At 38.4% G+C, this 72,089-nt stretch overlaps 2 protein-coding genes across 2 annotated transcripts; one reads left to right on the top strand and one right to left on the bottom strand.

Moving 5' to 3' along the window:
* Positions 1-29,162: 29,162 nt before the first annotated feature.
* Positions 29,163-30,057, bottom strand: LOC110919848 (uncharacterized mitochondrial protein AtMg00860-like). The gene is made up of 2 exons (XM_022164097.1): positions 29,936-30,057; positions 29,163-29,730 (listed from the first exon to the last, which is right to left on the bottom strand). Exons 1-2 carry the CDS (start codon positions 30,055-30,057, stop codon positions 29,163-29,165), a joined length of 690 nt encoding a protein of 229 aa, XP_022019789.1.
* A 3,075-nt stretch (positions 30,058-33,132) lies between these two features.
* Positions 33,133-40,143, top strand: LOC110919847. Its single transcript, XM_035985607.1, has 6 exons — positions 33,133-33,169; positions 33,278-33,359; positions 34,954-35,050; positions 35,229-35,315; positions 35,582-35,672; positions 39,056-40,143. The coding sequence occupies exons 1-6, from the start codon at positions 33,133-33,135 to the stop codon at positions 40,036-40,038; spliced, it is 1,377 nt and encodes a 458-aa protein (XP_035841500.1). The 3' UTR covers positions 40,039-40,143.
* Positions 40,144-72,089: the final 31,946 nt, after the last annotated feature.

Below are 72,089 nucleotides of genomic sequence, written 5' to 3' on the forward strand. Positions count from 1 at the left end.
TTTAAGATCTTCTAAGGTCTGTAAAGGGTTAAAGACCACCATCTGTATACCCTCGCCAGCTTATTTTAGAAGTATACATACATTAAAAAACAAACAGCCTTCTTCTTGCAGACTGCAAAAATTTAGTCCACCTTTTCTTCTACAGATGTGGTCGGTAGACTCTAGATATTTTACCTCTTAAAAAACAAACTCCACCTTAAAATCACCTAACATTTCTTGATATTCTTAATTGTGTAGTGTCCACGTCAGCCAGGGGGTACTGAATGCGGCTACTATGTGATGAAATTCATGAAGGAGATAACTTACGAAGGAGTTGAAATATTTGACAATGATAACGTAAGCTTAGTCGTATTTTAGTCTGTATATTAGAGAAATATGTACTTATATATTCAAACAAATGCTTAAATTCTTATATTAGGATTAAATTGTTGTCTCAGGTTGGGAAATGAGTAGAATTGTTGTCTTAGGTTGGGAAAGGAGTAGAGGAATACTCAACTGCGGATATGGATGGCATTCGCGAAGATTGGTCGACTTATGCAGTTACCTCTATTGTTAAGTGAGAAATCGTATTTTAGGTATTGACCATGTATTGACAAACAATTCTTTTTTTTTTTTTTTTGTTAATGTTAAAATATTTGTAGTGTACTTGACAAATGATTATATAATGGAATTGTTTTGATATATATATGTGTGTGTATTTGTTTTATGAAAAAGATTTATTGTTTTTGTTATTATACATGTATTCAAGGCAAATTAGTAATTATATAAAAAGAATTTAAACAATTAAAAACATGACACGCGTAAATGAATGTCATAAATGCTTGTCATGAACGCGTGTCATTAAAAAGTGTAAAATGAGTGTCATGAATGTGTGTCATTAAAAGGTGTCATAAAATGAGTGTCATGAATGTGTGTCATGAATGCGTGTCATTAAATGTGTGTCATTAAATATGTGTCATGAATGCGTGTCATAAAAACATGACACACAAATGCATGTCATGTTAATTTTATGACTCCTCAATCAACGACTCGCATTTGCGTGTCATAAAGACCCTTTTATGACACGCAATACACGTCAAGAAAGGTGTTTTTTCTAGTAGTATAACCTGAAAATAAACTGTTTATTTGAATGCGTCAAAAAGGTTGGTATGTCAAACTAAGTTAACCTGTTGTAAATGAGTTATCCTAATATGGTAAACATATTAAACCTGGGGATGAGATTTGTACCGTGATACGTGCAGAAATGGTTATAGAAGAAGAACAACAGAAGAAGAGAATTAGCTCAATCAACGGTATCCATTCTGTTAACCGCTAACTGTCTATAATGATGTGCACAAAATGCAACATATAAATTACATCAATTGTGGCTTAAAACTAACCCTTTTTTAGTACTAATGTTGGAAAAAGTGTGCTTTTGTCTTCCTTTTGTATTTTCAGGATTAAATGAGCTCAAAATAACAAAAGAAGCAAAAAGACAGCAAAATCTAACATAAATACAAGAAAGGGAACAAAAGTGACATGCCCGACCCCCCGACAGCATCTTCCCAAGCAAAACAAAGAAGACAGAAGACTGAACACGCCCCGTGCTCAGTGAGCACGGGGCCGTGCCCAAGTGCCAGCAGAAAAGACAAACTCATAGAAGCTTCTGTTGCCCACCACGGGGCCGTGCCCAGTGGACACGGGGGCGTGGTCAACTTCCTGCAGGCGCATTTATTGTAATTGCGAATTACAATTAATGAAGAGAGAGAGTCAGATGGACATGGGGCCGTGCCCGAGCTTCTGTTCAGCCTATAAATAGGAGTGTTTGGAGCTCTTGCAACTCATCCCTTGGCACACCACCTCTCTCACGCTTCACCCACCACCCACCACCACCATAACACCATCATCCACCACCATCATCCATTGTCCATCATAGAGTGTGTGAGTCGTCTCGGGATCCAAGATTGATCGTAAGAGTTCTTGACAATCAAAGGCCATGTTTGCCTAAGTCTCTTACGTCACTTGGTGAAGACAAGTGTTTAGTGTAATACTTTTTATTTTTAATCTTTTGCACTTTTTAATTGGTTTTGTATTATTGACTTTAATTACTAGTTTCTTATGTTGAAGGTGGTTCTTCCTTATCGTTTGTCCGTGGTGTCTTGGCATTATTTTACTGTCTATATAAAATAAAAGATTTTCACCATTCATATCTCCACGGTCTATATGGAGGTATGTTTGCTACCTGGTCGGGGGTTAAGGGAACGGTTTGGTAAGAGTCTTGCCATTGTTCTGTGTATAGATCCTGCAAAGGACCTGGGTCAAAATTAGTAGGACCTCCTTGATCCCCTCGTAAGTTAAACTACTGTTAAAACTTTAACCCAACTACTTAGGACTGTATCCCTGCTGACTCAGACTACTTAGCTGAGGGTAACGTCGCCTTCAAAAGAGGGGCCTACCACATTATGCATTAATAACTTAATTAATTATCTTTCAATAATCCGACCCTTTAGGATTGTATCCTTGCTGACTCAAACTACTGGGTTGAGGGTAACGTCGCCTTCAAAAGAGGGGCCTACTACAATAACTAAGATAATGTCTTAAACAAGTGCAAAAGTGCAAAAATAATCAAAGGTTACACTACACACGAGTCGGATCCAAGTGATTCATCTTGTCTATCTGTTTTTATTTTTATTTTATTTTTCAGCATTTTAGTTAGTTTTATTTTCTTAGTTTAAAACCTTTTTCTAACATTTTGATTTGGTTAGACGTTGACGATAAACCGGTACTAAAAGCTCTTGTGTCCTTGGACGACCTCGGTATCTTACCAACACTGTACTACGACCACGATGGGTGCACTTGCCCATATGTGTGTTTAGTGTTAGTAAATATCGTGTTTTATAAATTTAAAACTTGGCTAAAAAGTGTAAAAAGGGCTTAAAATATATACCTAAATTATATTACACCTAACGCACATCAAGTTTTTGGCGCCGTTGCCGGGGACACAAGGATTTTAAGAAAGTTAGGAATCAACGGCCTAATCAATTTTTTTTATTTTTCTTTTTATTTTTTTAGGATTTTCTTAATTTTTCAGCTACTGCAGAACTCAGCACGGGCCGTGCCCGCTGAACACGCCCCCGTGCCCAATCATTGAAACTGGCAACCTTGTTTTAAGTCAGGCAGTAGCTGAACACGGGGCCGTGCCCACTCAACTCGCCCCCGTGCCCAAGATTCAGTTACTAAAAATAGAACCGTAAGATCTCGACGGTTGGTAATTTCTGACACAAAAATGAGTGATAATGATCTTTTTTACTTTCGGCACTCTTATGGTACGTGGTGTCAATTATGTGGAGGTAATCATAAAGAATTAGAATGTTATTTTCTAAATTATAAGCCCCACTATATAGACCCATCGTTTGCCTGTAGCCTTAAGAGGGGCGAAAGTAAAAATAATCCTTATCTCTCCCTCCAAGGCGCCCAACCAGATATTCTAGGAGAAATGCTTCTTGATGAACTATTTCAACTAGAAGATCTAGTTCTTAATTGGTTAAAAGAACTTAAGATGGATTTCCTTAATTCATCTCAAGACGATTACCAAGAAGAAGTGTTGGGGTCGCATTCAAACAACCTCGCTGCTCCCGATAATACCTTCAACTCTAGCAAAGACTTGGACGATAGTCGTCCCTGTGCCGATTGTGCCGTGAAGGACTCCCCCTCGACTTCGTTCGATGCATACATAGACCTGAGCAATTCGGCATACACCTTCTTTAACAAGAGCCCGGAAAAGGGTTGGACTTTTCCACCTACATTTAGCATAGGAATCACCCTCACCGACAACCTCTTGCGTTATCGTCTTAATCTAGATCAATTAAGGTGTCTTAAGCACTTTGGGGTTGTTCCATCCAGTAAGGAACCACCTGATCTGGATAAGTTCCTTGAAAATAGACAAGCTTCATAATCAGCCTTTCGACACGGGGCCGTGCCCAGCCAACACGCCCCCGTGTCCAACAAAAGATTCCTTTCTGACCTTACGTCAGAATACGGACAAACTGTGTCAGGATCCTGCCTACACACGGGGCCGTGTCTAGCATGCTGTCGTTTTCTATAAATGCAGCCAAGAATCCTGCACATTTGGACAATCCAGGGACAGAGATTTGAAGGGATCTTCTCTCCTACCATCCTAGGTATGTTCTAAAAGAAGGTTCCAACAACCATCTTGTCCTTTCCTCTTTTATCCATTTCCTTCTTCTTCATCTTTATCCAAAAACCTCCATTAAAGCTTGAGATTTCAAGCTTTATAGCAAGGATTTGTGAGTTTTGTTCAAAGAATCTTGTTAAAAATAAGTTGTATAACATTGTTTTAAGTTACTATTGTTCAAAAAGGCTTCACAAGTTAGACAAATAACTTTAAACTTCAAGATTCGTTGTTTCAAAATTCTGCAGAAAGGGGAACACGGGGCCGTACTCATTGAGCACGGGGTCGTGTCCAAGGTACTCTTTCATTAAAATAAGTTGTTTTCGGTTTATTTTCGTAGAATGTCAAGTGAAAACAGTGGAACATCGTCCGTGAAATCAAGAAACAGTAGAAGTGGAAGGAGGCCTTCCATTGAAGCTACCCTTGTACACTACGTCATGGCACTACGGGAAGCTCTCGATGAAATGACTTCGGTAGAGGAGGTCCTAATAGACCGTATAAATTATCTTACGGTGGGGCTGGAAAATAGTTTTCAAGAGATTAACCTCTTGCACCAGAGGTTAAATATTCTTGTAACAGCTCCCATGGAACCCGTCCTCCCTCAAGAGGATTGGAACCTAGCACTTGGAGTCAACATCCCTACCAGATGGGGTGACATTCCAGCGGAGCCTTCTCTTGAAAATCTACAAGAAGTCCCGGTGGAAGTTGCACCTCCTCAAACCGACGCCAACGAGCCCTCCTTCCTCCTCCCGAGGGAGATAGAGGAGTGGCTCGCCGACATATGAGGAGTCCATACCCGGAGGAAGGAGTTCTATGAAGCCGCATCCAACCGAGACTACTATCTTCTCGGAAATTTTGCTAATTAGAATAACTTGTAGGCTAGAACTCCTTGGTTTAAGCTTCTTGTGCTTACTTATCTAACTTACTAGTATTTTAGGACTATGTAATTCTCTCTATGACGGTTTTTAATGAAATGACGGTTTTAAGGTTTGGATGATGTTGTAATAAATACTCGTGATGGTAAAGGATAACAAGGGAAACGAGAAACATAGCCCCATGCACGAAAACAGGGCCATCCGACAATAATTTCTTCATTACAGTAAGCTCAGCACGGGCCGTGTCCGCCCAACACGGCCACATGCTGCACATTCTGCAGAAAATTGCCCAGTTCAGGTAACTGGACACGGGCCGTGTTCACTGAACACGCCCCCGTGTCCAGGCTTCTTCTGTTTCTTTTCTTTAATTTTTGTTGCTCGCACCTGAACACGGGGCCGTGCCCGGTCACCACGGGGCCGTGTCCAGGATGCCAGTAACATAAAATTTTGCTTTTAACACCATTTTACACATTCAATCAACCTAAAAACTTATTTTTGGGACACATTGAGGACAGTGTGTAATTTAAGTGTGGGGGATGCTAAAACCTTGAATCTTGCAAGTCCTAATAACAAGCCTTACACAAAACTCTATTGGAACCGCTAATCACCCCAAATTTTTTCAAAAATTTTTCATTTTTTTTTTTACTTGTCTAAGTTTAAGTTGGAAATTCAAGTTCTAACAAGGTTATATTTTTACAAATTTACAACCGATAGCGTCGTGATAAAAAGAACCAACATAAGAAAATTATGAAAAGGCATGACAAACTTAGTTAAGATTTGATTACATATACTTGATCACATAAAAAACCCTTTCCCACAAAAGTGAGTTTTGAGCCTTTATCGAGCATACAAATACATATCTTTACACTAAATGCTCATTTTTCGTTTCTTGTGTGAATAGCCGCTTGGTTCGTACAACTCTAGAACTTGCCACAACAATACATTCCCGGTCCTTACCAACTTAAACCCGAGTAAGTAAATGATGGAGGCATTAGGACTAGCCCTTTTTCTTTCTACACCATTATTTTTCATTTTTTTTACCACCTACCCAAAATCCCCCTAGTTAACCCCTTTGAGCCTAAACCTTTTCATTTCTTAACCCAAAACAATCACCCTTTTTACCCACCTAAACCTTTTTATTTTTAACCCTTTCTTTTAGTAACAACGTTCGGTTTTCTAATGACTCTTCCTAGTTAAAATATATATATATATATATATATATATATATATATATATATTGATGAAACCAAACAAACAAACAAGTTCATCAAAAATAACTTTGTTTGAAACAAGTGGTTCATCAAAATAAAAATGTGAAAAATAAAAAGTCTTTCAAAAACCGACGTTTGTTACGCTTTTCGCCCTTTTACTAACCACTAACCCAACCACCCACCTTTAGCCAAAGCCTAACCCTTCACCCAAAAAGTCCTCTTGATATTTATAAAGGTATATAGTTAAAAAGGAGGAGGATTGATTGCTTGGCAAGCTTATGGTAGGAGTAAGTTCCATGCCGCTCTCGAGTGATTCACTAAAAATACACCTTCGGCCGAGTGTTGAGTGATTCCCCGTGAGGTATGTGAACTTGTATATAAATGGAATTTTAAAGAGGTATGTTATGCCCTAATAAATAATTTATCTTATGAAATGTTTTTAATAAATCATGACGAATAGGATTGTAAATAAATAAAAATAAAACCTAAATAATCTTGGAAATCCCGACACTCTATGACACGCCCAAAAACCTTCTCTTCTACCGATTCCATTTGGGAATGAATAAAGCCACATTATAAAGAGTTTTGCTTGAGGACAAGCAAAGATTCAAGTGTGGGGGTATTTGATGTGCACATAATGCAACATATAAATTACATCAATTGTGGCTTAAAACTAACCCTTTTTTAGTACTAATGTTGGAAAAAGTGTGCTTTTGTCTTCCTTTTGTATTTTCAGGATTAAATAAGCTCAAAATAACAAAAAAAAAAGCAAAAAGACAGCAAAATCTAACATAAATACAAGAAAGGGAACCAAAGTGACATGCCCAACCCCCCGACAGCATCTTCCCAAGCAAAACAAAGAAGACAGAAGACTGAACACGCCCCGTGCTCAGTGAGCACGGGGCCGTGCCCAAGTGCCAGCAGAAAAGACAAACTCATAGAAGCTTCTGTTGCCCACCACGGGGCCGTGCCCAGCGGACACGGGGGCGTGGTCAACTTCCTGCAGGCGCATTTATTGTAATTGCGAATTACAATTAACGAAGAGAGAGAGTCAGATGGACACGGGGCCGTGCCCAGCGGACACGGGGCCGTGCCCGAGCTTCTGTTCAGCCTATAAATAGGAGTGTTTGGAGCTCTTGCAACTCATCCCTTGGCACACCACCTCTCTCACGCTTCACCCACCACCCACCACCACCATAACACCATCATCCACCACCATCATCCATTGTCCATCATAGAGTGTGTGAGTCGTCTCGGGATCCAAGATTGATCGTAAGAGTTCTTGACAATCAAAGGCCATGTTTGCCTAAGTCTCTTACGTCACTTGGTGAAGACAAGTGTTTAGTGTAATACTTTTTATTTTTAATCTTTTGCACTTTTTAATTGGTTTTGTATTAATGACTTTAATTACTAGTTTCTTATGTTGAAGGTGATTCTTCCTTATCGTTTGTCCGTGGTGTCTTGGCATTATTTTACTGTCTATATATAATAAAAGATTTTCACCATTCATATCTCCACGGTCTATATGGAGGTATGTTTGCTACCTGGTCGGGGGGTTAAGGGAACGGTTTGGTAAGAGTCTTGCCATTGTTCAGTGTATAGATCCTGCAAAGGACCTGGGTCAAATTTAGTAGGACCTCCTTGATCCCCTCATAAGTTAAACTACTGTTAAAACTTTAACCCAGCTACTTAGGACTGTATCCCTGCTGACTCAGACTGCTTAGCTGAGGGTAACGTCGCCTTCAAAAGAGGGGCCTACCACATTATGCATTAATAACTTAATTAATTATCTTTCAATAATCCGACCCTTTAGGATTGTATCCTTGCTGACTCAAACTACTGGGTTGAGGGTAACGTCGCCTTCAAAAGAGGGGCCTACTACAATAACTAAGATAATCTCTTAAACAAGTGCAAAAGTGCGAAAATAATCAAAGGTTACACTACACACGAGTCGGATCCAAGTGATTAATCTTGTCTATCTGTTTTTATTTTTATTTTATTTTTCAGCATTTTAGTTAGTTTTATTTTCTTAGTTTAAAACCTTTTTTCTAACATTTTGATTTGGTTAGACGTTGAGGATAAACCGGTACTAAAAGCTCTTGTGTCCTTGGACGACCTCGGTATCTTACCAACACTGTACTACGTCCACGATGGGTGCACTTGCCCATATGTGTGTTTAGTGTTAGTAAATATGATGTTTTATAAATTTAAAACTTGGCTAAAAAGTGTAAAAATGGCTTAAAATATATACCTAAATTATATTACACCTAACGCACAACAAGTTTTTGGCGCCGTTGCCGGGGACACAAGGATTTTAAGAAAGTTAGGAATCAACGGCCTAATCAATTTTTTTTATTTTTATTTTTATTTTTATAGGATTTTCTTAATTTTTCAGCTGCTGCAGAACTCAGCACGGGTCGTGCCCGCTGAACACGCCCCCGTGCCCAATCACTGAAACTGGCAACCTTGTTTTCCAAAGTTTGAGAAAACCTGGTATTAGTACGAGGCCATGCCCACTCAACACGCCTTCAATTTTTGCAACTTGTTAAACAATTCAATGTCTTCCTCCCAAGATTTCTTTATCTTATCAAACAATACAGGATCTAAAGTAGAGACTGTAGCAGTAAACAAAGTAGGACCATGCACTCTAGATAAAGCTTCAGCCACCTTATTCCCAACTCCCTTCTTATATACAATTTCATAATCAAAGCCCAACAACTTTGATAACCAAACAGTTGCAATGGTGTAGTCAGCTTCTGTTCCAGCAGGTGTTTCTATAACATCCGCCAAAATGGGTTTCCAAGATCCGACCCGCTTTGAATTTTGGATACTATTCCTTGAAACTCGAAAATTTTCGCAAATTAAATAAAAACACGAATTTAATACATTTTAAATTTGGACCAAACGATTGACAATTCGAATCATATAGATTTTTTTTTATTAGAGAGTGTTTATCATTTTTATAAGATAAATAATTAAGTAACACTAATGAAAACCCTTATTTCATTTAATATACTTTACTACATTAGGGTAGTAAAAAAAGAAAAACTAAACTAAAACGGGCCTTTTTGTAAGTTGCCTATTAACCTTGGGTTGCTTTGAAAGTATGGATTTTAAATTCTAAATAAGCATGCACATCCATCTTCCTCGTAGGTAAATATGAACCATTTTAGTACTTTCGTAACTGGCGAGCGAGATTTAGGATAAGACGCGTGTTAATTGGTTTGGTAACTGATAAACATCATTGTATCCTTAAAGAATCGAATGTTTCGATATTAATTTCGAACAAGCTCGCATACACGTCTCCATGCATCATTTCAAAACGCGTACACGAATCGTTTCGGAAACTTCAATCCCGCTTCAATCACGAGTCCGAAACACTATATATAAGCGATGTATTGTTAGTCGGAGAAACCACACCACTCGAAAACTCTTACCGTCACTGTTTGATAACACCACGTAGGGGTGAGCAAGTTTAGGTCCGGACCAAAAATAACCGAGAACCGAACCGAACCGAAAATATACCTAACCCGACCCGAACCCAAGTACTTAGGTATTTAGATCGGTTCCAATTTTTCATATAAAATAGGGTCGGGTCGGGTCGGTTCTCGGTTCTTTTCATGGTGAAACCCGACTTGGACCTATGGACTTGAACCGACCTTATATTTAGGGTAGTGAATCGGTTCTGTATTTTATGTTTGATCGGTTCTCGGGTCGGGTCGGGTTTTTCCTTTTGCTCACCCCTAACACCACGTCTAGAACTTCAAGTCTTTCGCCGAGACAAACGGAGTCGTCAAACACCGGAAGCCGTACCTGCCACTCGCCGGAGATCCCAGACGTGCCGGAGGCCAGTGAAACCACACCGGAGAAGAACCACGATCTGCCGGAACTTGAAGACGTCACTGAAGCGCAAGCCGGAACGTTCAGACCAATCGTTTGGTATACCTTTCTCTCTCCCTTGTTTTCTAGACTAATCCTATTGAAACTCTTATCTTTGCCAAATTATAACTTGCAACAGTTGAGTTTGAGAAAACCTTAACACTGTGTGTCGAGTTGATTTATATTAATGAAGAAGATGAAACAGTCATATAGAATTTAAATAGAACCCAAACTAAAAACATTTGCAAACTTGTGTGGTAGCTTAGTGGTTTTTGAATTATGGGTGATGTTTCGAACAAACTGGTTAAATATGTTTCTGTTTTCAAATCAAAGTCAACCTTAACCTTAGTAGGTCATTTCCTCACTCACCTGTTACTTCAATTTACGAAATAATAAATCATTTTTTTTAATGGTCAACATTCTAGTTCTAGTTAATTAAATAGTAAAATATAGAAAGAAAAAGAAATAGTGTTAATTATGAAACGTACTGACTACAAAAGCCTTGAACGAGTTTTGTTTAATTTCTTTTATATTATAATTTAGGATTTAATTATAAAATTAACTAATTAATAATTTGTTAGTTAATATAATTCAAGAGTTAGACTTATTTAACCTAAATAATTGATAATTAAATTAATTATGTTTAAACAATAAATATTAGGATTTATTTAATCTACAAATTTTAACAAAATTATGATGTGTTATTCTAATAATTAGGATAATCGCTTCGATCGATCTCTTGGATTTTTCCCAATCTTTACTCATGCGTTACTTATATGAATTGCAACGCAATCAATGTGAGTATACATGATCCCATTTTCATTTTAAACACTTTTGGATTTTTCCCAATCTTTACTCGTGAGTTACTTCGATTAAATTGATGTAATAAAAATGCATCAGAAAAATTAATTTTCTGTAAATTGCCTCTGGAAACTGCATTCGTAAACTGCATTGGTTAAGAGAGTTCACAGCACAAACAATTCACAGCACAGGCAAAACTATTGTCATGGTTCAATGCGTTTTAGAGAGAACACTTTCTTTGGTGTTTTTAGGCAATTGCGTTTTAAACCTAAAACATTTTTATCTGTTTTCTCTGGCCATTGCATTTTAGAAAAACACATTCTTAAAGTGTTTTTGGTGCATTGCGTTTTAGGTAAGACACTTTTTTAGGTGTTTTCAGTCCATTGCGTTTTACGGAGAACATTTTCTTTTGTTTTTTAGTCAATTGCGTTTTAGAATGAGTCATTTTTTAAGTGTTTTCTGTCCATTGCGTTTTAGAAAAACACATTCTTGAAGTGTTTTTGGTGCATTGCGTTTTAGGTAAAACACTTTTTAGGTGTTTTCAGTCCATTGCGTTTTACATAGAACACTGTTGGTGAACTTGTGTCTGTACTTTGTCTGTAATCGGTCACGATGTAAATGATGTCCTTGGTAGTCTGTAAGTTGACCAAGTCAACCATCCTCCGGATTGACTTGGCCAACAGTTAGAATATGTTTGTTGTCTATCTGTCTCGAAGGATAAGAGATCGAAGGATGATGTAGAACCTTCGATCTCCTCGAAAGATATGGTTCGATATGTTTCGAATGATGGACCTCGAAAGGTCACCTTTCGAGGTACCTGCTGATCCTTCGAAAGCCATGTATTCGATAGATGTTCCTTCGGACCATCTGTCGGATCCTTCGGACCAGACATCTGATGCTGGGTATATATATCCATGCAGTGTGTTGAGGACAGATTCAGATGCACACATAGAGAGTTGAGAGCATTCTGTCCGAAACACACACACACATAGTGAGAGTTTGCAAGTTAGATTTGTAAACATTGTGCTTGTAACTGGAACCTTCATACGTATTAATACAGTGGTGTTAATCGGTGAACTCTTGTGTGTTTGTTTCTCTACTTGCTTCATCCCGGTTTGCTTACTAGCTTGGATTCCGCACTCGCTAGTGGGTTTGTATAACAAGGTTTAGGTTCGTCATCCTCCGTGAAAGGGACCTACAAGTGGTATCAGAGCTTTGGCTCTTTACCTTGTTTAAAACCGGGTTTGTTCAAGTTCTTGGTGTGTTTGGACACTAGGTTTAGCACCCGTTTTGGTGGTTTTTCTTGCTTTTCTAAACTGAAAAACGGTTTCTAAACCTTCGAGAGTGTTCAAGGTTGGGTTGGGTAACTTGAAAACTTGTTTTTAAGTGACTTTGAATTTTCCGACCACATTTCCGGTGTGTTCAGGTGACCGGATCTTTTGGATAAGGTTTGCCATTTTTGGGTATACTTTGTTTGAAAGTCAAAGTTGGTGAAAAGTTGTTGGCAGAACATCCTTTCTGCCGAAAGTTGGTATACCAACCTATCACCTTTCGTACCAACCTGTCACCTTTTTCAGTTGTGTCAGAAGGATTCGAAGGATATCTTTCGACATCGAAAGACCATCTTTCGATCAGGAAGGATCGATAGATAATCATCTTTCGACCCATCCTTCGAAGTCAGAGATCTATCCTTCGAACCAGGGAATCTTTTCGAAAGATAAGGATCCTTCGTGTTGGTGAATCTTTCGAGATCTGTGTTCGAAATATCAGGAGAATCTTTCGAAATCATCTTTCGAGAGATAAGGATCCTTCGTGTGGTCAATCTTTCGAAGTAAATCCTTCGAAATCATTGTTCGAAACTCAACAGGGATCTTTCGAACCTTGTTGATCGTTCGAACAAGTGTTGATCCTTCGAACAAGTCTTGTATCTTTCGATTTGTGTCTGTGTACACTTAACAGTTTGTGCTTGTGTAGATCTTCAATTAATATTTGATCAAAATGAGCTGTACAAGTCCCTTGGATTGGAGTTTGGACTCACGATCCAATCAAGAGTTAGTCACTGCTGCAGATTGGGCAAAGAGTATGTTACCTTCTCCATCAATCAGTCCAAGTCAATGGGCTTTGGTATCCAATCAAAGTCAAAGCATTCAAAACCTTTTGATCAGTGAAAGCGAAACGGGCAGTAACAATCGTCCATCAAAGCTAAATCATATGAATGAGTTTCCATCATGGAAAAACCGCTTTCACACGTATGTCCAAGGGCAAAGCACCGATCTTTGGACGTGTTTCATCAATGCATTCAATGAAAATCTGGAGACTGCTGCGTCCACTTCTGAGGGTTATGCCAATATGCTTGAAAAAGACAAGAAGGCTTATGAATTGGAGAAAAAGGCCTTTGCCACACTTACTCAAGCACTCAACAAAGACATCTACCATCAGTTCTCATACTGCAAGACCACGAAAGCATTGTGGGATTGTTTAGTTGCTAGAGGAGAAGGCAATGCAGCTGCTCGAAAGTCTCGGCATGATTTGTTGAAGAAAGAGTTTGAATCTTTTCAGTTTTTGGAAAACGAGACTCTGAATGATATGACCACACGTTTCTATCATTTAATTAGTGAAATGTGTGCTTATGGAGTTGTCTCTACTCAACAAGACATGGTGAGTAGGTTTGCTGACGCCTTACCTCCAAAGTGGAGCTCTTTCATTGAGCTGTTGAAGCATACTGGAACTTTAGATCAAGTTAACATCTACGAGTTCATTCAAAAGCTGGAACACAAAAATGATGAAGAAATCAGGAAAGCCAAGAGAGCTCCCGCCCCTCAAAATACAGAAATGTATCTTCCGGGTTTCGATGCTCTAGCTAGAGCAGCTGCAGCCCAGCAACCTAAACTGCAGACTGCATTTGTCTCCAACACAAGTTCCTTTCCATTTCCTCAATCAACAGCTGCTCCACCACAACCTCAATTTGATCCGAGGTCTTACATTCCTGTCCCAACACAGCCACAACCACAACCTCAACAACAACAATAACAAGCTCATTATACAAGCAATCCTCAACCTCAAAATCCTAACACAATCCGAGTCGACAACTCAAATCTTTCACATCTTAGCATTGAAGTTGCTAAGGAACATATGGAAATTATCAACACCATGGTCAGTGCTTACTGTGGTTTGGTAGCAGGTCAGCTTGGAAACATCAATATGACAAATGAAGACTACCAACAGATCGACAAGGAAGAAATGGAGTTGATGGATATTAAGTGGGCTTTTGCAAGTGCGGTTAGAAGGGCCAAAGACTTCATGGCTCGTACTGGTAGAACTTCGTTGGAAGGAAAGAAAGATACGAAGTATGGGTTTGATATCAACGCCGTTACATGCTTCAACTGTGGTAATAAAGGGCACTTCAAACGTGAGTGCACTTTACCAACAAAACACGGCAATCACAACCCCTTCAGAAACCAGACGAGTACGACGAATGTGAATGAAAACCGTGAGAGGAGGATGGTGGCAGTGAATAACAATCAGGGACAGCCTGGAACTACAAATCACAATCGGGCTTTGGCTGTTCAAGCTGATGAAGGATGTGACTGGTCAGTGCAGTTTGGTGAAGGTGATCAGGGAAGTGGAACAGCTTTGTATGCTAAGGTCATCGAGCATGTTCATAAAGAAGAGTCTTCTGGAAGTGATGACAGTTCTGGTTATTCTGGAAGTTCTGATGAAGAAGGCTCTGTTTTTGGGGATAATCACTTAGAGCCTGATGTGAAGGAAGAAGGAGATGATGATATTCAGGATCTACTGAATGAAGCTGATGAGCTTAAATGTCAGAAATCAATTCTGATTAGAAAGGCGGCTACTGCATCAAAGGAAATGGAAAAGCTATTTTCTGAAGATGGAGCTTTTTCTTTTCAAACTGCCTTTATGGCAAACGGTTCAGCCTCTTCTAGTCAGGTAAATTCTGAACCTCCTGTTCCTAGTGTCTGTAAATCATGTGCTGATATGAAGCTTGAATCAGAAAAGCTTCATAGTCATAACCAGAATTTGGTTATTGAACTGTCGAAATGCAAAGAGGCAAACATGGCTTTAACCCGGAATGAAAAAGAATTTAAATCTGTAATAGAAACATTAAAGAAGAATGTGTCCGAGGTTAACAAAGTAGTTTACCACAAGCAAGTAAGTATAAACGAATACATTAACATTGTGGAAGAAACTAAGAAGCAATTAGCCATTGCCCAATGCGAGCATGATGCGATCAAACAGAAATTGGATAGTTATTCTAACTCCCAATTTGTGCTTGATCACATCATCGAGGTTCAACAACCAAAGGGAAATCAGAAAGGCATAGGGTATAGGAAATGTCCACCCCCTTTGATGAACAACTATACCAAGATGCCTGATGAAGAGGAAATGCCTCGGTATGAACCCAGTGTGCCTCTAGATGTTGAGGAATTTGCTACTGGCCTAGGGTTCAAGCCGGAAAATTCATCCTCTAAGCAACCAGAAACGTCATCATCCGTGAAGCAAAGTCCTCCAATCATTGAGGACTATGATTCTTCAGATGATGAACCAGATGTGAATGACAAGGATGAATCATTTGATGAAACAAAAGGAGTAGAAATTCCAATTGAGAATCATATTCTTTGTGATCCTCCTACTCCTGTTGTGCAACCTGTTCAGAAACAAGTGATTAATCCTGTCAAAGTTGATGAGACATGTGTGTCTACTGTTAAAAGCAGTAATGTGTTGTATACACTGATTGGAGATAATAAAATCTACTCAGATCAAGTTTTTCCAATTAAAAATGTAAATCAATCTTTGATTGATAAAGTCTTTGAAGACAACACAAACAAGTTTTTGGGAAAAACACTTCCGGGAATTGTTGTAACACAATGTGATCCAATTCCTAAGGCTGAGATTAGAAAACAGTTTGGTAATCAAAAATCTCCAACCACTCAACAACCTACTGCTTCTAAGGGTAAACAACAACAACGAGCTCCAAAGCCAAAGGCTAAGGTTGAATCAAAAGGAGCTCGTTACAAGAAGAAAGCAAAAGATGTTAAATTTGTAGCATCAAAAGGTACAGATAAAATTGAGACTTTTGAAAACAAATCAAACACTGATTTTGTACAACAAGTCAAGATTTTGAAACGTAACAGTGATAACAATTACACCCAACACACAAACGGGTGTGATGAAAGAGCAAGTACCTCAGGTTCTACAGGTTCAACATCTGCTAGTCGATCAAGTTCTCCTAAGTCTGTTGAAAGGAGAACTTGTTTCAAATGTGGAGAAATTGGGCACATCATCAGAAACTGCTCAAATGCTCCAAAGAGTAAATTTGTTGAGAAAGCTCCACCTGAAACAGTTCACTCTCAACGTCGGTCAGTTTCGCCTAAACATGATAAACGAACTGTAAAAGAACAAGAAACTAAACAACGATGTAAGAACATGAAAACTGTTGAAAAAGCTTTAAAATCTGAAGTTAAAACAGTGCAAAAGGAACCAAGTGTGTCACAACCTGTAAAACCAGAATCTTCAAAAACTGGTAGGTAAAGACGAACTTGGCTACCTAAGTCGGGTGACAATTCAGGGGGAGCAGTTGTTCTTAAAAATCATCAAGAGATTGATATCACGTTTCGTGATGCTCAGGGACGACCAAGACCACTAAGGCTTGGGTCCCCATTCTCAACTGATGTGTTTAAATGACATGTGCAGGATGTTCTAGGAGGAACTATTAATAGTCATTGGATTGTTGATAGTGGAGCATCCAGGCACATGACTGGCGACTTACGGCTCCTATACGACGTGAGAAATATTAGAGGAGGGTATGTTGCTTTTGCGGGTGACAAAGGCGGTTTTATCACTGGAGAGGGAAGTATCTCCAATGGCATCGTGTGCTTTGATAAGATCAATTATGTGAAGCAAATTGATCACAATCTTCTCAGTGTGTCGCAAATCTGCGATAAGAAATTCACCGTGCATTTTGATGATGCCGGCTGCTATGTGCTGAAACCTGGGTTCAAAATTCTACAAGAATGGATTCTCTTATCGGCTCCGAGAGTTAATGATCTTTATATTCTCGACATGAGCCAGGCGATTACAACATCTGCACAAGTCACTTGCTTTGTCTCAAAAGCCACGGAAAAGGAGTCTATATCTTGGCACAGAAGAATGGGACACATTCACTTGAGAAAGATGAACCATTTGGTGAAAAATAATCTTGTGAATGGTGTGCCTGTGAGAAGTTTTCATTTGCAAGATATCTGTGTCTCGTGCCAAAAAGGAAAGCAAACAAAGAAGTCTCACCCTTTGAAGAAAATCAACACTGTCAGCATGCCTCTCGAACGTCTTCATATGGACCTTTTTGGACCTATGAAGCACAAGACAACGTTTGGTGATGCCTATTGTTTAGTAGTTACTGATGACTACTCTAGATTTTCTTGGGTATCCTTCATGGCACACAAGAGTCAAACTCCTGGCATCCTCAAGGATCTTCTTACAATGTTGGAGAATCTCTATTCGTTGAAAGTAAAAAGGATCCGAAGCGACAATGGAACCGAATTCAAGAATCAGGTTATGGATGAGTTTTGTACTTCTAAAGGCATTCTTCATGAGTACAGTTCTCGTTATACTCCACAACAAAATGGTGTCGCGGAAAGGAAGAATCGAACGATCATAGAAACTGCAAGAACAATGTTAGTAGAATCGGAACTCCCTATTCAATTCTGGGGGGAGGCTGTATCGGCTGCATGCTACACGTTAAACAGAGTTCTTACAGTAAAGAGACATGGCAAGACTTGCTTCGAACTCCTTCAGAAAAGGAAACCGGATCTTTCTTACCTTGAACCGTTTGGTGCTCCATGTACTATGATTGAACCGGATGGAAAGTTTGGTGCAAGAGCTATCGAGGGTTTCTTCCTTGGATATGCTACTCCGAATTTTCGTGTTTGGAATCTAGCTACCAAAAAGATTGAGCTTTGGAGCGAAGTTAGGGTTCAAAGGTACACGAGTCCTGTTAGGGCTCCGGGTGATCCGTGGATGTTCGATTATGATGGGCTATTTGACTCCTTCAATCTGCCAACCTTTGACGAAGAATCAGCAGCGGCAAGGATGTTGTTGGAAAGTGACAACGCTGCTGACTCGCCTTTGGTTAGACCTATTGTTGTTGATCCTCAAGTTTCTTCATCTGTCAACAATATGGTTCAAAATGAGGTTTATGAAGATGCTGCTGATTATAATGAATCTTCTGAAGATGATGAATATCATGATGCAGCCGAAGGATCTTCAGCTCCAGCTGCTCCTGTTCAAGGTGCCTCTGGTGATACACCTCATACGCAGAATATAGATACTGCTGAAGGGAATGCATCCACCTCTACCCACATTCCTGGTGTGGAGTTGGTTGTTGATCTTAATCTTACCAACTTGGGTATCAATGCTCGTGTGCCAGATAATCCTGAAATGAGGATTCATGATACCCATCCCCAGCAGAACATAATAGGAGATGTCCATCGCGGTGTGCAGACGCGTAATCAGCTGAGAAACAACCGGAATGCTGGTTTGTATTCAGCCATAAGAGAATCTGGTCAACAAAATCTGGTCAACAAAATGACTGGTCCTTCGCGTGTTACGTGTCACAAGAAGAACCAAAATCGTGGAAAGAAGCGTTGAAAGATAGTGCTTGGGTTGAAGCCATGCAGGAAGAATTACAGCAATTTCACAAGCTTGGTGTTTGGAAGCTTGTTGAAAGACCTGAGAATTACAAGAATATTGGCACTCGATGGGTCTTCAAATGCAAGAAAGACGACCGTGGAGTGGTTATTCGGAACAAAGCTCGTTTAGTCGTTCAAGGTTTTCGTCAGATTGAAGGGATCGACTACAACGAAGTGTATGCACCTGTTGCACGTCTGGAAGCTATTCGGATCTTTCTGGCTTATGCCTCATTCAAAGGATTCAAGGTTTACCAGATGGACGTCAAAAGTGCATTTCTACATGGTGTGGTTGAAGAAGAGGTATATGTCGAACAGCCTCCAGGTTTTGAAGATCCTGTCCATCCCGATCGGGTTTGGTTGCTCAACAAAGCTCTCTATGGTCTTCATCAAGCGCCACGAGCTTGGTATGCAACCTTATCTACATATCTGCTGGAGAACGGTTTTCGAAGAGGTCTTATCGATTGTACTCTCTTCATCAAAGAACAAGATGGAGATCTTCTTCTGGTACAGGTATATGTTGATGATATTATTTTTGGTTCTACTAATGATGTTTTGTGTAGGAATTTCGAGCGCATTATGCAGGATAAATTCGAGATGAGTGCTATGGGGGAAATGAATTTCTTCTTGGGCCTACAAGTGCAACAAACGGAGTCTGGGATATTCATCCATCAGACTAAATATGTTGGCGACATCTTGAGCCGGTTTCAGATGTCCGATGCAACGCCCATTGGTACCCCATTGCCAACTAATCACGGAATTACTCCTGACTTGAAGGGTGAACCTGTTAGCCCTTCATACTATCGCGCGATGATCGGATCCCTTATATACCTCACAGCATCAAGGCCAGATATAATGTACCCAACGTGCCTGCTAGCCAGATATCAAGTTAACCCGAAGGCCTCACATCTTGCAGCTGTCAAAAGGATTTTTCGTTATTTGAAGGCTTACCCCGACACCGGTCTGTGGTATCCTAGGGATAATAACTTTGACTTGGTCGCATTCAGTGATTCTGATTTTGGCGGATGCAAAATCGACGGCAAATCCACAACGGCTGGATGTCAGTTTTTAGGAAATCGCCTAGTCACATGGCAGTGCAAGAAGCAGACATGCGTCGCTACATCAACATGCGAAGCTGAATATATTGCTGCCTCAAGTTGTTGCTCCCAAGTTCTTTGGATTCAACAACAATTGCGGGACTACGGTTTTGAATTCCTAACTACTCCTATTTACGTTGATAATTCTGCTGCTTTAGATATCACTAAAAATCCTGTGCAGCATTCAAAGACCAAACACATCGAAATCAAATATCACTTCATACGTGATTGCTTTGAGAAAAGGCTAATCGATGTTGTTAATGTCCACACCGATGACCAACGTGCCGACTTATTTACCAAAGCATTTGATAAATCAAGATTTGACTTTTTATTATTGGTAAACGGCATTAAGGTCAAGCAAGAGTAAAACCAACATCGGAAAATCATTTTTGTAAATACCATTGTGTGTTTTTAAATTTATCTTAGTTTATTGATTTTAGGGGGAGTAAATCCAAAAATCTGAAAATCCAAAAACATCGAAAAATTTCAAAAACACAAAAACAATAGAAAAACAAAAATGAGTTTCCTGGCGAGCAAAAGAGAAAATGATAGTACATCAGTGGTCTATCCAAACCTCTTTAAACCTTAAATGAAAAACGATAAGCAGCTCTATATAAGATGTATCGGTAGGCTCACAATCATTTTAAAGTGTGCAGGGTGATATAAATCTTAATCGACTGAAGATCAGGTGGGAACCACTCATTGGCATATGGTCTTAGTACCGAAATTTCGTTTGATAGATTGCCGAGGTTCTGAGATATTCGGTCTTTATGCTGCTTATCATCTGGGTATCATGGTTGTATCTTTTACCGAAAAATAACGGGGACGCAAGTCTAGATCTTCCATGATACTATACATACGTGTACATATTACATACTGCATTCGACCTCAATAAGTGATAAACAATCACATGTCCAAATCAAATAAGTGATAAATTATCACATTTTTCCGGGTGTCAAGTTCGTCTCTCTGCTGTACGGAAGTACTGACCTGTTCACGGACTTGCACCTGTGCCCTCATGCATATGAAAATCAAGTTCCTCATCAATAAGTGATTATATCACATAGGGCTTGTTTTCAAATCAAAATAAGTGAGTACCTCACATTTTATACGGTCAAACAGATGATAATCGGTATACTCACCGGTAAGATGAACTCTCGTGCATACCTTGATACGGGAATGTGTCGTGATGTGGATGAACACCGGTCGGTAAGTATAAATCATACCTTAACGTATCCCCTCGCCATGATTACATCTGATAAGTTGAGCTTAAGTGGACAACAATACCGATAATTGTTATAGGATGCTTATCTTAATGTTAACTAACTGAACAACAAGAGTGTTTTGGCATTATCGTACACTGATATGATTCTCTTACCCTCGAAACTCGCAAAAAGAATGTTTGTATATATTTATCTATTTACTGCTTAACTTTTATTGTTTTCTTTTAAACAGTTTCGTCGTTTGGTGCATATCAGCACGACATTAGCGGTGATGTCGTTTGATAACACTCAAAGGATTTTAAATTGTTGTCTTTTAATTTCAAAAATACCAAAAAGATTTTATGTGTGTTTTAATATAAACTTTGTAAAAGCCAAAAAGATTTTATTTCTACTTTATTTTCGATCGTACGATGTTGGAGCTCGAGTCTTCGTTACCTGAAACCTGAACGAAAACCGAATTGACTAAATCTTCATAAACGGTCGAAATTTGCAAGTTTTGAAAGTTAAGTCTAAAATTGACAAATTTATTAAACTTTCAAACTGTCGGACGGTGTTTGATTGTGACATGGTCATTCGTGTGTCATTTGTTTATGGTAACTATTCCAAGCAGTTGTTCTCATTACGCGTTTAGATTTCTTGCATGTGCAGATTCTAAAGGCTAGGAGAACATGGTCGATGACAAAGCTTTGGAATGAAGACACGACGTGAAGGCACTCAAAGGATGAAAATGATCGAGTAGCCGCTGACCATCATCAACACCACAAGGATCTCACTTCATAAAGTTCAAGTATTTCACGAGCATAACTCAAGGGGGAGTTTATGTTAAGGGGGAGTTTGTCAACACACTTCCTACATGATACGGGTAGTTTGTTGATACACTCTCTGCTTTCAAGACGTGAAGACTTTGAAGATCCTCCGACATTGAAGACTTGAAAGGACATCAGAGTTTTGAGAACTCGAAGACCAAAGACCATCGAAGTTCGAGACGAGTCTACAACTATAGAAGATAAAGACAAAGCTACAGCCAAGGGGGAGTTTGTTGGTGCACTTGTGTCTGTACTTTGTCTGTAATCGGTCACGATGTAAACGATGTCCTTGGTAGTCTGTAAGTTGACCAAGTCAACCATCCTCCGGATTGACTTGGCCAACAGTTAGAATATGTTTGTTGTCTGTCTGTCTCGAAGGATAAGAGATCGAAGGTTGATGTAGAACCTTCGATCTCCTCGAAAGATATGGTTCGATATGTTTCGAATGATGGACCTCGAAAGGTCACCTTTCGAGGTACCTGCTGATCCTTCGAAAGCCATGTATTCGATAGATGTTCCTTCGGACCATCTGTCGGATCCTTCGGACCAGACATCTGATGCTGGGTATATATATCCATGCAGTGTGTTGAGGACAGATTCAGATGCACACATAGAGAGTTGAGAGCATTCTGTCCGAAACACACACACACATAGTGAGAGTTTGCAAGTTAGATTTGTAAACATTGTGCTTGTAACTGGAACCTTCATACGTATTAATACAGTGGTGTTAATCGGTGAACTCTTGTGTGTTTGTTTCTCTACTTGCTTCATCCCGGTTTGCTTACTAGCTTGGATTCCGCACTCGCTAGTGGGTTTGTATAACAAGGTTTAGGTTCGTCATCCTCCGTGAAAGGGACCTACAAACACTTTCTTTTGTTTTTTAGGCAATTGTGTTTTAGAATGAGTCATTTTTAAGTGTTTTCTGGCCATTGTGTTTTACAAATAAGACATTTCTTTTTGTTTTTGGTGCATTGCATTTTAAGTAAAACACTTTTTTATGTGTTTTCAGTCCATTGCGTTTTAGAAAACATACATTTTAAGTGTTTTCTGGCCATTGTGTTTTAGAAATAAGACATTTGTTTGTGTTTTTGGTGCATTGCGTTTTAGGTAAAACACATTTCTATGTGTTTTTAGTCCATTGCGTTTTAGAAAGTACATTTTCTTTTGAGTTTTTAGGCTACTGCGTTTTAGAAATAATACATTTCTTTGTGTTTTCTGGCCATTGCGTTTTACAAATAAGACATTTCTTTTGTGTTTTTGGTGCATTGCGTTTTAGAAAAATATCATTTTTTAGGTTTTTTTTTCATTGCGTTTTACGTGGGGGTTTTTCTATTGCGTTTTACGCAACTGGGTTTTTAATTTTTTTTTTTTTTTTGAAAATATAGCAATAGTATACTCGTTTTAAAGATTAAAAAACGCTCGTTTTTTAGTGCAATTTTTATAAAAAAATAATGTCGTATGAAAGAGTTATTAAGGTTTAAAAAATTGGGGGAATTGGAGGAGAGAGAAACTATTGGCTTGGATTGACTAGAATGCCCCTAAACAAACTCAAGCGCCCCTTTTCTTCCCTTCAATTTCCATCATTTAATCTTAGCCCTTAGATTAACTAAATGGATGGTCAAGATCACTTCATAGCCTTCCTAGTCAAATAAACTTCCTATTGTATCTCCACCCTAGGATTTAATTATAAAATTAACTAATTAATAATTTGTTGGTTAATATAATTCAAGAGTTAGACTTATTTAACCTAAATAATTGATAATTAAATTAATTATGTTTAAACAATAAATATTAGGATTTATTTAATCTACAAATTTTAACAAAATCATTATGTGTTATTCTAATAATTAGGATAATCGCTTCCATCGATCTCTTGGATTTTTCCCAATCTTTACTCGTGCGTTACTTACAAGAATCGCAACGCAATCAATGTGAATATACATGATCCCATTTTCATTTTAAACACTTTTGGGTGCAACTTGTATTCATATTCAAATTCACAAACACGTTAAACTTTATTTATTCACACTCTATCCAAATTACACATGAAATTTTTTATTCTTGTTATATACATGTGATGCTAATGTAAACACTTCATGACTATATGCTCATTAACTTCGTACAAGCCTACCTTAACAATTATGGTACTATGCATATGCTATAGGTTGTAACGCCCAGCCCGCTATTCTTTTGGGTATTGTTAAGTTAAACATGTTAACCATCCCGCTAGACTCTTGGGATAGGCACTTTAATTGCGTTGGAAACTTTGGTTTTTGAGCATGTAGAGTAACATCGTTTCGGCATAACTGTTAACTTGCATCATCTTATTCATGTTGGATATGAGCACATTTAAACATTTTATTCTACTATGCTATGTATCAAACTTGTATACTCGCCAACATATTTGTTGATTTTATTTTAATACATGTTGCAGGTTGATAGTCAAGATGATGAAGGAATCAAGTTAGGATGGACTAGATACCCATTTTAATAATAAACCATGTTTGTTGCAATTTGTCTTTATTTGAAACAATGTACTTGATTTTAGTCATTTATGAAATTTGATTTAGTCTATATTTTCACAATTAGTGTTATGATGCTTTTGAGCGATTTGTTCGTCTCATCCCGATGTTTCCGCCATCGGTTGGGGTGTGACAGAATGGTATTAGAGCCATAACTATAGGGAAATAGGAAAAGTAGGAATGCTTTTACCTAGTCTATAGTTTAGGAACTTTATCCTTATGTGTTGTTTAAAACTACCTTCCTTCTATTTTATTTGCTTCTCTTTATTCTCTTTGGTCTTTTAACATACATGCATTTCCTAAGGCTAACACAATACACACTTAGAGGCTTAGAAGACACTATTATAACACAATCGAAATGACTTATCAAAATAGGGGTGATTCTCACATTTGGTGATGACTTTCATTCAGCTATGCTTTGAATTTTGCTCGAAATTTACCCTTAAGTTAGGAGTGATATCCAAATCTTGAAGGGAATTTCCATTTCATATTCTAGTGGACCCTTCTTTTGATAAGTACCAACCACGTAGGGTATGATGTTATCAAGTTAGAGGTAAAACTCGCATCTCGTTAACTACTCCCACTCTTTGAATTTCAATCTCGCCAAAGTTTCGATTTTCCCAATCGATTAAGGACGTGTAGTAACTGGAAGGACAAATATCGTTAGTCGCTTCTTGATGAGAGTATTTGTCTATTAGGCCAAAGCACGTTCCATTAATTCGAAAAGGACTTCGATTTACCTTGGAATAGTCTTATGTTACGTTCCGTGACAATCCAAATTTTTATGTTAAATCTCTTTTATGCTATCTCAATTTTCATGTGTTTTACATTTGTACGATATATCATTTCAATCTAATACATGCATGCTAGTATGTTTATACTGGATTCGTGTTACTAGGTGATTCTTATGTGATTAACTTGTGCTTTAACTCACGCCTTAACATGTATAGCACTATGCGTAGTGCTATAGGAGTAGCGCACCACCCGTGAACGAGAGGTCATGTTAAGTCATTCAATTGCGGTACACGATGGGTTGACCTGTTTATTCACATGCCAGTGATACGTTAATCTTGTTAACTAAGTATGTCATGTGGATTGTTCCACATTTTTATGCTACTACTCATGGAAGCTTATCATCAAGATAGGAGTGATTTCTTTACCTTGACGATTAGCTCCGCTCACTTTTCAACTTCACCAATGAGCTAGGGGTGATTTCCTTACCTCGGAGGTAGTTACCAACTCTTCTTCGTTTTCAATGAAACTTTATATTTGAATGTTATTTTAATTTCAAGTTTGGAGACACGAATCACACTATCTTCGCAATCTAAAACAAATAATAATAATAATATTTCTCGTGAACAAACTAAATTTATGATGCTTTCATTTTACATGTGACACTACGTGAAATTCATGATTATGCTATGTGAAACTAATTATATGTTATGTGAAACTATATGCTATGTGATGCATTCATGAAAACAATTTCCATAAGCCAAACATTATGATCAAGTCTCATCTATTCTTTCTTTTGAATTTTTTTAAAATTCTTCCTCTTAGATTTCGAGGATGAAATCTCCTAAAGTAGGGGAGACTGTAACATCCGCCAAAATGGGTTTCCAAGATCAGACCCGCTTTGAATTTTGGATCCTAATTCTTGAAACTCGAAAATTTTCGCAAATTAAATAAAAACACGAATTTAATACATTTTAAATTTGGACCAAACGATTGACATTTCGAATCATATAGATTTTTTTTATTAGAGAGTGTTTGTCATTTTTATAAGATAAATAATTAAGTAACACTAATGAAAACCCTTATTTCATTTAATATACTTTACTACTTTAGGGTAGTAAAAAAAGAAAAACTAAACTAAAAGGGGCCTTTTTGTAAGTTGCCTATTAACCTTAGGTTGCTTTGAAAGTATGGATTTTAAATTCTAAATAAGCATGCACATCCATCTTCCTCGTAGGTAAATATGAACCATTTTAGTACTTCCGTAACTGACGAGCGAGATTTACGATAAGACACGTGTTAATTGGTTTGGTAACTGATAAACATCATTGTATCCTTAAAGAATCGAATGTTTCGATATTAATCTCGAACAAGCTCGCATACACGTCTCCATGCATCATTTCAAAACGCGTACACGAATCGTTTAATTCGGAAACTTCAATCCCGCTTCAATCACGAGTCCGAAACACTATATATATGCGATGTATTGTTAGTCGGAGAAACCACACCACTCAAAAACTCTTACCCTCACTGTTTGATAACACCACGTAGGGGTGAGCAAGTTTAGGTCCGCACCGAAAATAACCGAGAACCAAACCGAAAATATACCTAACCCGACCCGAACCCAAGTACTTTGTTATTTAGATCGGTTCCAATTTTTTCATATAAAATAGGGTCGGGTCGGGCCGGTTCTCGGTTCTTTTCATGGTGAAACCCGACTTGGACCTATGGACCGGAACCGACCCTATATTTAGGGTAGTGAATCGGTTCTGTATTTTATGTTTGATCGGTTCTCGGGTCGGGTTTTTCCTTTTGCTCACCCCTAACACCACGTCCGGAACTTCAAGTCTTTCGCCGAGACAAACGGAGTCGCCAAACACCGGAAGCCGTACCTGCCACTCGCCGGAGATCCCAGACGTGCCGGAGGCCAGTGAAACCATGCCGGAGAAGAACCATGATCTGCCGGAACTCGAAGACGTCACCGAAGCGCAAGCCGGAACGTTCGGACCAATCGTTTGGTATACCTTTCTCTCTCCCTTGTTTTCTAGATTAATCCTATTGAAACTCTTATCTTTGCCAAATTATAACTTGCAACAATTGAGTTTGAGAAAACCTTAACACTGTGTGTCGAGTTGATTTATATTAATGAAGAAGATGAAACAGTCATATAGAATTTAAATAGAACCCTAACTAAAAACATTTGCAAACTTGTGTGGTAGCTTAGTGGTTTTTGAATTATGGGTGATGTTTCGAACAAACTGGTTAAATACGTTTCTGTTTTCAAATCAAAGTCAACCTTAACCTTAGTAGATCATTTCCTCACTCACCTGTTACTTCAATTTACCAAATAATAAATCATTTTTTTAATGGTCAGCATTCTAGTTCTAGTTAATTAAATAGTAAAATATAGAAAGAAAAAGAAATAGTGTTAATTATGAAACGTACTGACTTCAAAAGCCTTGAACGTGTTTTGTTTAATTTCTTTTATATTATAACTAGGTTACAACCCCGTGTATTACACGGGTTGAAAAAAATAAATATAGTTAACATATGATGCAAATTATAACATATGATGCAAAATGGTAATAATACTAACAACAACAATAATAAAAGTATTTTATGCAGTTTGGTAGATAATTTCTAAGAACACATTTATCACACTTCATGATAGTGTTAGGTTATAAGCCGATTATCTTTTATGTAGTTTCATTTGTGTAACATCCTGATTTTAGAACTACATATTACTAATAATACATTTACCACGGAGGTAATAATAATGATAATAATAATAAAATCATGAATGAATTGAATTTTATTAACATTATGAAATTTGTAAACTAATAAAATGAATTTAGTTAGAAAATATAAAAACAATATCTATAATTATGGCTTATCACTTATCAGTTAGAAAATATATAAATAATAATTAGACCTAAAGAATGGGTAAAATAAAAAATAAAACTTATCTATAATTATTGTTTATCACTTATCAGTTAGGAAATATATAAATTATATTTAAACCTAAAGGATATCAACCAAATTAGAGAAAAAAAGGGGGAATTCGACACGTGTCCTCTCATAGGTTTCTTTTATTATATAGTATAGATTTAGGATTTTACTATAAAATTAACTAATTAATAATTTGTTGGTTAATATAATTCAAGAGTTAGACTTATTTAACCTAAATAATTGATAATTAAATTAATTATGTTTAAACAATAAATATTAGGATTTATTTAATCTACAAATTTTAACAAAATCATTATGTGTTATTCTAATAATTAGGATAATCGCTTCCATCGATCTCTTGGATTTTTCTCAATCTTTACTCGTGCGTTACTTACAAGAATCGCAACGCAACCAATGTGAGTATACATGATCCCATTTTCATTTTAAACACTTTTGGGTGCAACTTGTATTCATATTCAAATTCACAAACACGTTAAACTTTATTTATTCATACTCTATCCAAATTACACATGAAATTTTTGATTCTTGTTATACATGTGATGCTAATGTAAACACTTCATGACTATATGCTCATTAACTTCGTACAAGCCTACCTTAACAATTATGGTACTATGCATATGCTATAGGTTGTAATGCCCCGCCCGCTATTCTTTTAGGTATTTTTAAGTTAAACATGTTAACCATCCCGCTAGACTCTTGGGATAGGCACTTTAATTGCGTTGGAAACTTTGGTTTGAGCATGTAGAGTAACATCGTTTCGGCATAACTGTTAACTTGCATCATCTTATTCATGTTGGATATGAGCACATTTAAACATTTTATTCTACTATGCTATGTATCAAACTTGTATACTCGCCAACATATTTGTTGATTTTATTTTAATACATGTTGCAGGTTGATAATCAAGATGATGAAGGAATCAAGTTAGGATGGACTAGATACCCATTTTAATAATAAACCATGTTTGTTGCAATTTGTCTTTATTTGAAACAATGTACTTGATTTTAGTCATTTATGAAATTTGATTTAATCTATATTGTCACAATTAGTGTTATGATGCTTTTGAGCGATTTGTTCGTCTCATCCCGATGTTTCCGTCATCGGTTGGGGTGTGACAGTTTCAAACTTTTCTGGTCAGTTCTTATAACAAAGTGACCCATACTCAAGTAGTGTTACCAATGCTTAACAGCAAAAATGATGGCCAATAATTCTTTTTCATAGACAGAGAGGGCCTGTTGTCTTGGTGACAAAGCCCTACTAATAAAGGCTAAAGGATGGGAATTTTGCATCAACATTGCACCTATTCCCTTTGAAGATGCATTTGTCTCCAGAATAAAAGGCTTTATATAATCTGGTAATGCCAAAACTGGTGGGGAGCATAAAGCTTCCTTCAAAAGTACAAAAGCTTTCTGAGCCTCTTCATCCCACAAGAAACTATCTTTTTTCAACAGATTTGTCAAAGGCTTGGCTAAGATCCGATAAGATTTAATAAACCTTCTATAGTACCCAGATAATCCTAAAAACCCTCTTAGTTGTTTAATGTTGTTAGGAGTAGGCCATTCCTGTATAGTTGTTATCTTCTTAGGATCTGTTGATACCCCTTCATTAGAAATGATATACCCCAAATACTCTACTAAAATCCCACCAAAAGAACATTTGCTTTTCTTAGCATACAACTGATTAGCTCTCAGCAGTTCCAAAACCTCTCTAAGATGAATAAGATGTTGTTCCAAATCCTTGCTGAAGACCAGTATATCATCAAAAAAATACCAACACAGATTTCCTCAATAAGGGCTTAAATGTTTGATTCATTAAAGCTTGAAATGTGGCAGGGGCATTTGTAAGCCCAAAAGGCATAACCAGAAATTCAAAGTGCCCCACATGTGTTCTGAAAGCAGTCTTATGTATATCAGCAGGATTCATTCTGATCTGGTGATATCCGGACCTTAGATCCAGCTTAGAGAAAATTGAGGCCCCTCCCAACTCATCTAACAATTCCTCTATTAAAGGAATAGGAAAACTGTTCTTGACTGTGGCTTCATTCAATCTCCTATAGTCAATACACATCCTCCAACTACCATCTTTTTTCTTGACCAGCACTACTAGGGCTGCAAAAGGACTAGTACTATCTCTAATTACTCCAGTTTCTAACAACTCTGGTCATTGTTTCTATTACATCCTTCTGTGCCATTTGATATCTGTAGGGTTTCAGGTTGATCACCCTAGACTCATCCTTCAATATGATTATGTGATCATATGGTCTAGCAGGTGGTAGAGAAGTGGGCACTTTAAACACATCTACAAAAGACTCTAATAAGGTTTCAATAACATTCATCTGATATGTACTATGAATTATAGTCTTGTGCTGAAATTGACCCTCCTCACCCCCTGTCATTTGCAAACTGAACAACTGACCTTGTAACACTTGTGCTTCATTATGAAGAAGCTCATTCATAGTCTGCATTGAACAAATTGTCACCTTATTAGTTTGGCTGCCTTTTAATTGATACACCTCATTTTCCACCTGGAATTGCATAGTCAATTCCTTGAAATTCCACACAATATCCCCCAAGGGTAATAACCATTGAATTCCCAATACCATATCATATGTGTCCAATGGAATGACCAGCACATCTGCCTTAAACCATAACCCCTGCATTTGCCACCAAAAATCATGGTAAATCTTGTTGCAAATAATAGGGATCCCATTTGCTACTCCCACTCTCATAGACTTAATGTCGGTTAAAGGACAATTAAGCTTATTGGCTAGCTTCTCATTGAGTAAATTGTGTGTAGACCCTGAATCTACCAATGTTTGTAACTGCTTAGTACTAATATTGCCAACCACTTGCATTGTAGAAAAAGAGGGTACCTCTGTTAATGCATGTATTGAAATCAGTGGGTCTGCTGTTGTAGTATCTATGACTGTCTCAACTTCATCTGGAATTCCCACCTCCTCTGCATCATTCTCTATCAACTCAATACTATACAATTGCTTGTTTGGACACTTGTGTGTAGGGGTAAACTTATCATTGCACCAAAAACATTCTCCCCTAGATCTCTTTGCAGCCATTTCTTTAGTGGTCAATGATTTAGTACTAGTAAATTTTTGAGTGGTAGGAGAAGGCAATAGGGGTAAATGAGAGGTGTTAGCTGGAGGTTTAATGATTGAAATAGGAACAAGATTATGGATAGGATTGGTTTGAGTGGCTATGTTTGGAGGATAAGATTTTCCACTATTGTTATAGTGAAAATTAGGCTTAGCCATCAAAGTTTGGTTAGCTGCATCTTGCTTCTTAGCAAATTTATAGGCTTCCTTCATAGATTTCGGTTCAAATATTCTCACAGGACACCCTAATTCTGGTTTTAATCCATTTAAAAAGATACTAACAGCATATTCCTCACATATAGTGACCCTTAAAAGATTTTCATCAAACTTCTCAATAAATTCCTCTAAAGATCCCATTTGAACCGTAGAGGTTAATAGACCCATAGCATCATGGAAAAGATTCGTAGAAAAACGATCAATGATAGTCCTAGAGTATTCAGACCAACTTACCTCAGAAATTGGCTTGATCAGTGTTTTGACATAAGCAGAATGCCACTTCATAGCTTTCCCTTCCAGATTAATGGCAGCATACCTCACCTTAAAATTTTTCGGAGTCTCATCAACATCAAAAAAATGCTCACATCTACAGACCTAATCTTCCACTTCTGATCCACTGAACTTTGGGAATTCTATCTTACCCAAACGATATAAACGATCTGCTCTTGTATTGCTATTGATTTCCCCTTGTGAAGTTGAATATTCCCCATCTGATCTTGTTTGATTATTGGTCAGTTTATCAAGAATTTGTTTGATATCCGTGAAAGATTTCTCAGCTTTCTCAACGAATGCTTCGAATTTCAACAAAGATGAGGAATGATCCTTAATCACTTTTTCTAACTCAGTTTGATTTCGAGTAGCCATTTGAATACTGATGAATTAATCAACCAACTGATTAATTCCGATTGAAATGAACAGAATTGACCGAAACAATGATCAATTCGACGATTGGAAGAATGCGGACAGAATTGATCGAACAATTGATCAATTCCTACTATTTTGAAACGAATTCAATCAAATTGATTACAGAACAACCGAGGATCGGTGCTCTGATACCAATTGATACGTGCAGAAATGGTTATAGAAGAAGAACAACTGAAGAAGAAAATTAGCTCAATCAACGGTATCCATTCTATTAACCGCTAACTGTTTATAACGATCTACAATGACTACCAACTGTCTTTGTTACAATTTTACACTATTAGTCCCTGACTTATTTACTTATTACAAACAAACCCGTGAGTTTATAACCCAACTATATATTTAACCCATATCATACCGTACCGGTACTAAAAATACCGATACCAAATTTCAAAAAGAGTTAATTACTAGTTCCGTCCCTGTGGTTTGTCAAAAATCACTATTTCAGTCCATTAGTTTAAAAATTGCGATTTCAGTCCCTGTGGTTTCACTTTCGTAACCATTTCAGTCCACCTCCGTTAACCCCATCCATACCATTTATTCTGTTAAGTACACGTGAATTGACCATAATGCCCTTATTAATAAAAAAAGATATCTAAATGAGTTAATTACTGTTTTCGTCCCTGTGGTTTGTCAAAAATCACTATTTCAGTCCCTGGGGTTTCACTTTCGTAACCATTTCAGTCCAGTCTCCTAACACCGTCTATTTTACCGTTAAGTTCTTAATGAAATACCTAAATTACCCTTGTGTTAATTAAATATAAAAACCATGGAAATTTAAAAGATTGTATTCTAGGACCCACTTGTTAAAACACAACCCCACGCTACCTCACCTCACCCCACTCCATCCCTGCTCTCATTTCCGGCAAAAGTTTCCGGTCATCTTCTCCGGCATCACAATTAATATCTTCCTAGCAGCATCAGTTAACATAATAACTTTGAAAAATAATGCTTATCTGGACATTATATACTATATAATTATATATTATATACTATATAATTTGCAACATTTTGTTGCATTAAAGCTTGTACATCAAGCTTTGTAGACATTTTGTTGCATTAAAGTTTGTACATTAAGCTTTGTAGATGTATTATGCATCTTATGGTTGTACTCAATGTGGGTTTACAACTTTGTGCCACAAGAAATTACAAGTGATTATTGCCTAGGGTGCCCCATGATAATACGTGAGTCTGTAGGAAGCATAAGACAAGCTTTGTAGACATTTTGTTGTATTAAAGTTTGTACATTAAGCTTTGTAGATGTATTATGCATCTTATGGTTGTACTCAATGTGGGTTTACAACTTTGAGCCACAAGAAATTACAAGTGATTATCGCGTAGGGTGCCCCATGATAATACGTGAGTCTGTAGCAAGCATAAGACCATGTGTAGTGGGGCTTGAACTTCAATCTCCTCCCACGTGACTCATGGTATAGATATAATTTGGAGTAAACTGCCATTTTGGTCCCTGAGGTTTGATCACTTTTGCCACTTTAGTCCAAAACTCAAACCTTTTGCATCTGGGTCCTGTGGTTTCAGTTTTATTTTATTGCCATTTTGGTCCACAAATGAAATCCGGACATATTTGTCTTATAAAATCCTGTCATTTTCCTCAGGGGCAAATCAGGTCATATTTGTCTTATAAAATATGGTATTTATTTACAAAAAAGAGATGACCATTTTGCCCCTGCGGAAAAGGACAAAATAGCAGGATTTTATAAGACAAATATGACCTGATTTCATTTTTTGACCAAAATGGCAATAAAACTGAAACCACAGGGAACCGATGCAAAAGGTTTGAGTTTTGCACTAAAGTGGCAAAAGTGACCAAACCACAGGGACCAAAATGGCAGTTTACTCTATAATTTGTAACACTTGATGCATTAAACTATTCTACATCATCTTTTACTATTTAACCTCACAACTTTTTTACTTTCAACTTTGGTCCTCTATACTTTTCATTTTTCGCAAAATTTTCACTTTACGTTCCGTTCAAAATTTTGCGAGTTAACACAGTGCAATGTGCGTGTGTGGTTAAACATTTTTATGTTGTCTATTTTTCTCCCCGTTTCACATGTTCATCGTAACGTGTGGGTCCTAGATTGACTTAGTTATTCTTTTATATGTTTTACGTTTCAGTTTAATTTCTTCGCATTAACACGCCACAACTTTAGTGTTGGTGATCGTTGGCAGTAGTGTGGCATTGGTATTCGCCCTCGCCGCAACGCAGGGGTGCTTAATCCTAGTTTAAATTAAAATTTTGGAACCATATATGTAAAAATAGTGCCAGACTTCTCCTTCTACTGAAGCCATGGTGGGTCGAACCCTACAATTGTTTGGCTAAGCTTTTTGAAACAACTTATTGACTTATTGGCATTTTGAAAAGTCATAAGCTCCAAAATGATGTTGGCAATGAGGGTGTATGTGAGGGGGAAAAGCCAATAAATCAATAAGTCACTTCATATTGACATTTCCAAAAAGCCAATAAGTCACTAAGTTGTTTCAAAAAGCTTAGCCAAACATGCCCCAAGTCCATATGTCATACAACAATAAAATCATATATATTCAATAATAAAATCATATAAGTCCATATTTAATTAACACAAGGGTAATTTAGGTATTTCATTAAAAACTTAACGATAAAATAAATGGTTACCAAAGTGAAACCACATGGACTGCAATCGCAATTTTTAAACTAATGGACTGAAATAGTGATTTTTGACAAACCACATGGACGAAAACAGTAATTAACTCATTTAGATATCTTTTTGTTTTTTATTAATAAGGGCATTATGGTCAATTCACGTGTACTTAACAGAATAAATGGATGGGGTTAACGGAGGTGGACTGAAATGGTTAAGAAAGTGAAACCACAGGGACTGAAATCGTAATTTTTAAACTAATGGACTGAAACAATGATTTTTAACAAATCACAGGACGGATGGATACTCCAAAAAATGGGTCGGATCACTATTTTCTGACGCTGTTGCTTCTTCCACCAAGGCGTTGATGCATCTTCTCTATAACTTAAAGGTGAATTCTTCCATTCAAAACCCTAATTTTTTTCAATTATCCTCCTTTCTAGTTATACGGTTTATGTTTTTTCACTTGAATTGAATTGAATCGATGCGTTTAAGAACCCTAACCCTAATTCAACTGATAAACTGAATACTACATCATTATTAAATTCATCAAAATTGTATTGATACAGGTGGCAGTTGGAAATTATAAGAAGCAGCATTCTATGATGCTGAGCTTCTGTTATCTGTTTCTTCTACTAAATCTCATCATGTATCAGGTATGTATTTTTCTTTATCTATTTCATATGATTTGTTTGCTATGAAGTAATTACAAGTGTATCTTATATTTGAATAATACTTGTAATGGTAAGAACGATACAAATAAGGTTTGAAATGCAGAGTCAAATAGTTTGGATGTAATAGCAATGTTGATCGAATGAAATGGATCGTTACAGTACAATAGTACATTATCGTGTTTGGTTTGCCTGTTTAAATGGAGCGAGTTTTTGTAACAATTATACTCATCAAAATTGTATTGATACAGGTGGCAGTTGGAGATCATAAGAAGCAGCATTCTATGATGCTGAGCTTCTGTTATCTGTTTCTTCTACTAAATCTCATCATGTATCAGGTATGTATGTATGTGTCTTTATCGGTTTCTCAAAAGATTTTATGCTATTGAAGATTACACTATAAATTGAGTTACTTTGTAATGCTTTGATGAAGGACGATCTGTTTAGAGTTTTCTTTAAGTCTGTAACTGTTAAGAAGTTTCTATAAGTGTGTGACGATCTAGAATGCTTATTGGTATGCCTTGATTGATCCCATCGTTATATGGCTCATGGGTTGTTGCGGTTGGAGATCTGTATTAAGTTTAAGAAAATTGTTTCTATGTTATAGCGTTATCAGATATCCAACATATCTAACCTTGCTAAATTGCGAGGATACTCCGTGCGTGCTGTTTCGTGAATTTGTGATGTTTCGTTTGGTGAGGAATAAGATACACAACTAGAACTTTTAAGTTTTATCTTGGCATTAGTTGTGTTAATTAGATGGTTATCCTCGGGTTATACAGTCGGCAGTCTTTTCTAGCATATAAGAAATGTCGTGTGAGGTGGGGTGTTATAAAAGAATGCTTTGCTTGGGATATATGGTAAGTCTATTTTATGTATGCGCACAAAATTTGGATAACAAAAAAATCTTCTTTTTTTACACTTGCATACAAGTCTCTTTTATACATACCCATACCATGGAGATTTCGGGGCTGTTTGGCAACCTCTGTGCCAGTAAGCGCTGAACCAGTTGAGTGACTGGGACTGGGTAAGTGACTCTTAACCGGTAAGTGCTGAGCCAGTAAGAGTATGCTGATGTGGTGGTAGGTCGAGGAGGTATGCGTGAGTGGCTGGGTGAGGATTATGAACACATGTGAAAGGACAAAGGGGTAAATTTTTCATTCAACATCATTTTGAAACTTAATGGGTAAGAGGTTTGCTGCCTGATTCAGAGGTGTCCTTCTAATGAACCAAACACACTTAATGTTGACTGATTCAGAGATAGTTTCTTAATGAAATCATTAAGAGGCTACTAAACAACTCCTTAGTAGCACGGGCCAATGATTAAAGTTTCTAGTCGTGTGCATTCACGGCACCGCTATGTTAAGGGGTAGTGATGTAATTTCTCATCCAAATCTAACCCTTATATTAGTCCTCAATTCCCATCTCACTCATTTATATCGGTGATCCGCCTCCTTGATTCCTTGCCAGTCTCACTTGTCTCACCTCGGGAACTCCGCTCTCAGTGCACCTTTGCGATTGCAGGTAAATGTACATTCTTGGCTTCTTCGTTTTGAGCGTTTCCTCTTTTACTTGTCAATCTACCTTCCCTTGTTTGGCTCTCAGTGTACCCCAAATTTGATTTGAAGTTGGGGATACCAAAATTTGATTATAAGTTCCTATGGTTTTAGTCTTCAAATCTCATGTTTTTTTCCCTAATTTAATTTAAAGTTACTTGGGGATACAAAATCTGATTTAAATTCTTATGGATTGTAATCTACAATTGCATGTTTTTCCCTAATTTGATTTAAAGTTTGGGATACAAAATCTGATTTAACTTCTTATGGATTTCAATCTATAATTGCATGTTTTGCCTCCGATCTGATTTTTATGCTGTATTTTGCTCCATCGAAACTTACCTGATCTGATTTATTTCTCTTAAATGATTCAATGTGTTCAAATCCGTTTAAGTGGGGCTACTTAACATTAGCATTTTCACCTAACATTGCAATTAATTATGCAAAAAAGAGTTGTGATCTCTATCTCGATGATAATTAACGCTTTTTAACACTCGGGAGTATCATATCAAAACACTAGTTGTTTCCACAAAGGGATATGTGCCAAGTTTACCATTTTAGGGGTGTTGAAAGAAATTTAGTAACTGCATTGTAATCTTGGTTTTAAAAAGCATGCCTTTGGGGCTTTTTCGCTTAGCGCCTAGAGTAAATACAAGAAGCGCCCAGAAGGCACAGATTTTAGGTCCTTTTTTTTTTTTGGGGGGGGGGGGGGGGCTATTTTGGCCTGAGGCGCGCGCCTCATGTGTTTGAGGCGTTTTTATGCAAAAAAAATGTTGTAACATGGGTTTTTTTTGGCTTGTACATGTAGGTAAAATGGCATAAAAACCTTATTTATAGCTTTATTTTGGGTGAAGTAAGCTAAAAACCTGTGGGATATATAAAAAATTTATATAATCACCTTGCGCCTCGAGTACGAAAAGCCCACCACTTATGCGCTTCGCGCCTCAATTTTAGACCTTGTCGTTTTTGTGCGCCTGTCACTTTTTAAATCCAAGAATTTAATACACTTCACCCTTGGGTACATGCTGCTTTATCTGTATAGCTTATGTTTTTCCATGGTCTGATAGAGGTTAACCAATATAGGCCATTGCTTTCACTTGTGGTTATAATAGGATTAGGATCGTTTCCAAACTCCAAAAAATTGAAGAACTTCGAGAATTCCTAACAACCAGTTATTTTATTTTATTTTATTTATTATATATATTTAGCATAATTTAAGGGTAGTTTTTAATTTATAATATGTAATTTTATGATTACATATATGTTATATGGGATATGGGATATGGGTAGAGTTAGTACAAAGGGTGTTTTTCCTAAGAAATTTAAGAAGCCTTATAGACCATTAGATTGTAATTTTGAATGGATGAGATTGATCAGTGACATTTTTTGTAAATTGTGTTTAATTTTTAATGATTGATTTAATGGCATGCGAGCATAAATGTAATTCCTGGTGTCTTACATTCAGAAATTTTTTTATACGTAACTGTTTTTTTTTTTAAGTATACATAATGACAAGCATTTTTATCTTCAATATGAGTATCATATTGATATATATAAAAAAAAAAAAAATACTTTCCACCCGGGTGTTTTAGTCCAAGGTGTTTTTAGTTCTATTTATCCAATGGTGTTTTGATTGTAGGTAACAAAGGGTGAATGTAGTGTTTTATGTTTTTTATAACAAAGGGTACATGGTGTTGTCTTTTGCATATAACAAATGCTATATGGTGTTTTATTTTGTAACAACACATATGTAAATTACTTATTACACATATGTGTAATTTGGTTATTACACATATGCAAACTTGTGATTGCATATAGTAATCACAAAAAATACACATAATAAATTACAATACTACCCTTTAATAATATTGAATATATCAAACAAATAAATAAAGTGATTAGTTGTTAGAAGTTCTCAAAGTTCTTAATTTTTTTTTTTTTTTTTTTTTGTAGTTCTATGTAGGTATACATTGCCTACAAAAAATTTAAGAACTACTAACAACCAAAAAGTGAATTATTTATCTTGTTCTCGTTGTCCTCGCATTAATTTTTCTTCTAAATTGAACCTTCCCATATACTATTCTCGCCCCCTGCTAACTACTTTGTTATTCTAAGTGCAATTGGCATTTACCAGGAGCTTGAATAGTCAGTTTTTCTTTAATACTGTAGGTATGTCTGCAAAGCACGATCAAAATGCAAGCAAAAGGAAGAGATCCGATACTGTTAAAGAAGATGATGATTCACCATCCTGGTTGATCCCAGATATTCTTTTATTAATCATGATGCGGCTGGGAATTGTCGACTTTCTTGCATTCAGCGGTGTGTGCAAGTTGTGGCGGACAATCGCACTCACAAACAGGAAAGAGTTCCTGTTGTCTAGACAACGGATGGCCATACGCATCTCCACTCGAGTGGCTAATAGAAAAGAGTGCTGGTTAGAGGACTGTGACGGAAGAGTGTTCCGGACCATCCTTCCTCGTTCTAGCGGCAGGACCTGTGTCGGGTTAGTTTCTGGTTACGTGATCTTGTTCGGGAGGAAAACCCGTGATTTCCGGCTTGTAAATCCTATCACAAGGCATGAAGTTAATTTCCCTCGTTTCCCCTTTCACGTGGTTGTTGGTCCAAACGCCTTTCAGGGTACCCTCGTCTTTTCACGAACAGCGGATAGATGGGTGTTTGTGATCTCATCCCGACACTCGAGGACAGTATCGTTCTCGTTTAATGGTAAACGAGGCAGCTGGACTCATCTGTCATCCGATGTCCCAATCAGTGATTTAGCATTTTTTAAAGGAAAGATATATACCTTGAACGAAGACATTGGTTTATGTGAAGTGAGACTCGGTCCTAACCCCACCTTGACACCGCTAAAAATGAAGAATTCGTTGAGGTCACGTGTCTTTCTTCCAGAGTTTGGAATTTTGGGTGAAAAGCTGTTCGTGACAGGTTACCAGCCATACAATCCATTCCCTGTTGAAGTCGACGTTGACAAAGTGAGATGGGTGATTAAAAAACCAGAATTCTGCGAGGATCCTGACATGCTATGCCGGTGGTTTAGTTATGTTAATCGCAGTGGTGAAGGTAGAAAAACGCGTGTGATAAACATGCCATACTTCCCTCATGAATGTTGGGATGCTAATATCCTACATGAGTGATTGTTTTTCTTTGTTTTTAGTCAGAATTTGAATGTCTTCAACATTTTGTTAAATACCTTTTTTAAGATCTTTGAGAACCACCATAGATGTATTCGTATCTTTGTATTTTTGGATGAAACAGTCCGTCTCACACCATTTGTTTTTGGTGGGCGGAACTGTTACGTTTCCTCTTTTAGCCAGGTGGAGAAAAATCGAATCATGACAAAAAAATGAACAGACTACGATTCGATTAAGGTATATCGGTAGGGTGAGCGTAAAAATCGAATAAGCGAATTGATTGAGAAACCCTTGGTTTGGTTTTGTTTTTTTATAACCGTTTTTACTGTCCGGTTATTAACCGAACCGCACCAACATAAAAAAACACCATTATATTTTTATTCTTATCAATAGTATGTTATATGTCAGAAAAGTTTTATTTTAATTATTTTTTAGAGTTAATTGCCAAAATCGCCCCTGAGGTTTGAGCACATTTGCCATTTTCGTCCAAAATGACACTTTTGTACCATTTTGCCCCCCACGTTTGTAACCTTTTGTTGTTTGGATGAAAATGGCAACTATAAACCACAGGGACGAAAATGGCAAATGTGCTCATTCAACTTAACAGAAAAAATAAACTAAGTTAGTTGTTTGGATGAAAATGGCAACTATAAACCACAGGGACGAAAATGGCAAATGTGCTCAAACTCTTTTTAATTTCTTTTATTTAGTTAATTTTGTCACATATATAATAAAAAAGAATATACATGCAATTTTTATATGAAAAAAATAATAGTTTTCTCACATATTTTTTATAAATTTTCATCCAACCACTAACTAAGTTAATTTTTTTCTATTAAGGCGAAGGATGTTTTAAATTTTATAAATTAATACAGAAATTAATTTCCAATTGTTTATATAGATCAATTTTATAAAAATAAATCTACTTAAACCTCTAATTTTTATAAAACTAAAATGCTTGTGACCTTATAGAAAAATGTCAAATAAACAAATATTATCATATGTACCAAGTTTTTAATTCATCTTCTACTCTTTTAAATTCGCTCCTAACGAAAAACAAAAGCCAGTGCCCCCGTCAAACAACGTACCGTTACCAAACCTTAAAATTACCCACCAAATAGTAAGTATAATGCCATCTAATATTTTGTGAGAAACACTTTTCACGACGAGCTATTTTCTTTTTAAACTCTCAAAAACAGAATCGAACTATTCATGTTACTTAGAGAAAGAAAACAAAGTTCTATTGAACAAAAGACAACATATAATAATCTTGATACAAAAAAATTAATTTATAAAATTTAAAACATCTTTCGCCTTAATAGAAAAAAATTAACTTAGTGGATGGATGAAAATTTATAAAAAAAAATATGTGACAAAACTATTGTTTTTTTTTGTATAAAAATTGCATGTATATTCTTTTTAATTTATATATGTGACAAAATTAACTAAATAAAAGAAACTAAAAAGAGTTTCAGCATAGCTGCCATTTTCGTCCCTGTGGTTTATATTTGCCATTTTCATCCAAATATCCTTTAACTTAACAAAAAAATAAACTAAGTTAGTGGTTTGGATGAAAATGGCAAAAAGTTATAAACGTGGGGGGCAAAATGGTATAAAAGTGTCATTTTGGACGAAAATGGCAAATGTGCCCAAACCTCAGGGGTGATTTTGGCAATTAACTTGTAGGTCCCTTGTCGGAGGATGACGAACCTAAACCTTGTTATACAAACCCACTAGCGAGTGCGGAATCCAAGCCAGTAAGCAAACCGGGATGAGACAAGTATAAACACAAACACACAAAGATTCACCGATTAACACCACTGTATTAATACGTATGAAAGGTTTCGGTTACAAGCACTATGTTCACAAATCTGTTCTGCGAACTCTCAAGTGTGTGTGTGTATGTGTTCGAACAGAATGCTCTCAAACTCTCTATCTTTCTGTCTGTCTCTCTAAGTGTCTAAGTGAAACACTACACACTGCATGGGTATATATATACCCATACACAGCAGGTCTAACCGAAGGATCCGACAGATGGTCCGAAGGATCATCTTTCGAATACAATGCTTTCGAAAGATCAGCAAGGACCTCGAAGGATGATCCTTTGAGGTCTATCAATCGAAGCATATCTTTCGAGTTGATCGAAGGATCTACATTATCCTTCGATCACTCATCCTTCGAGTCAGACAACTTACATCAAATTTACTAACTGTTGACTGAATCAAACCAGGAGGACGGTTGACTTGGTCAACTTACAAGACTGACAAGGACATCGTTTACATCGTGACCGAATACAGACAAAGTACAGACACAAGTGCACCAACAAACTCCCCCTTGGCTGTAGCTTTGTCTTTATCTTCTATAGATGTAGACTCGTCTCGAACTTCGATGGTCTTTGGTCTTCGAGTTCTCAAAACTCTGATGTCCTTTCAAGTCTTCAATGTCGGAGGATCTTCAAAGTCTTCACGTCTTGAAAGCAGAGAGTGTATCAACAAACTACCCGTATCATGTAGGAAGTGTGTTGACAAACTCCCCCTTAACATAAGCTCCCCCTTGAGTTATGCTCGCGAAACACTTTATCTTTATGAAGTGAGATCCTTGAGGTGTTGATGATGGCCAGCGGCAACTCGATCATCTTCATCATTTGAGTGCCTTCACGTCGTGTCTTCATTCCGAAGCTTGTCATCGACTATGTTCTCCTTGCCTTTAGAATCTGCACATGCAAGAAATCTAAACGCGTAATGAGAACAACTGCTTGGAATATAGTTAACATAAACAAATGACACACTAATGACCATGTCACTATCAAACACCGTCCGACAGTTTGAAAGTTTAATAAATTTGTCAAATTTTAGTCTTTAACTTTCAAAACATGCAAATTTCGACCGTTTATGAAGATTTAGTCAGTTCGGTTTTCGTTCAGGTTTCAGGTAACGAAGACTTGAGCTCCAACATCGTACGATCGAAAATAAAGTAGAAATAAAATCTTTTTGGTATTTTTGAAATTAAAAGACAACAATTTAAAATCCTTTGAGTGTTATCAAACGACATCACCGCTAATGTCGTGCTGATATGCACCAAACGACGAAACTGTTTAAAAGAAAACAATACAAATAATCTTTTTGCGAGTTTCGAGGCTAAGAGAATCATATCAGTGTACGGTCATGCCAAAACACTCTTGTTGTTCAGTTAGTTAACATTAAGATAAGCATCCTATAACAATTATCGGTATTGTTGTCCACTTAAGCTCAACTTATCAGATGTAATCATGGCGAGGGGATACGTTAAGGTATGATTTATACTTACCGACCGGTGTTCATCCACATCACGACACATTCCCGTATCAAGGTATGCACGAGAGTTCATCTTACCGGTGAGTATACCGATTAACATCTGTTTGACCGTATAAGCTGTGAGATACTCACTTATTTTGAATTGAAAACAAGTCCTATGTGATATAATCACTTATTGATGAGGAACTTGATTTTCATATGCATGAGGGCACAGGTGCAAGTCCGTGAACAGGTCAGTACTTCCGTACAGCAGAGAGACGAACTTGACACCCGGATAAATGTGATATTTTATCACTTATTTGATTTGGACATGTGATTGTTTATCACTTATTGAGGTCGAATGCAGTATGTAATATGTACACGTATGTATAGTATCATGGAAGATCTAGACTTGCGTCCCCGTTATTTTTCGGTAAAAGATACAACCATGATACCCAGATGATAAGCAGCATAAAGACCGAATATCTCAGAACCTCGGCAATCTATCAAACGAAATTTCGGTACTAGGACCATATGCCAATGAATGGTTCCCACCTGATCTTCAGTCGATTAAGATTTATATCACCCTGCACACTTTAAAATGATTGTGAGCCTACCGATACATCTTATATAGAGCTGCTTATCGTTTTTCATTTAATGTTTAAAGAGGTTTGAATAGACCACTGATGTACTATCATTTTCTCTTTTGCTCGCCAGGAAACTCATTTTTGTTTTTCTATTGTTTTTGTGTTTTTGAAATTTTTCGATGTTTTTGGATTTTCAGATTTTTGGATTTACTCCCCCTAAAATCAATAAACTAAGAGAAATTTAAAAACACAAGGATATTTACAAAAATGATTTTCCGATGTTGGTTTTACTCTTGCTTGACCTTAATGCCGTTTACCAATAATAAAAAGTCAAATCTTGATTTGTCAAATGCTTTGGTAAATAAGTCGGCACGTTGGTCATCGGTGTGGACCTTAACAACATCGATTAGCCTTTTCTCAAAGCAATCACGTATGAAGTGATATTTGATTTCGATGTGTTTGGTCTTTGAGTGCTGCACAGGATTTCTAGTGATATCTAAAGCAGCAGAATTATCAACGTAAATAGGAGTAGTTAGGAATTCAAAACCGTAGTCCCGCATTTGTTGTTGGATCCAAAGAACTTGGGAGCAACAACTTGAGGCAGCAATGTATTCAGCTTCGCATGTTGATGTAGCAACGCACGTCTGCTTCTTGCACTGCCATGTGACTAGGCGATTTCCTAAGAACTGACATCCAGCCGTTGTGGATTTACCGTCGATTTTGCATCCGCCAAAATCAGAATCACTGAAAGCTACCAATTCAAAGTTATTATCCCTAGGGTACCACAGTCCGGTGTCAGGGTACGCCTTCAAATAACGAAAAATCCTTTTGACAGCTGCAAGATGTGAGGCCTTCGGATTAACTTGATATCTGGCAAGCAGGCACGTTGGGTACATTATGTCTGGCCTTGATGCTGTGAGGTACATAAGAGATCCGATCATGGCGCGATAGTTTGAGGGGCTAACAGCTTCACCCTTCAAGTCAGGAGTAATTCTGTGATTTGTTGGCAATGGGGTACCAATGGGCGTTGCATCAGACATCTGGTACCGGCTCAAGATGTCACCAACATATTTAGTCTGATGGATGAATATCCCAGACTCTGTTTGTTGTACTTGAAGGCCCAAGAAGAAGGTCATTTCCCCCATAGCACTCATCTCGAATTTATCCTGCATTATGCGCTCGAAATTCCTACACAAGACATCATTAGTAGAACCAAAAATAATATCATCAACGTATACCTGTACCAGAAGAAGATCTCCATCTTGTTCTTTGATGAAGAGAGTACAGTCGATAAGACCTCTACGAAAACCGTTCTCCAGCAGATAGTGTGATAAGGTTGCATACCAAGCTCGCGGTGCTTGATGAAGACCATAAAGAGCTTTGTTGAGCAACCAAACCCGATCGGGATGGATAGGATCTTCAAAACCTGGAGGCTGTTCGACATATACCTCTTCTTCAACCACACCATGTAAGAATGCACTTTTCACGTCCATCTGATAAACCTTGAATCCTTTGAAGGACGCATAGGCTAGAAAGATTCGAATTGCTTCGAGACGTGCCACTGGTGCATACACTTCGTTGTAGTCGATCCCTTCAATCTGACGAAAACCTTGAACGACTAAACGTGCTTTGTTTCGGATAACAACTCCGCGGTCATCCTTTTTGCATTTGAAAACCCAACGGGTACCAATCTTCTTGTATCCAGCAGGTTTCTCTACTAGTTTCCAGACACTCAGCTTCTGGAATTGTTGCAGCTCTTCCTGCATTGCTTCAACCCAAGCGTTATCTTTCAAGGCTTCTTTCCACGTTCTTGGTTCTTCCTGTGAGACATAACACGCGAAAGACCAATCGTTTTGTTGCCCGGACTCTCGAATAGCCGCATACAAGCCTGCATTGTTGTTGTTTCGCAACATGTTTCTTGTTTGAACGCCACTTTGCACATTTCCAATGATGTTTTGTTGAGGATGGGTATTATGAATCCTTGTTTCTGGATGATCTGGAACTGGAACATTTATACCCAGGTTGTTGAGATTAAGATCAACAAACAAATCAAGGCCCGGAATTGACGAAGAGGATGATGCAGTAGCCTCAGCTGTTCTATGGGCATCCACTGGAGGAGTACCCTCTGAAGTACCATGAACTGCTGTTGTAGGAGCTTCCTGATCTGCATCTAGAAATTCATCATCCTCTGAAGATTCGTTCAATTCGTTTGCATCATGAAAATCCTCATTGTTGAGAGTATTATTGTTCACCGAAGAAGATGGATCTTGATTAACAAGAATTGGACGAACCACCGGTGAAACTGTTGCATTGTCACTCTCGAAAAACATCCTAGCCGCAGCATTTTCTTCAACGGCTTCAACATTGATCGAATTGAAGAAGTCATCGTACTCAAACATCCAAGGTTGACCCGGATTTTTGACTGGTAAAGTGTGCCGTTGTACTCTGACCTCAGACCATTCCTCGACCTTTTTAGTCTCTAGATTCCAGACTCGTAAGTTAGGGGTGGCATACCTAAGAAAGTATCCATCAATTGCTTTTGCCCCAAACTTTCCATTAGGATCGATGATCGTGCATGGAGCTCCAAACGGTTCTAGATAAGACAAATCTGGTTTCCGTTTTTGAAGAAGCTCAAAGCAGGTCTTATTGTGCCTTTTGACTGTAAGGACTCTGTTCAATGTATAACATGCAGAGGCCACAGCTTCAGTCCAGAATGGAATGGGCAACTGTGACTCTACCAACATTGTCCTAGCAGTCTCGATCAATGTGCGGTTCTTACGTTCAGCGACACCATTCTGTTGAGGAGTATAAGCTGCACTAAACTCATGAAGAATACCCTTTGAAGTGCAGAACTCCGCCATGGAATGATTTTTAAATTCAGTACCATTGTCGCTACGTATCCGCCTAACCTTCAACTTATACAAATTCTCAATCTGAATGATCAAGTTTTTGATAATACCAAAGGTTTCACTCTTGTGTGCCATGAACGCTACCCAAGAAAATCTTGAATAATCATCAGTTATCACGAGACAGTATTGATCACCCCGAATACTCTTGTGCTTGACAGGACCGAACAAATCCATGTGCAATCGTTCAAGAGGAACTGCCACCGTGTTGATCTTCTTTGTAGGGTGCTTCTTCTTTGTTTGCTTTCCTTTCTGGCACGAAACACAGACGTCTTGAAGATGGAAATTTTTGAGGGGAACACCATTCACCAATTCATTTGAAACCAAATGATTCATTTTGCGTAAGTGAATGTGACCCATTCGTCTGTGCCAAGAGATAGTGTCTTTTTCTGTGGCTTTGGAAACGAAACAAGTTGCTTGTGCAGACGTAGTAATAGCTTGGCTCATGTCAAGGACGTACAAGTCATTTATCCTTGGAGCCGACAAGAGAATCCATTCTTTTGGAATTTTGAAGCCGGGTTTCAGCACATAACATCCATTAGCATCAAAGTGTACTGAAAATTGCTTGTCACAAATTTGAGAAACACTAAGAAGATTGTGATCAAGTTGTTGCACAAAGTTGATCTTGTCAAAGCTGACAATCCCGTTGGATATCATTCCTTCTCCCGTTATATATCCACCTTTATCTCCAGCAAAAGCAACATAACCTCCTCTAATAGATTTAACGTCGTAGAGAAGCTTCATATCGCCTGTCATGTGCCTGGATGCCCCACTATCAACAATCCAATGACTACTGACAGTTCCTCCTGGAACACCCTGCACATGAACTCAAATGAATTAGTTGGAGATGGGGACCAAGCCATTGTGGTCTTGGGTCTTCCATTTTCATCAATGACAATAACTTCTTGTCTTTGATGGTTGGTGAATTGTGATGGTCCCCCTGATTCAGTAACCAATTTTGGTTTCCAGGTCTGTTTTGTTTTACCAGTGTCTTTCTTTAAAAATTTAACTTCTTGATTGTTTGAAGTTTTAGAATTGTCTGGTTTTACAGCAACAGATTGTTTTTGAACCACATCAGTTTTAATTGCTTTTTCAATCTTCTTGACCTGTTGGCGTTTCTGTTTCTTCTCCCTTTCTTTTGCAAGGCGGGGATCTTGTTTTACAGAAACAGATCGCTTACGATCATTGTGGTCACGGGGAACATCAACCTTTTCTTTTTGCTTATGAAGATATGGACAATTACGAATAATATGTCCAATGGTTCCACATTCAAAACATGATCTTCGTTCTACAAACCCCGAAGAATCATGTGATCGTTTGACCGATGATGTTGAACTTTGTGAACCCAAGGTACTAGGCTGTGAACTGCTTGGTTCATTTCTTTTCTCAATAATAGCCTTTTTGACAAAATCTAAGTTGGATTTATTTTCAAACGTTTCAATTTTGTCCGTTCCCGTCGATTTCACAAAGTTAACGTTTTTCTTCTTCTTTTGATTCGGCTTCTTTTGGGCTTGAGCCGGTGATTTTCCTTTGGGCTTGGTGTGATTTTGCTGTTTTGGCACTGTTGGTAATTTCTTGTTGCCAAATTGTTTTCGAATTTCAGCCTTTGGAATAGGAGGACACTGTGTAACTGTAACACGTGGTCCTGTCTTTCCCAAAAACTTACTTGTCGAATTTTCAAAGACTTTACAGATTAAGGATTGATTAACATTCTTAATAGGAAAATCTTTGTCTGAGTAAATTTTATCATCACCAACTAGAGTGTACAGCAAATTCACACTCTCCGGCTCTTCTGCAGATGAGGACTCAGTTGCAACAGTCTTAGCGGGTTGAGCAGGAGGATCACATAGAATATGATTCTCAAGAGGTATGTCCTCATTTTTGGTTACCGCATCAGACTTTGCTGGGACAGTATCATCAGATTCATCATCAGAAGAATCAGCATCCTCAATCACAACTGGAGGATCTTGATTCTGTTCAGCACTTACAAATGTATCTGCTGACACATCCGAATCTGAGGATACTTCCTTTTGGTATCCGAGTCCTGCAGCAAACTCTTTAACATCTAGAGGCACAGAAGGTTCAAATAGCACTCTGTCCTCCTCATCTGGCATGGCATCATAATTGTGTCTCACAGGAGGTGGACATTTCTTATATCCCAAGCACGTCATGTCCCTTTTCTCCTTTTGGACATCAATGATGTGATCCAACACATAGCTAGAACTCAAATAGCTATCCAGCTTGAGTTGGATTGCCTCACTTTCCGTTTTTACACAGACCATTTCTTTTTACATTGTCTCAAGACGAGAGATATACAAATTAATGTCCGTTTGTTTTCTGGAAACCATTTTAGTCAATTCAGTTTTATCTTTCTTTAATGTCTCAATCATTGACTTAAATTCTTTTTCATGGTTTTCATAAAACATATTGGCTTCTGTGCATTTGGAAAGGTCCACAGTCAATTTCTGATTGTGGAGAAAAGTCACATCATACTTTTCTTGCAAAGCGTCATGCTTACTTTGCAAGTCACTCAAATTCTCATTCACAGTAGTATGTTTGTCTTGCAAGTCAAACAAACTAGCTTGTAAAGCATCATGTTTGCCTTGCAACTCAGACATACTCTTCTCCATATCAGCACATCTAGCATGCAACCTAGTACATTCATCACAATTAACAGCAGTGGGTTCATCGACACATACCTGACTTGATGAACCGTCGACATTAGCCATAAAGGCTGAATGGAGAGAAGACGAAGTATAAGCAGCTTGATCCACCAGAATAGATCTTCTTTGAGTTTCTGCTGCAGCTTCCTCCAAAAGCTCATCAAAGTCAGCATCATCCGAAACATTAGATGTCTCACCCACATGATCATCACCAGAATTGGATGATTCTTCATCAACACTTCTGCTGTACCCAGAAGAGTCTTCATCTTCAGACGATTCACCACCACTGGCAGAAGATTCTCCACCACTGGTGTGAACTAGCTTCTTTACAACTTGAGCAAAACAAGCTGTTCCATCAGGAGCATCACCACCCAACTGGATTGACCAGTCACAACCTTCATCCACCTGAACCGCAAGTGCCCGGTTGGTTTGGTTGTTGACGGGTACCAATGTACGCTCATTGTTTCTGTTCTGCTGGTTGCCTTGGTTTCTGAAGGGGTTTTGATTCCCGTGCTGGGCTGGATTTGTACATTCCCTCTTAAAGTGACCCCGTTCACCACAGTTGAAGCACTTTACAGCTTGTTTATCGAACCCATACTTGGTGTCTCTCTTACTCTCCAAGCTGGTTCTGCCAGTACTTTCCATCCAATCCTTTGCTCTTCTCACAGCACTCGCAAAGGCCCACTTGATATCCATCAAGTCCATCTCTTCTTTATCAATCTGCCGATAGTCTTCTTGTGTCAGATTAATGTTGCCAATCTGACCTTCTATTAATCCACAGTACGCGCTCACTACAGTGTTAAGCAGCTCCATGTGTTCCTTAGCTACTTCTACACTGACTTTGGAGAAGCTTGAAGTGTCGAGCTGTACTGTACTTGGCTTTGATTGTTGACCAGCAGATGATGTTCCTCCATAACATGCACGTTGTGTTTGAGCAGGAGGAGGAGGAGGAGGTGGCTGTATTGGATTTCCATACATGTCTGTGGTGGGAGGTGGCTTAACAGGAACTTGCACCGGATTGCCATACATATCTGTACTTGTGACAAACGCCGTTTGCAAAGGAGCATGTGGACCTGTTCTTGCAGACGAAGAATTGGAAGTTCCACAATATATCTCTGGATTTTGCGCCACTGGAACTCTTTTAGCCTTTAATGTTTCCTCCTGATCCTTGTTTTCCAAAAGCTGCACGAAGTCGTTGATATTAGTGGTTCTCAACACTCCGTTGTACTTCAGGATTTCCAAGAAGCTACTCCATTGAGGAGGCAAAGCATCAGCAAACCTCTTCACCACTTCAGCTTGAGTTGTCGTTACACCATAACTGTCCAATTCCGTAAGCAAATGATAAAACCGGCTTGTCATATCTCCCAAGGACTCCTTATCCATACAAGTGAAACCATCAAATTCTTTCTTGAGAAGATCATGACGCATTTGACGTGTTGCTGCATTTCCTACTCCTCTGGTTTTCAATCCGTCCCACAACTTTTTTGTTGTCTTGAAGCTGACAAACTGGTGGTAGATATCCCTGCTTAACGCCTGGGTGAGAATGGCGTATGCCTTCTTTTCCAGATCATAGGTTTTCTTTTTATCTTCTGGAAGATCGGCAAACGTAGCAGTATCTGAAGCAGCAACCTCTATGGCTTGATCGAAATCTGTAGTGAAACGTATCCACAATTCGGTATTTTGACCAAGAACATATGTTTTAAATCTCTCAACCCACCCTGAATATTCATTCAAATGCATCAACTTTGGAGGTCGATTCAAACTTCCTGTTTCGCTTTCGCTTAATAGGATACTTTGAATGCTCGGAGTTTGATTCGATACCAATGCCCATTGATTTCCCTGAGAAGATGTCGATACCGGAGACTCGGCCCATGAAGGAGATGACCTTGTATTCGTGTATTTTCCATCGTCTGGAGCCGGTGTACCCCACCATGAGGGAGTGACACCTGAACTTGTATATTTACCACTATCTGGTGCCGGATTCCACCAACTCGGATTCATGATTGATAAGCAAAATAAATGCTAAATGAATATTCCGAAAGATCACACAGCCGAAGGATCCTGTTCGAAAGATCTAAAATCACAGAAACTTGTTAACAACAAACAGACCACAATCGAAAGATCAAATCTTGTTCGAAGGATCAACAGTGCTCGAAAGATCACTGTTGTATCTCGAACAATGATTTCAAAAGATTCACAAGCTCGAAGGATTCACTATTTGAAAGATCCTTATCTTTCGAGTATATATCCTTATCTTTCGATGAACTGCCTTTCGAATAGATTCCCTGGTCGAAAGATATGTTTCGGACTCCGAAGGATGGGTCGAAAGATGATGATCTGTCGATCCTACCTTGATCGAAAGATGGTCTTTCGATGTCGAAAGATATCTTTCGAGATCCACTGACACACTGACACAGATGTGATAGGTTGGTGAAAAGGTGATGGGTTGGTGAAGTCAACTTTCGGCAAAAGGTATGGTCAGACGTACTTTCTTACCAACTTTGAAAATATTACCCAAAATGGACACCCCTTATCCAGAACCAGTCACCGGAATACTTACCGGAGAAATGGCCGGAAATTACCAAGTCACTTAAAAACAAGTTTTTAAGTTACCCAACCCAAACTAGAACACTCCCGAAGGTTTAGAACTCGTTTTCCAGTTTAAAAGTGCAATAAAAACTCCAAAAACGGGTGCAAAACCAAATGTCCAAACACACCAAGAACTTGAATAAAACCCGGTTTTAAACAAGGTAGAGAGCCTTAGCTCTGATACCACTTGTAGGTCCCTTGTCGGAGGATGACGAACCTAAACCTTGTTATACAAACCCACTAGAGAGTGCGGAATCCAAGCCAGTAAGCAAACCGGGATGAGACAAGTATAAACACAAACACACAAAGATTCACCGATTAACACCACTGTATTAATACGGATGAAAGGTTTCGGTTACAAGCACTATGTTCACAAATCTGTTCTGCGAACTCTCAAGTGTGTGTGTGTGTGTTCGGACAGAATGCTCTCAAACTCTCTATCTTTCTATCTGTCTCTCTAAGTGTCTAAGTGAAACACTACACACTGTATGGGTATATATATACCCATACACAGCAGGTCTAACCGAAGGATCCGACAGATGGTCCGAAGGATCATCTTTCGAATACAATGCTTTCGAAAGATCAGCAAGGACCTCGAAGGATGATCCTTCGAGGTCTATCAATCGAAGCATATCTTTCGAGTTGATCGAAGGATCTACATTATCCTTCGATCACTCATCCTTCGAGTCAGACAACTTACATCAAATTTACTAACTGTTGACTGAATCAAACCAGGAGGACAGTTGACTTGGTCAACTTACAAGACTGACAAGGACATCGTTTACATCGTGACCGAATACAGACAAAGTACAGACACAAGTGCACCAACATAACTCTTATTTTTTATTTATAATATATTAGTTGTTGTGTGTTATTCTTTATGGATTAAAATGATTGATAATATTTTTATTAGATCCAATATATGATTGGATTTATTAATCGAAACTGGCTTGAATCCACTTCCTTCATGTTGGTTTGGTCAATTACCGAATTAACCAAATTGTGCTTTAGATTTATTAATTCAATTATGAACAACTTGGTTAATTCAGTTATTGGTGAATTAATTGAACTATTTTCTCCAACAATTGAATTAAGCAAAATGTTTTATTGGTTATGAAAATCTAAAAACCGAAATTAAGCCCTGTCCTTGGATCAAATAATTGAAAATACTCATAATCATTTCTTTTACATTTGAATTTTTACAAGTTTTTTCCATGATTTTTTATCAAGACCCCAATTATGGTTGCAAAACATAAATATTTGATTGTTTTTTTAACATTTGCAAATTGATAGCTATTTCATTACAACAAAAAACCTATTTGCTTATGCCACGTGCTACTACTACATTATTGGTGTGTAAGCTGTTTCTTCTCTTTGTTGATTCACAATTTGTTTCGTCTGTGGTTGTTAAAGTGTTGATACATGATTTGTGGACGCAACTCGGCTCGACGTGATTCGGTTTAAGCCACGACATTCCTCCGTCGTGTGCAACAACAACAAATGTAGGCCGAAACATATCATTGGGCTAAACAAAGTCGGCGAAACAAGCTTTGGGCCTCAACTGTTTTGAGCCCAAGCCCAGATCGACGAAACCCAGCTGATGTCGGTGAAACAAGCCTGTTTCGTCGACCTTAATGTTGTTTCGTCAACTACCTATTTGTTTCGTCGACAATAATGCGTTTCGCCATGATTTGTTTCACCATGATCTGTTTCGTCGTGTTCTGTATTGCTGTGACTATAAATAGACTGAAGAGAGAGAGAACACAAGCGTGAGAGAACACACACACGAGGGAACTAGAGAGAGAGTTTACAGAGAGCATTTGTAAACATTGTGCTGTAACTGTTTTTCAAGCATTAATCGTTGAGTCTCGTGTCTATCACTTACGTGTTCGATCTCTATCTCGGTTTGCTATCTCGGTTGGATTCCGCACAACCGAGTTGGTTTGTATACAAGGATTAGGCGACTAGATCCTCCTCTAGCCGGACCTACAAGTGGTATCAGAGCCTTGGCAAGGCTCTCTCCTTGTTAAAACCGAGGTGTTTTCAGGTTGTTTTTTCGGGTTTTAAAAGTTCATATTTTCTGAAAAACACCTTAAATCTGGTTTAATCTTGCTGTTTTTGCTGTTTTGTTTTGTTAAAAACCTTGTTGAGCACATGTTTTCATGTTGACTATTGGTTTTTATTAAACATTTCAAGCAATTTCGCGTTTTCGAAAATTTGTCGGTGACCGGAAAACTTATATTTTTACCGGAAAACCCATTGTGTTCTTCACATCTTCAAAGTGTTCTTCATAAATACAACTTTTTGATCCATAAGAAATCAATTGTTAAGTTGTTTGTGCATTGAAAAGTGTAATTGGATTAAAATATTACATGCCATACTCTAATTGGTGAGTTCAGCATGTCATGAGTTGAAAAGTAGGGTGTGTGTCAGGTAGGATAAGGTCAAGCCGAAAGTTTTACCAACTTTTTCACCAACTTCCTGCAGCTTTTCTGACGAAACGAACAAGCAGACGAAACAAAATCATTTTCGCCAAAACACTTCGACGAAACACAAGCTTCACTTTCGTCAGAGTTGTTATCCAGTCTGTTTCGTCTGTTTCATCACACAAGAATTGGGCTCGCACAAGATTTGGGCTTCTATCAAGAGTTGGGCTTTTGTTTCGTCACCCAAAAGAATTGTTTTTGACGAAACAAAACGTTTCGTCGAGCTTCATCACAATTAGTTTCGTCGTATGCAAAGATTAAAGTTCATTTCGTCGCATAACATTCTGATTCGTCTTCAATCCATTTCGTCGCTGAATCATTTTCGTCGGGTTTCAAGAATTTAAAACTTGTTTCGTCACTTATACAAGAAATTGTGTTTCGTCAACGAATCAGATTGTGTTTCGTGGAACTTGTTTCGTCGTGATTTTTGTCAAGTTTTTAACAGAAAGATTGCAAAAGTGTTTTAACTGTCTGTTTCAAGTGTTTTGATCAGGTATTCATTCTTACATATTCAAAATGAATCCGGATTGGTGGGGTAATCCGTCTACGGCAGAAAGCAAGTATAGAAGCACGGGTTTGTCACCTTCGTGGGTCGAATCTCCCGCACCCGTTTCTTCGCAAGTGAATCCAGTTTCGACAGGTCAGTGGGCGTTCGTTTCAAATCAAACTCCAAGTATTCAAAGCATTCTCTTAAGCGAAAGCGAGACCGGAAGTCTAAATCGCCCACCGAAATTGATGCACATAAACGAATATCCTGGATAGGTAGATAGATTCCATACATACGTCCTTGGGCAAAATACGGAATTGTGGTTACGTTTTACCACAGATTTCGATCAAACTCTCGAGGTTGCCGCTTCAACCGCCGCCACGTTTGCCGATCTTTCGGAAGATCAGAAAAGGGCATATGATTTAGAAAAGAAAGCATATGCTATTCTAACTCAGGTGTTGAGCAAGGATATCTATCATCAATTTGTCAGTTTCAAAACGACAAAGCGTTTATAGGATGCATTGAAAACGAGAGGTGTAGGAAATGAAGCGACACGCCAATTGCGACACGACTTACTTAAGAAAGAGTTTGATGGCTTCACGTGTATGGAAAAGGAATCCTTGGGAGATCTGACTAGTCGGTTTTATCATTTGCTTACTGAATTGGGTAATTATGGGGTAGTAACAACTCCAACAGAGGTAGTCACAAAGTTTGCTGATGCGTTGCCACCTCAATGGAATAGTTTCTTGGAAATCCTGAAATACAACGGAGTATTGGCTACGACAAACATCAATGACTTTGTTCAGCTCTTGGAAAACAAAGATCAGGAAGAAACCCTAAAGGTGAAAAGGGTTCCAGTGCCACAAAATCCTGATATGTATTATGGAACTTCCGGCACTTCTTCTGCAAGACCAGTTTCACATGCTCCACTTCAAACGGCTTTTGTTACAAGCACAGATTTATATGGCAATCCGATACAAGTGCCAGTAAAGCCAGCTCCAACAACAGACTTGTATGGAAATCCTCTACAACCAGCTCCACAACAGCAAGCCTATCGGCCATCTACCGTAGCAACTGATTTATATGGGAATCCACTTCCTGTTCAACAACAAGCTTGTTATGGGAGCACATCATCTGCTGGTCAGCCATCTAAGCCAAATACAGTACAGCTTGACACTTCAAGCTTCTCGAAGGTAACTGTTGAAGTAGCAAAGGAACATATGGAGCTACTGAACACTTTGGTGAGCGCGTATTGTGGATTAGTAGAAGCTCAGATCGGAAACATCAATCTGACACAAGAAGATTATCAGCAGATCGATAAGGAGGAAATGGATTTGATGGACATCAAATGGGCTTTCGCAAGTGCTGTAAGGCGGGCAAAGGATTTCATGGAAAGGACTGGCAGAACCAGCTTGGAAAGCAAGAAAGACACCAAGTATGGGTTCGATAAGCAGGCTGTCAAGTGCTTCAACTGTGGTGAACGGGGTCACTTCAAAAGAGAATGTACAAAGCCAGCTCAGCATGGGAACCAGAATCCGTTCAGGAATCAAGGCAACCATCAGAATCAGAACAGGAATAATGAACGTACGTTGATACCTGTTAACAGCCCAAGTCAAGCAGGACCATCAAATGCCAGCAAGGCTCTTGTGGTACAAGTAGATGAAGGTTGTGATTGGTCAATTCAATTGGGAAATGATGTACCGGATGGAACAGCTTGTTTTGCTGAGGTAGTCAAGGATCTTAAGCACGCCAGTGGTGGAGAATCTTCCACCAATGGTGATGAATCTTCTGAAGACGAAGACAGTTCCGGTTACAGTAGAAGCTCGGATGAAGAATCCTCAAACTCAGGCGATGATCATTTGGATGACACGTCAAGTGTGTTAGTCGATGCAGATGTTGATGAGCTATTGGGAGAAGCTGCAGCAGGAAATCATAGAAGATCTATATTGGTGGATCAAGCTGCTTATTCTTCTTCTTCTTTACATTCAGCCTTTATGGCTAATGTTGGTAGTTCATCAAGTCAGGTATGTGTCGATGAACCTACTGTTGCTGATTGTGATAATTGTGCTAGATTAAGTATTAAATGTGCTGATTTGGATGCAAATATGTCTGAGTTGCAAGGCAAACATGATGCTTTAAAAGCTAATTTGTTTGACTTGCAAAACAAACATGTTTCTTTGAATACTAAATGGTGTGATTTGCAAAGCAAACATGAGGCTTTGCAAAACAAGTATGATGTGACATTCATCCACAACCAAAAGTTAACAGTAGATCTTTCTAAATGCACAGAAGCCAACATGTTTTATGAAAACCATGAAAAGGAATTTAAATCGGTGATTGAAAAATTAAAGAAAGATAAAACCGAGCTGACAAAAATGGTTTCAAGAAAACAAACTGACATAAATTTGTATATCAATCGCCTTGAGATAATGCAAAAAGAGATGGCTTGTGTTAAAACTGAAAGTGAGGCGATCCAGCTCAAGTTAGCCAGTTATTTAAGCTCTAGCTATGTGTTGGATCACATCATTGATGTTCAGAAAGAGAAGAAGGATGTCACATGCATTGGATATAAGAAATGTCCACCACCTGTTAGACACAATTATGATGCCATGCCCGATGAGGAGGATAGAACTTACTTTGAACCATCTGTTCCTTTGGACGTTGAGGAATTTGCGACCGGACTTGGATACAAGAAGGAAGTATCATCAGATTCGGAGGTGTCTGCAGATACATGTGTGTCTTCTGCTGAACAGAATCAGGATCCTCCAGTTGTTGTTGAGGATGCTGATTCTTCTGATGATGAACCCGATGATACTAACTCAGCAAAGTCTGATGTGGTATCAAAGAAGAGGACATACCTCTTGAGAATCATATTCTATGTGATCCTCCCGCTAAACCTGCTAAGACTGTTCCGATCGAGTCCACGTCTGCAGAAGAGTCTGAGAGTGTGAATTTGCTGTACACTCTTATTGGTGATGATAAAATCTATTCTGACAAAGATTTTCTGATTAAGAATGTAAATCAATCTTTAATCAGTAAAGTTTTTGAAAATTCGACAAGTAAGTTTTTGGGAAAGTCGGGTTCACATGTTGTGGTAACACAGTGCCCTCCGATTCCAAAGGCCGAAGTTCGAGAACAATCTGGCAATCAGAAATTACCGACAGTGAAAAAGTAGCAAAATCATACCAAACCAAAAGGTAAATTACCGACTCAAGGTCAAAGGAAACAGACTTAGAAAAAGGACAAGAAGGTGAACTTTGTGAAATTAAAGGGAACGAACAAAAGTGAAACATTTGAAAACAAATCTAACTTAGATTTTGTTAAGCAAGCAAAAGTGTTGAAAAGAAATGAACCAAACAGTTCAGAACCAAGTACCTCGGGATCACAAAGTTCATCATCGACAAGGCAATCACATGTTACTTCGGGGTTTGTTGAACGAAGATCATGTTTTGAATGTGGTGAAATTAGGCATATTATTCGAAATTGTCCGTATCTTCATAAGTTAAAAGCCAAAGTTGATGATCCCCGTGAACGAAATTACCAAAAGCGATCTGTTTCTGCAAAACAAGATCCCCGCCTTGTAAGAGAAAGGGAAAAGAAACAGAAACGCCAACAAGTCAAGGTAATTGAGAAAGCACATAAAACTGATGTGGTTCAAAAACAATCTGTTCCAGTTAAACCAGAAAGTTCAAAGTTTCCAAAAACTTCAAACAATCACGAAGTTAAATTTTCAAACAGTCAAACTCGTAAAACTCAACAGACATGGAAACCTAAAATGACCACAAATTCAGGGGGATCATCACAATTTCCTAACCATCAAAAAGTGGAAGTAATTGTTGTTGATGAAAATGGAAGACCCAAGACCACAATGGCTTGGGTCCCCATCTCCAACTAATCATGTGAGTTCATGTGCAGGGTGTTCCAGGAGGAACTATCAGTAGTCATTGGATTGTTGATAGTGGGGCATCCAGGCACACGACAGGCGACATGAAGCTTCTCTACGACGTCAAATCTATTAGAGGAGGTTATGTTGCTTTTGCTGGAGATAAAGGCGGATATATTACTGGTGAAGGAATGATATCCAACGGGGTTTTACAAGATCAACTTTGTACAACAACTTGATCACAATCTTCTCAGCGTTTCACAAATCTGTGATAAACAGTTTTCAGTACACTTTGATGCAAATGGATGTTATGTGCTGAAACCCGGCTTCAAGATTCTAAAAGAATGGATTCTCTTATCTGCTCCAAGGATAAATGATTTATATGTCCTTGATATGAGCCAAGCTATTACAACGTCTGCACAAGCAACCTGTTTCGTTTCTAAAGCCACGGAAAAAGACTCAATCTCTTGGCACAGACGAATGGGTCACATTCACTTACGCAAAATGAATCATTTGGTGTCAAATGAATTGGTGAATGGTGTTCCTCTTAAAAACTTCCATCTTCAAGACGTCTGTGTTTCGTGCCAGAAAGGAAAACAAACGAAGAAGCGACACCCGACTAAGAAGATCAACACGGTGGCCGTTCCGCTCGAACGTTTGCACATGGATTTGTTCTGTCCTGTCAAGCATAAAAGCATCCGGAATGATCAATATTGCCTCGTGATAACTGATGATTATTCAAGATTTTCTTGGGTGGCGTTCATGGCACACAAGAGCGAAACTTTCGGTATTATCAAAAACTTGATCATTCAGATTGAGAATTTGTATAAGTTGAAAGTTAGACGGATATGCAGCGACAATGGTACAGAATTTAAAAATCATGCCATGGCGGATGTTTGCACTTCAAAAGGTATTCTTCACGTATTTAGTGCTGCTTATACTCCTCAACAGAATGGCGTCGCTGAACGTAAGAACCGTACATTGATCGAGACTGCTAGGACAATGTTAGTAGAGTCACAGTTGTCGATTCCCTTCTGGACTGAAGCTGTGGCCTCTGCATGTTACACGTTGAACCGAGTCCTTACAGTCAAAAGGCACAACAAGACCTGCTTTGAGCTTCTTCACAAACGGAAACCAGATTTGTCATATCTTGAACTGTTTGGAGCTCCGTGCACAATAATTGATCCTAATGGAAAGTTTGGGGCAAAAGCAATTGAAGGATACTTTCTTGGGTATGCCACCCGGAACTTAAGAGTCTAGAATCTAGAGACTAAAAGGGTCGAGGAATGGTCTGAGGTCAGAGTACAAAGGCACACATTGCCAGTCAAATGTCCTGGTCAGCCCTGGATGTTTGAGTACGATGACTTTTTCAATTCGATCAATGTTGAAGCAGTTGAAGAAAATGTTGCGGCAAGGATGTTTTTCGAGAGTGAAAATGCAACAGATTCACCGTTGGTTCGTCCCATTATTGTCAATCAAGAACCATCTTCAGTGAACAATAATGCTCTCGACAATGAGGATTTTCATGATGCTACCGAATTGAACGAATCTTCAGAGGATGAGGAATTTCTCGATGCAGATCAAGAAGCTCCAACAACAGCCATTCATGGTACTTCAGAGGCTACACCTCCAGTGGACGTCCCTAAAACAGCTGAAGCTACTGCATCATCCTTTTCATCAATTTCGGGTATTGATTTGGTTGTTGATCTCAATCTCAACAATCTGGGTACAAATATTCCAGTTCGAGATAATCCAGAAACAAGGATTCACAATACCCATCCTCAACAAAACATCATCGGAAATATGCAAAGTGGCATTCAAACAAGAAACATGTTGCGAAACAACAACAATGCAGGCTTGTATGCAGCTATTCGAGAATCTGGTCAACAAAACGATTGGTCCTTCGCGTGTTATGTCTCACAGGAAGAGCCAAGAACTTGGAAAGAAGCTTTGAAAGATAACTCTTGGGTTGAAGCAATGCAGGAAGAACTGCAACAATTCCAGAAACTTTGTGTCTGGAAGCTCGTAGAGAAACCTGCTGGTTACAAGAAGATTGGTACCCGTTGGGTGTTCAAATGCAAAAACGATGACCGTGGAGTAGTTATCCGAAACAAAGCCAGATTAGTCGTTCAAGGTTTTCGTCAGATTGAAGGGATCGACTACAACGAAGTGTATGCACCTGTTGCACGTCTGGAAGCAATTCGGATCTTTCTGGCTTATGCCTCATTCAAAGGATTCAAGGTTTACCAGATGGACGTCAAAAGTGCATTCTTACATGGTGTGGTGGAAGAAGAGGTGTACGTCGAACAGCCTCCAGGTTTTGAAGATCCTATTCACCCTGATCGGGTTTGGTTGCTGAACAAAGCTCTCTATGGTCTACATCAAGCACCATGAACTTGGTATGAAACCTTATCTAATTATCTGCTAGAGAATGGATTTCGCAGAGGTCTTATCGATTGTACTATTTTCATCAAAGAACAAGATGGAGATCTTCTACTGGTACAGGTATATGTGGATGATATTATATTTGGTTCTACTAATGATGTTTTGTGTAGGAATTTCGAGCGTATTATGCAGGATAAATTCGAGATGAGTGCTATGGGGGAAATGACCTTCTTTTTGGGCCTACAAGTGCAACAAACTGAGTCTGGGATATTCATCCATCAGACTAAATATGTTGGTGACATCTTGAGCCGGTTCCAGATGTCTGATGCAACGCCCATCGGTACCCCATTGCAGCAAAATCACGGAATTAATCCAGACTTGAAGGGTGAAGCTGTTAGCCCCTCATACTACCGCGCAATGATCGGATCTCTTATGTACCTCACAACATCAAGACCAGATATAATGTACCCAACGTGCCTGCTTGCAAGATATCAAGTCAACCCGAAGGCCTCACATCTTGCAGCTGTAAAAAGGATTTTTCGTTATTTGAAGGGTTGCCCTGACACCGGTCTATGGTACCCTAGGGATAATAACTTTGATTTGATCGCTTTCAGTGATTCTGATTTTGGCGGATGCAAAATCGACGGCAAATCCACAACGGCTGGATGTCAGTTTTTGGGAAATCGCCTAGTCACATGGCAGTGCAAGAAGTAGACGTGTGTAGCTATATCAACATGCGAAGCTGAATACATTGTTGCCTCAACTTGTTGCTCCCAAGTCATGTGGATCCAAAAACAATTGCGCGACTACGGTTTTGAATTCCTAACTACTCCTATTTACGTTGATAATTCTGATGCTTTACAGATCACTAGAAATCCTGTGCAGCACTCAAAGACTAAACACATCGAAATCAAATATCACTTCATACGTGATTGCTTTGTTAAGGTCTACACCGATGACCAACGTGCCGACCTTTTTACCAAAGCATTTGACAAATCAAGATTTGACTTTTTATTATTGGTAAACGACATTAAGGTCAAGCAAGAGTAAAACCAACATTGGAAAATCATTTTTGTAAATATTTGTTTGTGTTTTCTTAATTTCTCGTAGTTTTTACATTTTAGGGGGAGTAAATCCAAATTTAAAAAAAAATCCAAAGACATCGAAAAATTTAAAAACACAAAAACAATAGAAAAACAAAAATGAGTTTCCTGGCGAGCAAAAGAGAAAATGATAGTACATCAGTGGTCTATCCAAACCTCTTTAAACCTTGAATGAAATATGTTAAGCAGCTCTATATAAGATGTATCGGTAGGCTCACAATCATTTTAAAGTGTGCAGGGTGATATAAACTTAAATCGACTGAAGACCAGGTGGGAACCGCTCATTGGCATATGGTCTTGGTACCGAAATTTCGTTTGAGAGATTGTCGAGGTTCTGAGATATTCGGTCTTTATGCTTCTTATCATCTGGGTATCATGGTTGTATCTTTTACCAAAAAAAAAAATAACGGGGACGCAAGTCTAGATCTTCCATGATACTATACATACGTGTACATATTGCATTCGACCTCAATAAGTGATAAATAATCACATGTCCATCAAAATAAGTGATAATATATCACATTTATCCGGGAGTCAAGTTCGTCTCTCTGCTGTACGAAAGTACTGACCTGTTCACGGACTTGCTCCTGTGCCCTCATGCATCGAAAATCAAGTTCCTCATCAATAAGTGATTCTATCACAAAGGGCTTGTTTTCAAATCAAAATAAGTGAGAATCTCACATCATATACGGTCAAACAGATGATAATCGGTATACTCACCGGTAAGATGAACCCTCATGCATACCTTGATACGGGAATGTGTCGTGATGTGGATGAACACCGGTCGGTAAGTATAAATCATACCATAACGTATCCCCTCGCCATGATTACATCTGATAAGTTGAGCTTATGTGGACAACAATACCGATAATTTTTATAGGATGCTTATCTAATTATTAACTAATTGAACAAAAAGAGCGTTTTGGCGTGACCGTACACTGATATGATTCTCTTACCCTCGAAACTCGCAAAAAGAATGTCGGTAAATATTTATTTAATGCTTTCAGTTTCTGCATCTCTGTATATATTTATTTACTACTTTCTGTCTTTACATTTGAAATATTCAAAAATTCCAAAAAGATTTTAGGTGTGTTTTAATATAAACTTTCTAAAAGCCAAAAAGATTTTATTTCTATATTATTTTCATGTCTTTGTTACCTGAAACCTGAATGAAAACCAAATCGACTAAATCTTCATAAACGGTCAAAATTTGCAAGTTTTGAAAGTTAAAAACTAAAATTGATAAATTCTTTAAACTTTCAAACTGTCGGACGGTAGTTGATTGAATAATGGTCACATGTGTGTCGTTTGTTTATGTTAACTACATTCCAAGCAGTTGTTCTCATTACGCGTTTAGATTTCTTGCATGTGCAGATTCTAAAGGCAAGGAGAACATGGTCGATGACAAGCTTCGGAATGAAGACACGACGGGAAGGCACTCAAAAGATAAAGATGATCGAGTTGCCGCTGACCATCATCAACAGCACAAGGATCTCAAGTATTGAAAATCAGAAGATTCACGAGCACGACTCAAAGGAGAGCTTATGTTAAGGGGGAGTTAGTTAACACACTTACTACATAAAACGGGGAGTTTGTTGATACACTTTCTGCTTACAAGACGTGAAGACTTTGAAGATCCTCCGACATAGAAGACATGGAAGACGAATCTCACGAGTAGCGTCCAAGGGGGAGTTTGTTGATACATGATTTGTGGACGCAACTCGGCTCGACGTGATTTGGTTTAAGCCACGACATTCCTCCGTCGTGTGCAACAACAACAAATGTAGGTCGAAACATATCATTGGGCTAAACAAAGTCGGCGAAACAAGCTTTGGGCCTCAACTGTTTTGAGCCCAAGCCTAGATCGACGAAACCCAGCTGATGTCGACGAAACAAGCCTGTTTCGTCGACCTTGATGTTGTTTCGTCAACTGCCTATCTGTTTCATCGACAATAATGCGTTTCGCCATGATCTGTTTCATCGTGTTCTGTATTGCTGTGACTATAAATAGACTGAAGAGAGAGAGAACACAAGCGTGAGAGAACACACACACGAGAGAACTAGAGAAAGAGTTTACAGAGAGCATTTGTAAACATTGTGCTGTAACTGATTTTTAAGCATTAATACATTGGTGTTAATCGTTGAGTCTCGTGTCTATCACTTACGTGTTCGATCTCTATCTCGGTTTGCTATCTCGGTTGGATTCCACACAGCCGAGTTGGTTTGTATACAAGGATTAGGCGACTAGATCCTCCCCTAGCCGGACCTACATAAAGAGGTAGAGAAGGAGAAGATAGTTGCTAAGGATGGGGAGGAGGAAAAGGTAGAATGTAACATGGCTGTGAAGGAGAAGGTGGAGGATGACAAGGGGAAGGGGCCTGTTAAGGCTGATTTACCTATTTTTGTGCCTCAATGGAAGGTTCGCATTTCTGACACTACCAAGAGTAGTGATGTTTATCATGCTATGTTGAAGAATATGGCTACTCCTGCCGAGAAAAAGGCCTTGTCAAATTTGTCTGATGAAGATGTTTCCTACAGGATTATTACCCAAGCTGCTCGTCTGTTCACTTCCCTTCCTGATAGCATTGAGCGTTGGGCTGCCTCTGTTAGTATAAACAATGAGCTTGTTGCCTCCTTGCAGAAGAAGAAAGAGGAGGAGTTGAAAACTTCCCAAGAAGACCTGGCAGCCTTTCGGGTTAAGGTAACTGATCTTGAAGGTCAATTGCTATCTTCGCAGGCCAAGATATAGACCATCAAACGAGGAAGGTTGAGGTCTATGTTGAGGAGTTGTCTGACTTTAACAACCAGCTTGCCAAGGAAAGGGCCACGTTTGGGATTGAAAGGGCCAAGTCTTGGCAGGAGCGAGTTGCCGATGAAGCAGTTACGGAAGAGCTGAGGCAATAAGTGAAACAGTTGAAGGAGGACAGGAAATGGTTGATTGGATATTGCATTCTCTGTTTTGTGACTTACCTCCTTCATAGTCAAGAGTTTAATCTCCATCTTGCAGTATATATTCTAAGGCAATGGCTCATGGCCATCATACGGGTCTTATTGTTTGAGATAGATGAACACGTCTTCTACATAAGATAATATTAAAGTTGACATTCACAACCTATATATACATCGAAGGATAACGAATTCGATTGTAAACAAAAAGGTATATGATCGACTACGAAGGTTTTGATTCAATGAAGTCGAATGATAACGGATTTTATCGTAACGAATTCGAATAATAATGAATTGGAAATTTGAGATGAACAACACAGATCGATTCAATGATGGAATCTGCATAGAAATAAGGTTTTAATCGGACTAGAAGATGAAGTACATGAAATTAGGGTTACCTGAGGGAGAGATGAGCAGGATTTTGATCAAATGAGCACGGGTGGTTAATTTGGGGGAGAGAGGTTAACAAAAAACCTAATATCTGAAAGGCGCAAATGAGAGAAAATTCGCCCGCTGGTTTGGATTTTTATGGTCACAAATTTATCCCAATTTCATGTTTGCTACCGCTTTTGTGGTCACAATTTATTGGATTTAAATTTTCTAGCCCGTCGCATAGCTTTTAGTGAGAAATAAGTTGCTAAATTTGCTAGCATTGTTTCGGGTAGCAAATTTTAGTGGCAATTGCCTGATTTTCTAGTTGTTAATAAATGTCCGTCCATCGAAAATTTCACAGATCTTAGTCTTTTCCTAGTAGTGATATGGGAGACTTTCGTATCTTTTAGTCACGAGTATCAAGGTTCCACCACCTTTTGATTTTCTTCATGGTTGCATCAGAACTCAGTAGCTCGAAAACAAAGATGGAACTATTAATCACCTCCTTATCGGTTTACATTATGCAAATTTTGTGTGGCGAGGGGACATAATACAAATTTAAGCTTCAATTTATTTATAATACCATCCACATGTTATATAATAATTTCATTATTCAAGCATAAAAAATGTCTATATCTTATGATAGTTGAGTTTTAGGAAAAGGCATCTAGTTTCAGGGGTTATAATGAAAAATTCAAATTAGGGTTTAGCCTGCGTTCTCGTCTACTTTAGGGCAAGATGAGATATCCGATTCAGTGTCCATGTAAGTCATTTTCTGATTGTTATCTAATTATAGTACATGATGTATAGTTAGATAACAATCGGAAAATGACTTACATGGACACTGAATTGGATATCTAGACGAGAACGCAGGCTAAACCCTAATTTGAATTTTTCATTATAACCCCTGAAACTAGATGCCTTTTCCTAAAACTAAACTATCATAAGATATAGACATTTTTTATGCTTGAATAATGAAATTATTATATAACATGTGGATGGTATTTTAAATAAATTGAAGCTTAAATTTGTATTATGTCGAGTGTACACTCGCCAAGCAAAATTTGCGTAATGTAAACCGATAAGGAGGTGATTAATAGTTCCATCTTTTGTTTTTGAGCTACTGAGTTCTGATGCAACCATGAAGAAAATCAAAAGTTGGTGGAACATTGATACTCGGGACTAAAAGATACGAAAGTCTCCCATATCACTACTCGGAAAAGACTAAGATCTGTGAAATTTTCAATGGACGGACGTTTATTAACAACTAGAAAATCAGGCAATTGCCACTAAAATTTGCTACCGGAAACAATGGTAGCAAATTTAGCAAATTATTTCTCACTAAAAGCTACACGACGGGCTAGAAAATTTAAACCCAATAAATTGTGACCACAAAAGCGGTAGCAAACATGAAATTGGGATAAATTTATGACCATAAAAATCCAAACTAGCGGGCCAATTTTCTCCCGTTCGCGCCTTTCAGATATTAGGTTTTCTATTAACCTCTCTCCCCCAAATTAACCTCCCGTGCTCATTTGATCAAAATCCTGCTCATCTCTCCCTCAGGTAACCCTAATTTCATGTACTTCATCTTCTAGTCCGATCAAAACCTTATTTCTAAGTTGATTCCATCATTGAATCGATCTATGTTGTTCATCTCAAATTTCCAATTCATTATTATTCGAATTCGTTACGATCGCATCCGTTATCATTCGACTTCATTGAACCAAAACCTGCAGAATCGATCATATACCTTTTGTTTACAATCGAATTTGTTATCCTTCGATGTATGTATAGGTTATGAATGTCAATTTTAATATTATCTTATGCAGAAGACGTGTTCATCTATCTCAAACAATAAGACCCGTATGATGGCCATGAGCCATTGCCTTAGAATATATACCTGCCAGATGGAGATTAAACTCTTAACTATGAAGGCGGACGGCGAATGCCAGATCCAATCAACCATTTCCTGTCCTCCTTCAACTGTTTCACTTGTTGCCTCAGCTCTTTCGTAACTGCTTCATCGGCAACACGCTCCTGCCTATACTTGGCCCTTTAAATCCCAAACGCGGCCCTTTCCTTGGCAAGCTGGTTGTTAAAGTCAGACAACTGCCCAGCATAGACCTCTAACCTTCCTCATTTCATCGTCTATCTTGGCCTGCGAAGATAGAAATTGACCTTCAAGATCAGTTGCCTTAACCTGAAAGGCTGCCAGGTCTTCTTGGGAAGTTTTCAACTCCTCCTCCTTCTTCTTCTTCTTCTGCAAGGAGGCAGCAAGCTCATCGTTTTTACTAACAGAGGCAGCCCAACGCTCAATGCTATCAGGAAGGGAAGTGACTAGACGAGCAGCTTGGGTAATAATCCGGTAGGCAACATATTCATCAGACAACTTTGACAAGTCCTTTTTTCTCGACAGGAGTAGCCGTATTCCGCAACCTATTATGACAGACATCACTACTCTTGGTAGTGTCTGAAGTGCGAACCTTCCATTGAGGCACAAAAACAGGTAAATCAGCCTTAACAGGCCCCTTCCCCTTGCCAACCTCCACCTTCTCCTTCACAACTATCTCCATCTTACCTTCTACCTTCTCCTTCTCCCCATCCTTAGCAACCATCTTCTCGTTCTCTACCTCTTTAACAACCACTAACGAAAGAGATTCTTTGTTTGCCTCACCATAAACACCTCCCTCAAGGGAAGCAGGCATAGAAGAACCCCCTTTAACTTTCTTCTTCAAAACAAGCTTCAGTGCCTTCGCACCACTTGAAACTAAGGCAGCTTTCTCTGGAACACTCCTCTTAGTCTCATTCAGCTTCTTCAGAACAACCAACAGATATCTTCATATCTTTAGACCAGGAGCATCACCTGCCCCACTAGAAGCTTCCGGAACCTCCTCTTAATAATCTTCACCCAGTAACAGAAGAAGCAATGACACTAGCAACATCTTCATCACCACTATCAACCGAGATAGGATCAGAAGACTGGGGAGCAACATTAGGAGAAGAAGCCCTCCTGGTAGACCGGCGAATAGGAACAAGTTGCTTCTTGGCAGAGGAGCTATCCACAATAGGCAGAATCGGGACACTTTCCAAATCCTCAGCAGTTCTAACATGCTCAGTACGACGAATTATGGAGGGACCATCCTCAGGAATCTCCTTTTGCTCAATCTCCACACCAGACGGATCGTTCAACAAAATGTAGTCCAAAGCACTCCTTTCTACAAAACAAACAAGCACAAGATGAGTATTTGGCAGATATATAAAAATAGGATGAACACAAAAATACATACCCTTCTGATCAACAAAAAAGACCGGTTCAAAACAAGAATCAACCCAATCTTGACTAATACCCAACACAACAAGAAGCTCCTTTGAATAAGCCCTTAACTTGGTACGATAAGCACGAAGCCTAAGGAGAAACTCCCATTCAAGTTCATGAACTTCCGGTTCCTTTTCATTCAAAACCTCAGAAAAAAATTTACGAGGAACAATAGTGAAAGGAAGCAATCAATCGGAAATAAAAAGAACTGATTTTTCCAAGCATAAGTATGACCAACAATGGCGGAAAGAAGGGGAGCCTCACACTGAGTTTTCTCGATAGTATACCAATCGCCTTTTCGGGCAAGCCGGAAGAAACGACGAAACAAAAATAGGGATGGTTCATAACTCAGTGCATGGCAAAGGATTTCCAAATGCATTACACGAGCGACTCCAACAAGGGCTAACTGACCCAAAGAAAGACGATAATACTTCAACACTTCAAGGAAAAAGTTTGTAAAAGTGTATCGCAAGTTCGGTTGATCAAGAATCCGGGTATAAAACACAAGAAAACCCTGCGGACATTGATTTGCAGTTCTTTCCCCTGGAACCTGAGTCTCAAGGGAAGGATCAACACCATGATCCAAACAGAACTTATCAATCTCCGACTCGGTAAGTTTGGAAAACTGGACAAACATATCATTCTTATTTGATGCCATGATAAAAGTAAAGAAAAAAGAAGATGACTCACCGAGTTTATAAGAGAAAACCACCGGAGAAACCGTCGGATAAAAGAGAGAATGCAAAGCAAAAAAGGAGAAGTTGAAAAACAACGTGGGCGGTTAGAGCAAGTAATAAAGTTTAAAATTTCAAATCCCAACCAAATCAGACATGTGGAGGGGCAGGATGTAACTGCTACAGCTGGCAGCCTAGGGTACTCGAAGGCCACCCTGCAGCACTGTCACATCAGTCACTTCCGGCCGCCTAAACATGCAAATGGGCTTTAATTGTAAAAGACACATGGCAAAATAGTAAGGAACTTAGAATAAAAGGTCAATGCTTGACCAATACCTTCCGATGAGAAGCCCGTGGTCAAAAAATAAAAAGACAAATGCTTCTAGTGCACCAGTTCGATAAAATGCAACCCTTTTCTCCCTACAGAAACCACTCACATTTTATCTAGCACAACACAGAAGCATGACTAAAGGCAACTAAAGACTTTTTAAAGAGAAAGGCAAGATCAAGAAACAAAAACCCCTAGACTTAGAGTCATAAGCACTGCTATTTACAATACCGATACTCATGACTGATACTCATGACTGGGGCTGATGATGGGTACTCGGAGATCCCAGTCAGCAAAGTCAAAGTTAACAACAATCGCAAGAATATAAGAAAGAACGCTAAACATAAACAAAAAGAAAGAAGCTGAAAGTCAGGAACTGGGAGCTCCCTACTAGAAGCTGATACACCAACAGCTGATGACAGGAAGCTAAGGTTACTGTACAACATTGGAACTTGAACTAAACAGGTCAAACTGATTAGACCTCTCTCTACAACACATAAAGGTGTCCCCGAGACACACAAACCTAAAACATACCTAAAGAGGCAAGGCTAACCCTGCAAGCAACATCAGGGAATGATAAGCTTACCAAGTCTGGAAGGTACAAGCTGGCATGAGGCTCCCTTGGGCAGAGCAATCTGCCTATAAAAGGAGGGTCTTGTTCCAGCCCAAAGTAAGTCTACTTCTCTCACTCTCACTCTAAAACTCTTATCCTTTCATTTCGCTTAGACTCTTAAGATCATCGGGAGGCCACCTCTCGCGTTAAGACTAACGGTGTTCTTTGATCGCGGATTCCGACCAAGGAGCTACCTTTTGGAGTTGATCCTGGACCTTCCCCCCTGCCATAGTGGACTTTACTATAGGCAAGTAATGGATTTAGTTTGTGATCAATGCGAAAAGAATTATCATATTAGCATTTTTTTTCCCAGAGAACAACAAACTTCATTTCCAGATTACATGAAAAATATTAACGGTTTGTTTCTCCTTAAAAATAGTCAAATAGTCAACATGTCATCAGGGAGTGTTTCGGGTTCACGGGTGAGCAAAATTTTCAAAACCGAATTAATTCTCTCACAATCCTTGCAGCAGAACCACTCCCCTTTAGGCAATGCCTGTAAGTTGTGGATAACAATATTATCATCAAGTGAAAATCAAAAGAAAAGGAATTGCAACAAAAAAAGTAGATATTATATACACACACACATACATACCTTTAAATCAGCCATATTGTCTTCTCTGTCCGATCATTGAAGACACATTTGGTAAAATCATAGCATCTGCATAATCAAAACGTTTTGATCAACATTCACCATCCAAATCACAAGCACCCAGTGGGATCTGGAGGGTGAAAAGACAAGGATACCCCTGAAGATTGATGGATTTGTATCTATCTTAAAGGAACTGGGAAAATTAGGGAAGTGAAGTTCACACCTTGTGAGGGGATTCACAAGCCAGAACTCACAGGTTATGCTCCGGAAGAAGATCAAGTAACCGCATGTTAGACCAACACATGTACTGACAGTAGAATTGGGAAGGATGGTTTTGAATTTTCTTCCCTCGAAGTCTTCTAAATAGCAATCATTGTTAGTACTAGTAGAGAAAGATACTGACATGGGTCGTCTAGAACCCATAAACTTGTTTAAGCGAGCAAATGCGAGTGACCTCCAAGATTTGCAAACCCCGCTGAATGCCAAGAAATCAAGGGGTCCAAGATCCATCATAATTGGCAAGAGCAGGTCATGGTCAAGATTTGACAATGATGATAAACCATTGTTGTCAGAACTCTTCAAACTCTTGCTGCTAGATGCACCATCATTCTGGTTTCTATTCATATTCATTGTCTTAGCTGTTCCTACACTTGGAAAGTAAATCACATTAAATCATTGAAAAAAAAAAAGATTTCATCAATTGTGATTGCATGGCCTCAAAACAGTAAAAAGGTTTTCAGGCTAACAGAATATTTGCATGGACTCAAAAAAATTCTAAAGCATGGTTTGAATGCTTTGGGAAACCAGTCAAAAGGCTGGGCTATACTAATTGGTATACTAATACTATAT

Source organism: Helianthus annuus, chromosome 16 (assembly GCF_002127325.2).
Source record: "Helianthus annuus cultivar XRQ/B chromosome 16, HanXRQr2.0-SUNRISE, whole genome shotgun sequence".
NCBI classification, from domain to species: Eukaryota; Viridiplantae; Streptophyta; class Magnoliopsida; order Asterales; family Asteraceae; genus Helianthus; species Helianthus annuus.

Excerpts from the sequence above, each read along its gene's own strand:
- LOC110919847 (XM_035985607.1), top strand. The coding sequence starts at position 33,133 with ATGTGGGTTTACAACTTTGTGCCACAAGAAATTACAA. Across the intron at positions 33,170-33,277 it reads TGTGCCACAAGAAATTACAA|ATGTATTATGCATCTTATGG; the intron begins GTGATTATTGCC and ends TAAGCTTTGTAG. Across the intron at positions 35,673-39,055 it reads TCTCATCATGTATCAGGTAT|GTATGTCTGCAAAGCACGAT; the intron begins GTATGTATGTGT and ends TTAATACTGTAG.
- LOC110919848 (XM_022164097.1), bottom strand. The coding sequence starts at position 30,057 with ATGTGTATTGACTATAGGAGATTGAATGAAGCCACAGTCAAGAACAGT. Across the intron at positions 29,731-29,935 it reads TTCTCTAAGCTGGATCTAAG|CAAGGATTTGGAACAACATC; the intron begins GTCCGGATATCA and ends ACTGGTCTTCAG.